Source organism: Phasianus colchicus, chromosome 6, assembly GCF_987193195.1.
Source record: "Phasianus colchicus chromosome 6, bPhaCol1.hap1.1, whole genome shotgun sequence".
In the NCBI taxonomy this organism is placed as follows: Eukaryota; Metazoa; Chordata; class Aves; order Galliformes; family Phasianidae; genus Phasianus; species Phasianus colchicus.
Window position 1 is genome coordinate 39,860,954 of NC_143441.1, and position 72,089 is coordinate 39,933,042.

General features: G+C 39.8%; 2 long non-coding RNA genes across 2 annotated transcripts; one reads left to right on the forward strand and one right to left on the reverse strand.

Annotated features, from left to right (window-relative positions):
• Nucleotides 1-13,532: 13,532 nt before the first annotated feature.
• Nucleotides 13,533-14,609, forward strand: LOC149917561 (uncharacterized). Its single transcript, XR_016467539.1, has 3 exons — nt 13,533-13,622; nt 13,736-14,098; nt 14,235-14,609. It is a non-coding gene; the product is annotated as an uncharacterized LOC149917561 (long non-coding RNA).
• Nucleotides 14,610-45,153: 30,544 nt separating this feature from the next.
• On the reverse strand, nt 45,154-59,078 carry LOC149917562 (uncharacterized). The gene is made up of 4 exons (XR_016467540.1): nt 58,908-59,078; nt 58,702-58,749; nt 46,915-47,003; nt 45,154-46,471 (listed from the first exon to the last, which is right to left on the reverse strand). It is a non-coding gene; the product is annotated as an uncharacterized LOC149917562 (long non-coding RNA).
• Between the last annotated feature and the right edge of the window lie 13,011 nt (nt 59,079-72,089).

Here is a 72,089-nt window from a genome sequence, read left to right on the forward strand (position 1 = left end):
TTTTGTACACACGTGTAATGAAACTTTATTGCGTAGTGCCTGAAATGTAAGTTTGATGCTAATTTTTCTTGTCTGTCCATATTTTAATTTGACCAGACTTATTTTCCCTGTTGCAATCATACCATTCTGTGTGTCTGTTATACTGATAGAACGTCTCATGTGCTTTGCCAGAAACTGTCATGTTTCCATTGTTTAGTGATTACAGGCGAGCTGAGTCATAGTGGCGTTCAAAACAAAACATACACACAGAAGGAAAAAATGCCATTTATTCAGCAATTCAGGCAAAAGCAGAATGTAATTCAGAAAGGTAAATCATAGCAATGCAGAAGGTCAAAAATAGATCTCTTCCCCATCTTCTTAAAGTAAGACACCCAGTCAGACTAAACTTCTACTTAGAGTATCCAAACACAGAGGTTTGGACAGGAGTTCCATGCACTTGAGCAGTAAGCAGGCTCAAAGAGTAGGAGATAAAGATGTTGGACTGGTCACCTATTTTAGGCATTTTTTTTGCTATAATTTATCATTTAATGAGAAATATGCATGATTTTCCTCATGTGCTGGACTCTGTGCTGCTTGTTGGATGTTGCAGCTTCTTGCCCTATCTTTGCTTTTTAATCTTTCTAATTGGTGAGGCAATAACACGGAAGATGCAATGTGCTATGCAAGTGCAAAGCGCAGGGCAGGCTCATTGATTTTAGTGGAAATTAGGGCCTACATCTATGTTTTATGCCTATATAGCACATTCCTTCTTTCACACTTTTCCATTTATGGGATAACATTGTCACTAGAGAGAACACATCGCATTCACTTCTGTATTATTTAGTCATGTAATGTGATAGTGATAAGATCAAGATGTTTGGCACTAAAATCCCAACTGTTTCAGCAAGTGCTTCATGGTTGCTTGGAGTATCATATCTTTTAACAAGCTTATTCATCATCTTTGCTTTTTCCTTGTGGAACAGGTAATGAGCAGTAACTTGTGTATCGTCTCTAGTCATCCATTGCCATTACAGAAACAGTTGTCCTTCAGTTCCTTCAGTTAAGGAGTAAATCTCCCCTTATGTTGGAAAGTTGGATTCTTTGTTTTTTGGGGATCGTTATTTTATGGTGTTTTTTTATTTCATGTTAAAATCTTTCGAGTAATTTGCATAGGAGATTTTTAAGGCAGAGGTACAAAACTCTGGTTTTTAAATACAGGACATCTGGGAATCCCCAGTCTGACACACGCTGTTATAATCACAAACCAGACACTTTACAGTCTCGTCTATTTCTCTGTAAATGTGGGGCAGTCTGACATTTACCCTCCTTGTGGTCGTGTGGTAGGACTTTGGAAATGTTTATTTCACAAGATTGTTACTAACATTACATTGTTTACTCCTGCAAATGTTGATTAAGGCCACTGAAATTATCTGTATGATAACAGTAAGATACAAAAGGAAATGAAAATGATTCTTTAATCACTATGTGTATAAACAAACAAAGATAAGACCATTTCCAAACACATGCTACAAACAGGACTTTGCCTACTGAGTACAATTTTGTCACACATTTTCAGGCAGTTGCATCATAGCATCTCTTTCTGCTTCCTGCCACAGGCTGCTAACCTGCAACCAGGCTCTCAAACATAATGAAAATGATCAAGACAAAGAAAGTTAATGGCTACAGCATCTCATATGGGTCTCACTGTCACAGATTTGGTAACCCAATAAGGAGCTGCTTTCATTATGTGCAATGGCACACTATAGCTTCAATTACATGGGTGCTGCTGTGTTACTGCTCTGCTTACTGACAGCAAGACACTGCCTGAATAAATACTGCCTCCTGAAGAATTGCACTGAGTCAAGAATGATGGTAATTTCTTCTGGACGAGACAAGTTAGCATTTCTCTTGCTGACTCAAGCAGTAGGGGAATCCTTTGTGATTGGCATAGAAACGTTGCTTTGTCCAAGTCTGCATCTGCTCCCCTGCTCAGTAGGAGCAGCCCCAGCTCTCTGAATCTCCAAATTTGGTTGGTGTCTATCTCAGCTTGCTGTGATATTAACACATCAACCCACGCATTTCTTTGTCCTCACCAGGAAACTGCTGCAGATTATGTGACACGCCAAATTTGGAGCACTTTTATTCTAATGAATTTCTTAAAAAGCCCCCAAATTCTCAGAAATGTCAAGAAGTCATAGTGAATGAGAAAATGTAGAAAGCTGAGACAAGATATCTGTGATGCCTGCATAAGCTTTATAAAAATTACATATTTACTGATTAAAATCTTCAGTTCATCACTGTTTTCTTCACAAACCATGTTCACCCCAAGTCTTCTTAGTCCCTTGCAAATGCATTCTGGCAATGTGCATGTAAAATGCTTTGTGCAGTAAAGGTGCAGCAATGTATAGTGCAGATGATAAAGGGCTTTTAAGTGAGTACCAAGAATCTTTCATACAGAGTATGCATTCATTAGCTTTTCCCCTCCTGGAGCTCAGGAAAAACAGAGGAAAGTAAGAAGTTTGTCATGGGCTCTGTTATTTTCCTACCTAAATCTCCAGTTACTATTCTAGATCTCTGCCAAGATCATTCCTTCTATTTCTTGGTGCCAAATCTAGGATGACCATAATGTCTTACAGGGTTAAAGATTTCTAGCCCCATGAAATATATAAACCACTCTTCTATGTAGGTTTTGACAGCACATTTACTAGAACTGGGATTTGAAACTGTTTTGCCTCCCTTTATCCCCAGCCCTCTACCTCTTCCTGGAATGCCACAATGACATCTATGTCGGTAATCTGAGTAAGGTGAGGCTCTGCTACACCACTGTCCATACTGTAAAACTGCTAACATAGCATGTGGCATTTCTTGGACCAGGCAATCCAGCAGTCTCCCAGACAAGTAGTGAGCACGGCTCAGGGGTCAGCACAACCCAGAGATTGTCGCCAACTTGCAGTGTAGATGTATTTACACTACCTGTGAGATAGACAGGGAGGTTACGTAAACATGAACAACTGTCTACAGCTGCAGCCACATGAGGGCTTTAGTTATGAAGTTAGTCAGATATGAAGTGTGTATTAGAAACTAATTTCCTGGTTGGTTCCCTGTTCCTCACAGTCTGATTCTGAAGGAAATACATGGTGCAAACGGCCTCTGTCATCCAAGCCAGTACTTCATCATGAAATAAAATGACAACAAGGAAGCTGATGTGTCACAATTCCTAAGCTACTTTGTACAGAAGTAGCTGTACAAAGTCTTGATGTACCTTCATTGAAACCTGAGGCTTGAACATAACATTGAATATTTTTTTCCTCGTACTCCTCTAACAGTATTGCCCTTGATTAAACAGCCTAGTTTGTAAAGCTGCCATCAAAAGAACCAAGGCTCAGCGGTCTAAGCTTTTGTGGCCAAAACATACTGACATTCCACAAGCAGACAGATTCGAATAGATACTCAAAAGGTACAGTAAGTTCAACATAAAGAAGCATGTAACAGCTGTTCCTTAATTCTCACTTGGCCACTAAGACTAGGCAGCTTTGAATGGCTATTTTCTGGTTATGTTATGGACGTACTTAGTGTTGCAGGTATTACAGCTGCTTTTCTTCTAGTCACGTGTTTGAAGGAACCACTGCTTAAAACAGAATATCCAAGCAATATTGTAATGAGATCTCTCTAGATAATATTGCAAGTTTCCACAATTACCTGTAGACCCATATTATTTATGTGAGGTTGTAATTATTTTTCTTTGAAGTATTGCTGCTGCATTTTGTATAAGAGACAACAACAGACCACAGGTTATTTCGGTAAGTAAAAAAGAGCTTTGATAGGTTAAATTCAGGGATGAGTATAATGCTTTCCCTTTGCCCAGCATGGGGAAAAAAAATAATTCAGAGGCATATCCTGAGGATGCCACTTCAGAGCTTTCCAGGGTGGTCTGGACTGGCATTAACATCAATGCCATTGTACCAAATGCTTTGTGACAAATGATGCCCATCTTCCACATCATAGTTCTTCTGTTGCCAGATTTCATGTGCCCTCACAAAGGAAATCAGAGACTCAAAAAAAAGTATGGAAACAAGTGCTAGAAGATGAGAGATTTCATCCAACAGATCTAGAAAATGATTACATTGAACACATCTACAAGACAAGGTATTTTGTGTTGTGCAAAAAATGCGTATATATCTTCTGTATAATCCGTACTCTGTGGAAATAACACTAAGCTCTAGACCTGGAACATACTTTGTAATAATGCTATAACAGGATGGAAAGTACCACAATAATAGCAGAGTAGCAAAGACTTTGGCTGCAGCAAATGAGAAGGAGCCCAAATGCAGCAGCCACAGTAGCAGAAATGAATGAAAAGAGCATCTTACCCTTGGAAAGCCTCACATAGGTAAGGATCTCCAGCAGGAGGTACCCTCACTGCCACTGCCAACTCTTAAATAAAGTCTGGGAAGGGGTGGATCCTGGCTGCACTCCTTCCAGTTACACGGGGGCACTGCACACACCTGAGCTCCCCTGGATTGACCCCACCTTCCCACCTGGTGCTCAATCACTGTTTCAGGCCATGACTTAGCATTTTCACAGGATACTTACATGGGACTATAAGAACCCATTCTCTGGCTGTCCATCTGCTGGGCAGATGGACATCATAGATCCGTCTTTTATCTGTTTACTTCTTTCTCCAAATCCAGTTGGCAGTACTTGTAATATTCTGGGCTGACCCTTCCAAGGGTTTGATATTGAATCTGCCATCTGGCTAATAATGAGGCCAGCTGGACAATGACACCAAGATTCAGTTCCAGACTCACATTTTTTTCATCTGGCCCCTTTTTGATCTGTTTGTTCTTCCTCTTGTCAGGACCCAGTGGACAAGATGTTGTGCAAAGTCTCATGAAGTCCATTTGAGTTTCTAAATATACTTCACAACAGTTTTGCTCCTCAGGCAAAGTTCTGTTACTGTAAGAGGACCACATAGAACACCCAAAAGAGGAAACCTCAGTGAGTCTACTACCACTGTTAATAAGAAGCTACATCTTCTGGTTGCAGCAGTTGATTTAGATAAATCAAGTGATCATTTTCCTCGGAGTTTAACTGAACCACGGCACTAACTTGTCACTTTGATTTATGTGACAGCATACACAAATTCTTGATTCATAAGAAGAAAATATATTTTGTTGATCATTTAGAGATCATCCTTTAGAGTATTTGGAACAATTGAATCTGACAAAAACATTGGGTGCTACGGGATCCAACTAAGTTACGAAGCAGCGGATTTGATTGTAAAAGAAACACATTTGTATTCTGCAAAAGCTTGCTGCACGGACCCCGTTGTGTCTATCTCTGCCATGTCAAGGACACTACTGTCAGTGAAATGAGAATTAGTGAATCCAGGTATCTTTGTTGTCTACAGGTAGATGACCACTGAGAATGAAGTTCTAGATGTCAGGGAGCAGAAGAGTGGACTGTTTGGTAAGGTAAGGCAAGTGAGCAGCTGAGCATAGCAGCAGAGCAAACAGAACAGGACTCTGGCCAGTCCAGCCCCATAGCATCCCAGCAATGTGGGCAAAGCAGGTCCAGGGACAGAAGCTGGCTTCAGTTAAGAGTCAGGATTACCAGACAAGTCTGTAGTGATGAGACAGGTCTAAAGTCAAATCAGGAGGCCAAGTCTGTCTTTCAGGATCAGAATCCACATCAGTAGGATATATGGTCAGACTGTGTTCAGACTGGCACAGCTGAAACTTTGCTCAGATCAGGACCAAGTGATAGGTTTGATGATTCCTGCCAGAATACATAAGGTGAATCACATCTGTTATCTTTATTAGTTTTAGTAATGTGACATAACAGGTGTCTCGCTTTCCATTATAAAAGTATAAAGTAGCTATTCTTTGATGAATATGTCAAAAAGCATCTTAACTGTTCCACAGACAAGTGTTTCTCTTTATAAACACGACTTTGCAGACATTTTATTCATGAGAGACTGTAAAGTCAATGTCCATGCTGTTATAGCTTTGCTGCTCATATCCAATAACATGCCAGTGCCATGTCTTCACGGAAGAAAGAGATCATTCTCTCCCAAGGGGAGAGTCTTGTTCAACATCTGTTCTATGTTTTCTGCAGCTCCTGCTGCTGCCTCTAACACAGATAAGGCCACTCTCAAGTGTAAAGACCTATTTGAAAATGAGCAGTTTCTTGCCAGCTGTTAAATGAAGTACAGTACAAGGACAATCCTTCACATGTCCATGGAGATAAGTTAATGATACTATGCTAATCAGGTGTGTGTTGTCCTCATTTAGCAAGCCTTACACTATATGTATATGAAGGTCTATTCACCCTGAATCCACAGAAGCTTGTGGCAGAACATTGATTTATGTTATTGTTGCCTTAGAAAGCACAGAAGGGTTCATATTGGCGGGGATGTGGGATCAATTCTGTAATTACAGTCCATTAGCAGGGATGCCACTGTTAGGGCTCTCTTACATTAGAAATAGACTATCATTTCTAAAACTGCCCAAAACAATGAGGTCTATGGAAATATCTTCCTCTTGTGAGGAGGAGGCTTGTACAATCAGCTGGAGAGGTAATTGCATTGGAGCACAGGTCAGCACAGATGGGACATGATCCTTGTCTCCATGCATTAAAAATAATGCACTATGGCTATGCCTGCATCCCTTGGTTTGAGAGTGATTTTCAAGGCCACATTTGAAATCAATCTGCCTGAATGTGGATTTCACCAGAAAGATTTCCCACCAGACTTTTACTTGGTGCTTTGCACTCTGTCTTCTTCAGCTTGCAGAACTTTAAGGAACTGCTTACACATTCTCCATCCAGTTTCTTATAGACACTTCCATGCCTTTACTTTACCCATCTCCATCTGTTACTTTAGACACTTGCCTCTTCTCCTATCCAAATTTCTGTTGACAAATTCACCATTGGTATTTTTTACTGTTTAATTCCAAAAGGTGAAGAACAGCTGAAGCTAAACATGATGCTACTCATGGTCGCATTTCAAACTGTTGTTCCAGAGCTTTACAACACAGGGTTCTGGGTACTTGTGAGCTCATCAATTGCCAATTTTGCTGCCATTAGGTATCTGTCATCTCTAGATACTCAGTTGGAGATACTGTGGTTGGTAAATTATGAGTTCTACATTGATGGCTGTCAAAGATCTGCATTTCTTTGTTCTGCTGCTGATTCACCCAGGAAGGAGGACATTGAGAACCCTCTCTATTGCTCTTATTTAAAGGCTCCAAAACTATGTAATAGGCCAACAATAAGATCATGTTCTGCATTTTCTTTGGTAAATATTTAATTTCTTTGGTAAAGCCTATTGACCTGTGCACTGATGGAAATGTGACACCATTTCTGTGTGTTGCTCAGCTGAATGTGCTGAATATATTCATCACCTTCATCACCTGCTTTTTTTTTCACAACTGGAGAAAAAGAGAAAGCCTAATTGTTAGACTAATAAGAAAAATCTAACGATTATTAATAATGGCTTATTTCCTTGGTCCTCTTTTGCCCTGCGTAATCATTTAGTCATACCTCCAGTTATCCAATCACGCCAATCTATCTCTTCTTCTATCTCATGTCCAAGTGTCAGCAGTTCTGGGCAGGGTGGGGATCAGGCCCTCTGGCTAGGTAGGGCTTAGCAATGTATCCTCTGGATTACTGGAGAAGTTTATGCTAATGTAACTCCCTGGATTTTAGCCTAAAGACTGCACATAAAAGAAATGAAATCAGCACTCCCCAGTCTCTAATTCCTAGCTTGGTCTCTACACACTTACTGTAATCTTCCTGGGCTGCCTGGGCAGTTCTTCTAAAGGAAGGGCAATCTCACTCACTGACCTATAGCATTTTTTTCTCTCAGCTAGGTCAGCAAGCTACCTCAGCCAAGAAAGTGTTTGACCCTTCTGCAGCAAGGATTGCACTGGGTGATGTTTCCCTGGCTCCTCTACAAGAACAGTGTCAGTGATCATTAAGATCATCGTTAATGATCATTTGTTTAAAAACTCAATTATGTGAATTTCTTGGCATGAAAGTCCAGCACAGACCTTTGGGAAATTCAGATTCACTTGCAGAACTTCATTCCTGCAACCTCCCACTAATGTATCCACAAAATGATTTAGAGAAACTTGGAATTGTCTGCAATATTTTATACAAACTTCACAACCGAAACCTATTTTGACCTGTGTGTGCCTTAGGAGAATTGGCTCATTGAAACACAGCACTCACAGCAGCTCTCCACTTTGCTCCAGAACCTATGGAAGAACCAGGAAGCTGTATGAAGCTGCTCTTCTGTCAAGTTAGCAACTGTTCCTCACTTCTGTTGCTTCCATCACCCTCTGTGCAAAAACTGCTCAGTTACACTGTAAATAATTGCATTTCATTGCTCTCCCATGTTCCCTATCTTGTACCAAGTGATCTGAGTGAGTCTGGTATCAGCTCTCTTTTGAAAAAGAAAAATCAACGCAGAGTGCACAATCAGTAGTTAAGGTACATCTCTGAAATATCCCCTTACTGCTGCGTGCATGCTTAGGGGCTCTTGTACCACCTGTCTGAGAAGAAACAGAAGTGTTTCTGTGTTTCTGTGCTGTTTTGCAGAAGAGAACCGAGCGACCGCGCTGCATGTGGTTCATAGAGCCATGGGAAGAATGGGCTGAGCAGCTACTGAGGCTGTGGCTCACAGATTCCTCTGTGGACTTGTTCCCCAGCAGGACCAACAGCCAGCTACCTTCCCCATCAGATGACTGAACAATACAGATGCATTGGTCATGATATCACTGCTGTCTTCAGATCCAGGAATGAGGTGGTGGTCAGGGCAGAAAAAATCGGAGCTGTGTGACAGATGACAGCCACTCAGGTCTGAGAAGGCATCACAGTGGTAAATCCACCCCTCTCCAGTGCAATTCAGTGCTCGAGGGAGTCCTTCTGCACCCTTCACAATGTCACAAAGGAAGCAGGATTCCCACTTCCCCAAGCACACAACAAACCTGAGCACTTTTTGCTTCTTTTTTCCATGTTCTGTGGTGTCTTGCTGTGGGCAACGAGGCCAACACGAGCCCATACAAGGATACTCACTTGCCACGGGAGGTCATGGGTGAACAGGAGGGGAGCTTGCAGTGTGGGCATGACAGCCTGTGCTGCACAGCCTGCCACACACTGCACCAGCAGCAGGCTGTGGAGGTGCTGCTGTGACCTCCCTTCAGCTGTGCAAGCTTTTATGTGAGCCATGGTGTGTGAGCAGTGCTGCAGCTAAATACCTCCTTTCAATCAAGAAAAAGGCCAATTTTGAATCCCTTACGGACAGGCAGAAATTTTCAAAAATGACATACAAAAATCATGGGAGAATCTTTGCTAATATTCGCCTTCAGCAGCTGCTGCACAAGCACAGAGACAGCTACATCCTAAAGTGCCTCCACTCTGAGAGAAAAGATAATAAATTGGTACAGAAAGCTATCTAGGAATTACAAGGAAACAGCTAGAAAACTGGTCAGCACAACAAACACTAGTTTCAGCACAGCAGCAGCCTGCCAATTGTCACATCTTTTGCAGCCATCACAGCGAGAGAGTATTTTAAAAATGGATTTGAAAGAGGGGCAGCCCCCACAGAGGTTCTGGTTTGAAAATGGAGTAAAGGAAGACAGAAGAAAACAAATAAGAATTGAAGTACAGAGTGACATTGGATATTTCTGGCCTTTGTTTTTGCGACTGAGCTGTTCTGGGCTGGTGGGGGTATTTTTAGGTATTTTTAGGGGAAGAGAAGGAATACCTGCATGTAGGTACACGCACACAAAACGTCTCCCCGTTAAGATGTTCTCACTGCCTACATCTCAGAGCCTTTGTTATAGTTACATTTGATTCTCATTTAATCTTTTCTGCCCTGTCATACCTTTGTCTTTCATCCTTCTATTGCATTGAGTCTTCTTTCCAGCCTCTCTGATCACAGTGTCACCAAGGCCTCGTGCCAGTCTTCCCCCTCTTCTCCTCTTAATATTAGGGATAAGGGGTTAAAACAAGGCTTGCTAGAGATAATCCTGGGGGAACATAGATGGGGTTGGGGGTGAGCCAAATGACTCAGCTGAAGAGCATCTACACCAGTGCATGCAGTATGGGCAACAAAAAGAAGGGGCTGGAAGCCATCATGTGGCAGGCAAACTACGACTTATTTGCCATTACTGAAATGTAGAGGGATTGCTCCCACAACTGGAGTGCTGAAATTGATGGCTCTGCAGAAGGGGTAGGCAGGAAGAGCAGGCGATGGTGTGGCTCCCTACACTAGAAAGTATTCTGATGTTGTTAAGCTCAGGGCTGGGAATTATAAGTTTGTGTCTCTGTGGGTAAGGATCAGGGCGAGGGCCAACAAGGCTGACATCCTGGTGGGACTCTGTTACAGACTGCCAAACAAAGATGAAGAGACAGACGAGATGTTCTACAAGCAGCTGGCAGAAGTTGCATGATCGATGGGCCTTGCTCTCATGAGGGACTTCAAGTTCCCTGATGTGCTGGAAATATAATACAGCATAGAAAAAGCAGTCCAGGAGGTTTCTAGATTTCTAGAGTGTGTGGAAGATAATTTCCTCATAAGATAGCCTACCAGGGGAGTTGCCTCACTAGACCTGCTGTTCACAAACAGAGGAGGACTGGTGGGAGATGTGAACAGAAGCTGTTTGAGGCAGAGTGACCACAAAATGGTGTACTTCTCTTTTCTTGATGAAGTCAGGAAGCAGGTCAGCAAAACTGCTGCCTTGGACTTCTAGAGGGCAGACTTTGAACAGTTCAAGACACTCATAAGAAGGGTCCCTTGGGATTCAGTTCTGAAGACTAACAGGGTCGAGGGAGGCTGTACGCTCCTCAAGAAGGTAGTCTTAAATGTGAGGAGCAGTCTGTTACCTTGTGGAGTAAGATGAGCTGGAGGAGAAGAAGACTGGTGAACAGCAAATTTCTGAGACTCCAGGTGAAAAAGAAGTGACAGGCAACTCAAGGAGGGCATAAGGGAGCAGCTAGGATTTGCAGGGGGAAAATGAGATAGCCTAGTATGAGCTCAACCTGACCACTGTAGTAAAAGGGAACAAAAAACTTTTTAACAAATATATTCAAAATATATACAAAGAAGATCAGAGGGTTGGAGTACCTCCCCTAAGAAGACAGGCTGAGGGAGCCGGGCTTGTTCAGCTTGAAGAAGAGGCTGCGGGGCGACTTCATTGCAGCCTTCCAGTACCTAAAGGGAGCCTACAAACAGGAGGGGAGTCAACTCTTTACAAGGGTAGATAATAGCAGTACAAGGGGAGAGATGATTGTTCAGTCTGGAGAAGAGGAGACTCGGGGGAGACTTAATTGCTCTCTACAACTGCCTGAAAGGAGGTTGTGGCAAAGTGGGCGTCAGTCTCTTCTCCCATGTAACTAGCAATAGGACTTGAGGGAATGGTCTCGAGTTGCTCCAGGGAAGGGTCAGGTTTACTCCAAAAGAGTGTTCAGGTGATAGAACAGGCTGCCCAGGGAGGTGGTAGAGTCTCCGACCCTGGAGGTCTTCAAGAAACACCTAGATGTCATACTGAGGGACATGGTTTAGTGGGAAAATATTGGTGGTAGGTGAACAGTTGGACTGGATGATCTTGGAGGTCTTTTCCTATCTTGGTGATTCTATGATTCTATGATTATAACTGGGTGGGTTTTTTTTTGTTGTTGTTGGTTTTTTTTTCCAGTGTTCCTAGCGCTCACTTTTATTTTAAGGCTTTTTCTTTATTTTTGCTTTTCTACAATCTCTCCCGGTCATTATTATTCCCTGTCTCTTTTGTCTGTCATTTTCTACACCCATGTTTTAAGAATGCCCTTTATTTTTGTTTATCTTTTACATCATTTCCAGCCTTTCTTTTTTTCTTCTTCCTCCCTTCCAATTGCTTCGTTCCTCTTCTCTCTTAATCTTGTTCATTTTCTCACGTGTGAGACCGTTGTTACTTAAGCAGCTCTTCAATGTATAGTTTATGATAGTTGTGAATTGAAGATTCCAAGTCCAACTTGTTGAAGAAGATATCTCCACTGACTTCAATAGGTCAGCCTAAGGGTTGAAACTTGTATGACAGTTTTTCATCCAGAAACTGGGTTTCTGAAGGCTTTGATTACAAACAGAACTATTTACACATTAAAGCATGTTCATGACCACAATTCACACTCAGTGTACTGCATTAAGCTTACTTAATTCAGAACAAAAAAGCTTTTTTTCCCTGCTACCTGTTTATTTCCTATTAAAAACGTGAAATTGTGTTGAAGAAACATGGTCTGAGCTGAGGAGTAGTTAAGAGCTCCTTTCTGTTTTAAAGAAACTGATGTTTCTAGCACAAGTGGTGCTACAGCAACTCTGTAGTTGTAAATTAGTAGTTGCTCTTGATGTGGAAAATAAATATTTTGATTTTAGAATTTGGGATATTCTAGATTCTACTTGCTGCTCGGCCTTCATCCCCACTGAGTGAAAACACCAGGACATCTGAGTTTTATTCCATCAAACAGAAAAATATAAACCACTTCTAAGGACACTATTTAAGCATTTGTTTTGTCTTATGCAGTTTAAGTAGTTGCATTTTTTGTTGCCTATTTCAGTCCTGTTTTTTATCCTGCTGATGAGAAGAAGTACAGATCCAGAGGAAGACAGATGGGCTGAATATGCTGGAAGCAGTCAGAGAGATCTTAATGTGAAAGGTCAGAAATGCTCTTTATTAGCCATATAAGTTTATGTGTTGTAAAAGGAACCATCAAATTCAAGTCAGGTTCCTTGAACTGCAGGAACTATGCATTTTCTCCATTCTGGATGATCAAGCAAAACGAAAAACATGCAAAAATACATGTATAGGAGAGAGGAGTTCTTCAGTTTAAAATATTTTTAATTAAATCTCAGCATTTGATGTGAATATCCATCCTGCATCAGGAAATTTTTGAGTGCTATCATACCCTGCTGAAGTTGTTGCACTCCTGATCAATGGTCTCTTTATCTATTCGAATTGCTCAGCATTTTTTATCCCTTTTCATGATGTTATGTCTTCTCAGCATCTTTACTTTTTCAGTCACAAGCGGTCAAATTCCTTCTCACAGCTACAGAAGTGTTTCCTCTTCCACTTTCATCTCACATGTTGTAGAAACCATTTCCTCTTCCGCTGCCATTATCTGGAATGGAATTCTCCATATCAGTGACTCTTTCATCTCCTTTCAAACACCACGTACATCAGTCAGCCTCTCCCTCAGATAGTCTGGCTAGGTCCTCATCACTTTTACATTTAAATTATAGTTTAATTTATAGCCTCATCATGTAAGCACTTAAGGGATATAATCTGTGCAAATGACCACAATGAAACAGATTAGTTCCGTTTTATACAGCAGTCGAAATGTACAGGTTGCAGACTTGTTTAGTCCATATCTCAGCTTGATTAAAAAAAAATCAAAGAAAGAAAGAGGACTAGGAAGAGGGCTCAGAATGGTGATCCCATGACCTGCCACCCGTGGGAAGGGCACTGTCAGTGCAGAACTACTTCATTGATTATGACAGCACACCACATTGTCACCATCTGAAGCCCAGTCCTGGACTGCCTCTACAGCCAAAATCATGGCACCAGGTCCCAGCTGACAGATGACTTCTGAAGTTCCCCTCCCCAGTGGTATAGCTTACGTGACTAAAATTTTGTTAGATTAATTTGGATCCCGTGCCTGAAGCATTGATTCCTTGGAAAAGCTCACTATAATAACCACCAGGTTTCCTCCCCACAAAAAGCAGGCCAAAAATGCAACGGCAGCTTTAATCTGAGAGTATCCACATGGGCTGCAGAAGATTGTTCGCATGAGCACTGAGTGAAAGCCATCCATGCAGAAAAGAGCCTTTGCAACAGTGGAATCCAGCAAACCTCTGGTAATAGCCACTAATTAATGCACCTTCTGCAGAGCTATTTGCAGGTGTCATGCCCATGCCTGAGCTCTGCAGGAGCAACACCTGAAGGCACAACATTCCCATGCCCTGAGAACCTCTGGCATGTGATTCTGCTATGTATTTCTTGCCTGAGTCTTCTTCTGAGCCCTCTTTGGGCTTTTAAAGGCAGAACTGAGTCCAAAGCATAATTGTGTGAAGTTGCAAGAACAGGTAAGAACACATTTTATATACACATCAGACAGGCTTGAAATTAAAATCTGGTATAAGAGACAACTACTCTCAGATCTAGCTGCAAATGGTAAATAAATCCAGCTTGTAAGTTAATGATCCTTGTGTTTGAAACCAGCATTGAAAACTGCCTGAGGAACAAAAGCTGGAACTGTACATGGAAGACAGAATGAAGTCATCAGCAGTGGTATACAGAAAGCACCTGGATTCTATCATTCTGACCTGGAGATACACTCATGTTGGTTGTGGCCAGAAATTCACTGGTTAGCGAGAGCTTCAGGACTGATCCCCTGGATATGAGCTGTGTGCTGCTGCTCATCTCATGCTCACACCCCATGCTGGACACCCAGTGTCACGGAAAGGCTTACATTACTCCTCCTGCCCCCCTTCTGCAGCTCTGACCAAAATCATTTGCCTCACTTGGAATTCATTTCAAAAACAGATTCATGTGGCGCCTGCTATTCCCCAATAAACAAATAAATTAGCTGCTGTGATATGGAAATTTGCATGATTCACTGTACTTAAAAACTGTTAGCTGTGAACTTATTAATTGAAAACCACAGGATGATAATAAGTGTGTCCTTCAGTCTGAACATGAGTCCCTTGTTATAATGAATTTGTAAAGCAATAAAGATGTGTTTTTCAAGGAAAAAACACTACAGCCTCTGGTCAGCTGAGGACCAGTAGAGGCTCAGAGGGAGACTACTGAGTGCTGGGGGCAAGCAGCTGCTTCTGCCTCTGCTGCCCATCTCCAGCCATCCTGCCTTCACTATCCTGCCCCTTATCCCCTTTTCCCTTCCCTCTGCTCCCCGAACCTTGGGGTTCTTCTTGCTCTCTGGCATCCTCGGGGGCGGTGGGGTGGGGAGCAGTAATTTAGCCCTCGTGTAACATCAATTTTCAGCTGACACTGCTTTCCTTGAAGAATAATGTACCTGTTGGTTTATCTGCTATGCTTTAGTTGTACAGACTTAGTACAACTGAGTGTCCTTCTTCCATGCATTTATGGCAGAGAAACCATTTCTCCTCCCTCTTTCTTTTCAGAAAATTCTTAAGCAAACTATTTGTTTTGCAAATGAGACACAAAGGCTAAAAACTGTTAATCTCAAGTACATATAGGCAGGGCAGACCCACTATGTAACAAGCTCCCCAAATGCATTTGTGTGCCTAATGTGGGGAGTCTAGGTCCCCTCTGCATAGACCAACGCTCTGTACAATCCCAGTGCAGTTCTCACCAGTCTGCACTAGAACGTTCTACCATATATTTTCACAGTCACTATGACTTCTAAACAGGAAAATATTAGTTAAACCTGACAACACACACCAATACTTGGTGTGAATCCTGACAGAATTATCCACTGCTTTGTTTTCTGTATTTTTCCTTGCCTGTTGTCCTTCATTTATTCAGCAAGAAACAAGTCTGCCTCTAGTGCCTGTATTTTAATTCTTTGCTTTGCTGTCCTTGTGCAGAGCTGAGTGCTTCTGAGAGGTGTAGAGCGTTGCACAGCATCAGTGTAGTGTCAGTAGCCCTAATGTCAGGACTCATTTCTGCTTTCCTTATTGATGGCTGTTATGTCTTGCTTTTTTTTTTTTTTTTTAAGTACATTGAAAAATACTGATATTTAATTTAATGCAAAATCTACAACCCTTGGAAAAATACAGAAACAACAAACAACCATAGTGTTTGTGGGATTTCATGTAAACACAGATTTGTATTTCTTTTGTTCTTGACGACAACAGTAAACTACTTCATGCATTGCAATGCCAAGGATTTGGGTTTTTTCAGAAGTGTACAGTAGTTACACGAACCTGTTGCTGTTATTGGCTCAGAAAGGAGATCCGTGTGCATTGCTAAAGATACTGTCTTGTGCATGATCCATTTTATGGAGTAGGACAAAGGCATGATGTAAGAGGCTAGAACTTTTATAGCAGGAATAGCTGAAAGATTATAGCTCAGTTTAAAAACAAAGATTTCCTTTACCTGCCAAACACAGTAAAATAAATAAAACTGGTTTTACCCTACCTCAGCCTTTTCTCATCTACTGGGTGTTTCTCAGTCCATCATTTTATACCACTGTGATTTCTGATCTGCTGTTAATGTTGACAGATCACTGCAGAGGCCCAGCCAACAGGGCCATGTCTGCAGGGGGCTCAGCAGATGTGCATCGTCCAGGGATCTTTCTTCGAAGGGGATTCCACATCACTGAGTCCTTGCTATTGTTTTTAAGGTCACCGACACAACTATTACTTATTTCAGGAAAAGTAAAATGAAATCAGAGTAATATTTCTTTCTTATTAAAATGGTATTATTATCCAGATTATTCTTTATTATATATTCCACAGCTATTTTGCATCTTGTGTCAAAACTGTGAACTTGGAGCTTGGAAGCTCACTCACTCTCCCTAATACTTCACAGAAGGGAATTATGATATCTGTGCTTTCAAATGTAAAACAGAATATCTTCAGCAGATCAGCCATTAGGTAAAAGCACTACTGCTCAAAAGCTGCTGTGGGAAAATTGATTTCAACCTGTAGCCCATCCACAAATCGTAAGAACATTAGAAATAAAACAAGGTTATACATACTATCATTATCTATACTCCCTCTTTAACATTTATAAAAATCCAAATAAAAATGAATCAAGAGTGTGACAATCAAATTTCTGAGGAATAAAGTACAAGCCTGCCTGAAAATTCTAGATCTTGTTAACAGAGACTGCTATTTGTCTAAAGGACACCTTTTAAAAATGCATAATTTAACCAGAAAGGCAAGAAAATTATTTGAGCTCACTAAATGAATGCACATGACTAAAACATGAAAAAATCAAGCTTGACATTCAAGATACATCTGAAGTTAAAGGGCAAGAAAATCAAATAAATCAAAAGAACATTTTTATATCAGAAAACCTCAAGAAACTCTTCCATGTCTTTCAGAGTCACAGAAGCATGGCCCATGTTATGATTTTGTATTTATTTTAAACTAAGTTATATCTCACCGTTATCTCATAGAGTTCAGAGAAAATTGGCCATGTCAGAGAAGAGCAAGAACTGCCCAGCTCCTAAGACACCTTTATTAGATGGTCCTTAATACCTGATTCTTGTTAATACAAACTGAAAATGTCTTAATGAAGCAGGAAAGTGACTCAGGCAATGAACAAATAAAAAGGAATCTGGTGAGGCAGTAGCCTAGATTAACATCAGACCCACAAATATTAAAATAATGTCTTTTTCTGAGGCATTTTATCACTAGCATGTATCAAGGGTTTTAAGGAGGAAAAAAATAACCAAACACAAAAAGAATCAAAAGAAGGAGTCAAAAGTTGAAGCTTGTATATTCAGTACTCAGTCAAGCGACAGGGCTTTCAGTTGTTGTTGTTGTTTTTTTTTTTTTTTAATGAAAGGCACACAAATAATAGCTTCAACATCTATAAAAACCAGATTCTCAGCCTACATCCCCTTATCAACTCCAGTACTGTTATCAAGGATGTTTTAACAACTGTCCTTCTTAAGGCTTTCTTAGGTGATAAAAGGAAAGCAACCAACTAAATAGCAAGGAAGCAAACTCAATTAAAAAAGAATCCTTCTCAGATCATTTAACATGTTAGAAATAAATGGCTGCTACATGACCAGGGTCCCCTTGGATTAGTGTGGGTATACAGGCTGGGCTGTAACGCTCACTTTATGAATCAAGTTTTGAAGTGGCGACTTTAATCCTCTGTGGGAAAGAAGATGTAATGTTTTTCTCCCAGAAATGTTAAGGACATATTTTAGTCCTTAGTCCTGCCTTTTAGTCCTGGCATGCCAAAGACTGTAACTAAGTAAGTCATAGAGGAGGTGGACATGAGGAGCACGTGTTCTTTGCTACTGGAGAAAAAGCCAAAAAGGCTGCACTCACTCCTTGGATGGACTAGACTCTTACTGACAGCTCCTTAAGTTGAATACAGTCATCTCAGATTGAATGTCTGCTGTGCTGTGGTTGCTGCCAAACACCATTTTCCTGATTGGGGGTGCAATTCACAGGACATATCTGTGAGTGAGCCAGAAGCCAGCTGTGGGATGGCTCTCCCTGACCCCAAGGGCACTGGGAAGTGATAAATGCATACATCTCCTTGTGATGCAGGGCTGAGGCATGCTGATTTGTCACTTCACAAGTATTTGCTCAGTGGAAGCCACCAGATGCAAGCTTGATTTTTATTTTTATTTTTTTTTCTACCAGTAAAGAAAAAAATGAATAAACAGAGAAGACTTCTGCTGTTGTCCTACTCTTCATAGTCATTTTAAAATTATTGCACCGCATTAGTAGCAAGACGTCTCCTTAGAAGAGTGAGTCATGCATTTTTGGAGACTTGTGGGCTTCCTTTCTTGTGAGTCACAGCAAGTTTATTGTGGAATAGGGCATACCCTTCCCTACTGAGACCAAAAAAGGGGAGAGGGAAGGAGAAAAATGGCTTGGATTAAGAGAACAAATCTCTGAAAAGAGAGGGTGTGGTTAATGACCCTTTTTCTGTCCTCCTAAAATTTAAGAAAATGAATGAAGAAACTGCAGTGCACCACACTAAAGGGAGTTCAGAAATTGCAAACTGTGTCCTATATGGAGGTCATTATACTTTTGGAAGTGGAAACCATTCTCTGGTTTTCTCTAGAATCAGCTTAATACATCCTCATCACCTGCATATTTAATGTCTGACAATAAGTAACAATAGAGGAACAGCAAGAGGCAAGGAGTTCTGCTTTGTTTAACCTGAGAATTGCTATATGCTTATTCAAGCCTTATCTGCATCCTCCTACAAATATGTGAACCTCTGGGCATGAGAAATATTTAGACACCTGCTACAGAAATTAATGGGAGCTGCAAGCACAGAGTTCCCAGGACAATCAGATATCTTAAGTCCACAAAATTAGTTTGAAAATCTCCCAGGGACAATTTTTCTCTCTCATCATATTTACTACTTCCCACCATGCAGGAAATATGTAAAAGCACAGGCTCACTTGTGGTGTGCTGGCAATCCTAATTTTTTTTTTTATGGGAAGAAACCAGGAGACAGAGCAGGGCATCACAAAAACCTTTTAAAGTTACAAATATTCAGTCTGAAAATGCTCAGTTTGGGATTGTCTCAAAATTCTGGGGGGTTTTCAGTTAGTTGTAATTTTTAACACAACAGATGAAGCGCTCTTTCTCTGGAAAGTGCAATGAAAATGGCTTCTTTGGCCCCTTCTTATAATGGAAAACAGATGGGTACACTGCTAAGCTCTTGTACTGCCTTTCTGCTTTCAGTGTGTCTCTGCAGATGCAAGAGTTTTTGGAAAGTATGAGGGACTGCAAGTTTCAGGCTGGTAGGATCAGGATAGCATTTTACACAATCTAAATTAAGAGAAGAGGGTTCTTTTCCATTTAAGTACTCTCTTCAGGGAAAAAAAAAGGCTTTAGGATGACTTCTGCTGTTTCTAAAGCTTAAAATGTTCCCCTAGAGAAAAGGGATCCAGTTATGAGGAAGAATAGGTACTGTGAAGCAGCTCTCTGCAAAGGTCCTTAGCAGAAGAGAGAAACTGGCGGGATTGCTTGTAACTCTGCCTTGTTTGGCTTTAGGGATTTGGTTGCACTTGTTTAAATAAAGTCAAATTTGTGGCTCAACTGGTTGCTTTCAATACTGATCAAATACTGCAAAATATAAAAGTACAAACACATTTTAGTGTAATAAAAATATTATATCCAATCACATCAAATACCACTTTCTTTGTAGGTCTCCACAAACACTCATGCAAAATCTTCCCCCTTCCCCCCCCCCAAATTTTGATTTTGGCATGCCTGGAAATGCTGTATACCCACACAGCAAGTAGGTCTCACATAATTGAGAATACAGCTGACCACACACAGACCACCCTAAGGTCAAGTGAGCCTGTAGTAGGTCTATTTTCCAATCCTGTCCATAGACTCAAGGCACTGAACATTTTCTAAGATGTAACATCTCATGCACATTGATACAAACAATTCAAAACGTGCTCTGTCATTTTATGAGCCTGCATGGGACATCTCGAGTACCATTTCTCAAACTCGTAAGTTGAGATCAGCCTAGCTGCATCTTGTAGAAAAAAATGGGCACTGACGCAGCAGCTAAAATTGAGACGTTGTAAGTTGTGGCTGTGGAAATCAACCACAACCTTTCCAAATGCCATTGCTGCATTTCCTCAGGGGTAATGCAGCATTTACTGTCCCAGAATTTGCAGAGGCTGTGCAGGCTAAGAAAGCCTTTGGGGAAGTGATTTGCCTCCATAGTTATGGCATTCTCCCCAGGCACGTTCCTGTGGCGCTGGATGACATTAGGTGACTTTGCTGGAGCAGCTGTCTCCCTTATTGCCCCCAGTGGAGCCACTTGAACTCAAACACCAGTTCATTGAACAAGCTTTTGTATACTACTATCCTATGAACCTTATGAAGTCTTGCTTAGCTGGTAGATATGGGAAAAGACAGAGGCACGAAGAGACATTTTTGCTCTTGTATCATGTGAATTTGAAGCCCAGTTATCTGTTTGCAATCGTAAACTGCCTGGCAATCAGCAGATTATCTCCATAAGGTTGCTTTCTTTCAACCCTTGGAGAATTTGTTTCTTAAAAGCCTTCTGCAGGAACAACACTGGCTGTGAATTCTTCACCAACTCAGTCCATTAGCCTGAGTGTTTTAAGATTGAACAGGGCTCTTTGCACTTCTCACATCTGTAGAAGATTAAGAGTGTGGTTTACAATGTATGTATGTGGGACTCAATCTTGCATAAGCACAGAGAGATCAGACAATGCATAGTTAAAGCCATGGAACACAGAGTTGTAATCTGTTGTGGGTAGCAGATACTTCTGGGCTTAAAAAAGTTCTCAGGAAGATACATAGTAGGCAGCATCAAGGCCCATGAAAAAGGAAGAAGTCTCCAAAGCTGCAGGAGTGCTCTGACCTGCAGATTGCTGAAAAATAGAAAACAGTACAAGGAAAGTATCGCTACAATCTCTTTTATGACTAACATTTTCACACCTAGCATCCATCAACCACTGGCTGTTTTTGGTGACATGCTGACTGACTTAAAGAGACATCTAATCTTAATTTTTGTAGCCATTTTCACATTCTTTCTTTTTTTGACTAGTGCTGCTCTGTGAAGATAGGTATATATACTATTCATTGGTAAAGGGTTCCTTTTATGGGATCAGGTCATAAGATAGGGCCAAGTCCTGAGACAGGACCATCCTTGAATCCATCTTGAAAAGCTAACGGTCAAGAAGCAGAAGTTATTACTGCCATAGGTCAGTAGATTTTCACTTTTTATACAGGTGTGGTCATGAGTCAAAATCCCATGACTGAGAGCCCATAGCTGAGATTTGAGATTTCATGGGCACATAGTACAAGTAATTGTTTTCTCATACTGCCTTGTAGGAAGACTTGTTAGAGACTGAGGTTTTCATTTTCTTCCAGGACAGCAACAAAAAGGAATTTGTTGGTGTGTAAATTAGTTGATGTAGATAACCCATCAGATCCACTGACCACTGCATATCATCGAGAAATTCCCTGCTGAAGATCCATCACATGTTATTGAGCTGGAGATGCATACAAATAGATACACTGGATGTCATAAGTTCTGTCTGCCATGTGCTAATACTATTAAAGAGCACACAAGGATGCATAGTATTGTATATAAGGAGAGAAGAATGGGAAGCAATACACAACGTGTGGGTGGACATAGAGATGAAGATGCTTTTACCTATTAAGTATAAGATATATAAAAGGCCAGCACAAATCTTTCTAGCTTTCTGTCACAAAAAGGTAGATTCCAGTTTCCCATTTTAAAGATGAATTTAATAAAGTGAACGATAGAGCTAGATTAATTTTGTTTTCATCTGTAGGTATTGTACCAGCGGGAAATGCCATCTGATAAAGGGTCTGATTCAGCTACCGACCTTTCCTAAAAAGGCATAATAGAATAAAAGCTACCTTCAAAGGACATTGATGTATTTATGTACTGAAATTAAAAAGTAGATACTTCCATCTTTGCCAAAGTTGACTGAGTTTATACCACACTTCCCCAGAAATCTAGCAGCTTGGCTTGATGAGAACAGAGTTCTGCTTTTTTGTCTCAAGGTCAATGGCCCAGCCTGATAGTCTCAGAGCCTTTTTTTTTTTGGTATTGTAATAAGCTAACTATGTGAGTTAACAGATCTCAGTTCTGCATAAGGAGATGAGCATTGTTCACAGAGACAGAAGAGGCAGTTTTGAAGCTGAGGAAATAAAAGGCAGTGCAGTGTCTTTATTTTTGTTCTAGCCTAGAAAAGCTCAGTATGGCTGTACTCAAATCTAGGTGGAATATCTACCTTTGACAGTCTTGAAATATCAGCAAAATTAAAACTCTGAACACAGAGGGTTTTTCTTTTAATTAGGCTTTCTGCCTCCAATAACAAATTGCAAACACAGACTGAATATAGCTGTAAACAAAAACCTGCCCATGGAACCCCATGTATTGTTCAAATAGACACCAAACAAACTTTTCAGCATTAATGCTCCTTCTACAGACTCCTTGCACTCTATTTACGTACATGCAAATATAGAAACAAAAACATTTTCCATATTTTTTTAGCCTTAGAAAGTATGGACATCTATCCCCACCAGACTGTTTATAATGATGCTCTAGGTTTAGCTGCATGTCCCCTTTGGCTTTTCTCCTGAAGCAGAGAAACATTTGCACAGAGCACACCAGGTGTTACTTTCATATCCTTAGACGTACTGGAATATATTAACACAAACACTAAATCAAAACACAGCAAAATTAATGATCACTGCTAAGCTAGAGAAACCAAACTCCCTATTACCAAACAAGACTTGTGTGTATTGTTTCTCTTATCCTGGTTCCCAGATTATTATAAAATCAGATACCAATAGCTAATTAGCTGTTCTAATTATTGGTTTGAGTTTGCATAAATTATGCAGAAATGCCTAACTTTCTCTTGCTTTAATCAATATAATATGTCAGGAGGTTGCTTGGGGTTGTAGGATAATGAGATAACTAAAGCAGTATCCTTTACACTTCATTATTATAGGCTTCAGCCAAAGAAATATCACTATTTCCAAGTTACCCCCATTTAAAGCATGCAGTTTGAAGCCTACTGCTCATCAAGCAACTGCTTAACAGTCCTGTTTTCTTGTAATAATGTCTATAAAATAACATGTAGGTTGAATGATGTAAATGGGTGTATCTTTTCCAAAGCCCTCAAATTCCTGAACAATATAAACTGCACTATTGTTTTAATGTGTGGATTTAACCTTTGTATGGATAGGCTTTTTGAGAGGAACCTGTAAACCTCTGAGGGCATAATTTTGCCCAAAGCTAACTCTCATTCAGGTACGACTGTACCTTGTATAATCCAAGTTCATTTCCAGGGCACCATTACCTGCTCTAGCTTGTAATGCTAATACTTTAATACAGATGTTACCTCCACAAGCACCATGGACTTTTACAAATGAAGCAAATTCTTTAAGCTCCTAAAAGTTGACATCTCTCTCTTACTTTCATCTGCTTCTTTAAAACCCTTACTTATTTACAGATTCAAATGCTTTTAGTATAAAATAAAATTTCATGTAGTAATGACATAAGTGAAGGATAAGAATCGAGAAAAATATCACTGTAGTGGAAGAGGTGGGAATGAGTACAGTGACAGATGTGAGTGTTATTACTCATGTATTTATATATGCTAATCTTCATAGTATTAGGCAACACTAGCTCTTCAGCTGTACAAATAAGACAAAGATTAATCCCAAATCCTCCTAAATTACTTAAGCATCCAAAGTGGAACTTGGGCATCTAAGTCCAAAACTGTGATTCTCAAAATGCATTATTTGCTTGCATTTGTGCCAGTAAAGTTCCCTCAGAGACAGAGGTTTTACCAGCATTCAAAGCCTCTTCCACCCTGGCCATCATAGTCTGGCTCTTAGATCATCCTTAACCTCTTATGAGTTATATCGTTAAGCACTGCCCATTGAGATCCTAAAAAGAGGCGATGCTCCTGCCATATACTGAGCACACACTGTACGAACCAGGCTCTAGGTAAAATATAGAGCCGCTGATGCCATCTGTTAAAATTGATTAAATTAAGACTAAACAAGCTAAACAAGAAGGGAAAAAAGAAAAGGAGGAAGAATTCGGTAAGATAAAAATTCATGTTGTTGGGAAATGGACCTGGGTGATAAATACCACTGTCCTGCTGCCTGCCCTTTGCCATTTCTATTGATCATCTTCAGAAAGCCCTTGCTCACTCAATGTCTGGCCTGAGTTCTGCTGAAAGGTTCCTAGCGCTGCCCCAGCAGCAGTAGAAGTCCAGCTTGAGCTTTGGACTCTACAGAAAGAACCAGATACCTAGGGTGGTTGCGGTCAAAGAAAACAACACAAAGCTAGTGTTGGGCAATGCTATTAAGCCCTATGGTCTAAACAATCTTTTGTCATCGTAAGGGGTGAAGGACTAGCATGCAAGTCCAGATCAAAATTCCACACCTTCTGTGAAGAGTTTTCCTCATATGTTTCTCATACTGCTAAGTCCCTAAAATGAGAAGAATGTGGGAAAAAGGATGGAAATCAGGATCTGCATTTAAAATTTGCGGTTGAAATCTTCCAGTAACATCAGAATGTTTACTTTTTAAAATAATCAGTGCTGCTTTTCTATCTACAGTGATCAGGGACAGAAGGTATTCAGAATCTCATAGAAAAATCACATTGTGAATTGTGGTCCTGGTGGAACTGGTTCTGGCAGATCTGAAAATAAATGTATCCATTAAAATAATACAAAAGGAGTTTCTGCATAACACCTTCAACTGTCACTGTGAAAGCAAATCTCTCTGGATTTAATGGCAATTCTTTCCCATTGAAAAACTGGAGACGGTTGTGGTAAACTATGGAAGAGCACATATATAAGAAGTAAATCTGGTATGAGTGCTCTGAAAGAAAGTCTTTTCTTGAAAGAAGGTGAGGGCACACTTGGAATAAATACATTAATTAGTGCTTTGTCATGGGGCTTCCAGACAGGGATGGGTGGCAGATGTCAGAAACACATGGACATCTCCCAAATGGGGAGGAGGAGATATTAAAAAGAAAAACAATTGAGGGTCATAACCTGACAGGTAATCAAGAAATTGAAATGTCTGAAGAATGACAGAACTTTGAGGCCAGATGGGATCCAGCATGCTGGAAAAATATGGCGTTCAGAGACATGGGGGAAAGAGTAATCACTTTAGTGCCCTGTAGATTTATAATGTACATTCATAATGGCAGCACCTGTGTATGCAAGTGTACTGTATACATCCATTTCATCACTTAAGACTTCTGAGTGCATAGCATATCTCTCTTTTGCATTTATTTTTGTTTCCAGCTAAATAGCTTACATTAGTTGGAATTTTTTAAGTTGCCTTTCTTCCTCCAGCTCCTCATCATTTCAGTCTGAACTTCCTTGCCCTCCTCTTTTGTCCTGACTGCCACTTCACAATTGAACAGCAGATGAATCCACTTACTGCCTCTTTATTTCTTCGTTGGTACAGAAAGTGAACAAAATTGATCCTAACACTTATCATTATCCCCCTCCTCAAGGCACAACCCTCCACGGTAAATTGTTCTCATTCAAAATGTCTGTCTTGGTAGCCAGACTAATTCTGTGTTCTTAAGCACTCAAACCATTTCCTAACCCGTTTGTTTGACGAATGACCTTTGCATGTTTTAGCAAAAGCCCTAGTCTCCCTGGAACAGATTTGCAGGTTACAACTTGGTATTAAAATCAAAATGGAACAAAGCAAAGGAAACTTCTTGCGTACTGTGCAGTGTGCTCAGGGTTAAAAGCATCTGAGATGTGGGATGAGCATGAGAAGGTTGCAGCTGCTCCCTCGCTACATGATCAGAAATACATACTATGCTAGCCAGTGCTCATGAGGAAGGTATGATCTCTTTTGCTCATGTTGACAAATTCACACTTGGTTGTAAAAACTAAAATTTTGTTTTGGACAAGAGAGACAAATCCAGGGTTCTCAGCACACAGTACCTTCAGATATCTTGAGAAAGTCACTATTTTTCTTCTACTCAGCCAGGGAATCTGCAAAATAGACTTAATAATGTTCTGAGCTGCTTGTGAAGGAATCATATATTTTTCAGTAAGAAGCTGGAGACAGGGTGTCCTGCCAGAGAAATGTTAGCTGTGGTGTGTGACTGGGTGAGTGAATGTGATACAACAGCAGACATAAAAGTCTTTTTTTCTCTCTTTTTTCCCCCTACTTTAGTTTTCTCTAAAGCCAGAGCCTTTCTATTGTCCCAGTGTTGTGCATCCTCCTGAAAAAACAGCCATGGAAATCAGTCCTCAACTTTAAAGAGAAAGGCTTTTGCACCATTTTCTCCGGGAGGCTAGCAGGAAGTGAGCAGGGGCCAATGACAAGATGACGTGGGATCCAATAGATCCCAATGGAGCATGGTGCCTGCCAGCAGCTCAGACTATGCAGCTGCAGAAGCATGTCTCTGCATAGACATCTTCACTTAGAGTGGAGCTGCAGCAATATCTTTTACTCAGCTAGCTATGTCTAAAGAGGCTGGAGCTCCAGCTCAAGCCAGTCTAATGATGTAAAGCTGGGAGGGCTCAGTTCCTCAAAAGTGATTCTACAGATGTCCAGTTCCTGTGGTAGTTTGTACCATCTTTGAGGAGTTCTGTATTCAGCAAAGATAACTTAAAGAAACTCTATATCATCATGACAATCTTTTTTTTTTTCTTTTTTGTTTTGCTTTGTTTTGGTGTGTTTGTTTGTTTGTTTGTTTTAAATGCATCTCAGTGCCTCAAGTTACCTGTATATGATTTCTGAAAGATAGAAAATTGTTATCTCTGCTCAGAAAAGTAGTAGAAGACTTACGGTAGATTAGATCCATTCCCCAAAATCACACCGGAAACATCTGAGCCAGGGTTTAGAGTCAGGATTCAGATTCCCAGTCCAGTTAACTAAATAATAGATGCTCTTTCACCTCAAAAAAGGTGACTGAAAATCCTCTAACGAAAGAGACCTGTACTGCATATCTAACTGCAGCAGTAGGAAGAAATTTAAGTAGTTGTCAGGGTCAGGAATGGGGGAAATTATGGTTTAATTACAAAAAGTCAGCATGAATTCACAAAAGCAGGCTTGTGCTTAACAATTCACTGATGGGAATTTTTTTTTAGGGTAGATAATAAAAATATCTGATAACAGGAAGCCATACTTTCTGTTTAACTAGATTTCTACATTGAAAAAGATTAGTTTCTTTGTGTTAAATGTCTGACTACAGGGATGCAAAATAAATCCCCTTTTGACACCTGCCATTGACAGCTTTCTGTTAGAAACTACAAAGACTTCTCTCTCACATCTCAGAGATGGGGATGAGAATTCAGCTTTAAGCCTCCAGGAACTTCAAAACATTATTGAGAACATTAGAAGGGAGGGAATCTCCTATAGGGACATTTACAGCGAGACTCACCAAGGAGAAGGAAGCCTGGAGCAGGACCCACATCAGCCTCTGCTGCCCACAGGTAGCTTGCCCCTGGCTGGAGAGGCACCTGGAGGCACTGAAGGGCTGGAGGCTGCTGTTCTCCTGTCCAGTTGGAAAGTCTGATGGCTACCAGGTACTGTCCCATCTTCCTGGTCTATTTCTATATTTGCAGTCTCACCCTTCACAGGATATACGATTTTAATAAGTTACAAACTGGCTTAAGTATTTTTTAAGAGACGACTGTGAATGTTAACAGTTTAACACATAAGGATGTGACTAAAAGAGAATCATAAGGATTAGCATGAGGATCAATTTTATTCACTTTATATATCAATGACCTGGAAGAAAGAAGATGCAGTAAGTGGATTACATTTGCTGACAATGTAAAATCAAGTCAAAACAAAGAAGGAACACAGCAAAATTCAGAATACACAGTCTAGGAACTGGAGACAGATAAATAGCTTACAAGTTTCAAAGTATGTGAGGTAATGAGTCTGGGAACAAAAAACAAGAACAGAGAATAACCACTCAATAGTCACATATTATGAGACATTAAGGAAGTGCAGTGTATGGAGTTAGTGGTGGATAAAACTCCAACATCATCAGCAAAAGTGCTGAATAGCAGCAAGAAAGTGGAAAAAAAACCCTCTAAACTGTAAGATAGAGAAAGATAACTGTAAAATGGGAAAAAATCATTCAAATCCTGCAAATGAGGCTGGTTTTGTGACAAAATATTGCATATTTCCAACCAACTATAAAAAAACATGTTGGAAAAAAAAAAAAATGCTAGAATAGGCCTCTGCCAGAAACTGACAGCTGTTGAAATATCTTGATTATCCAGGGACTGGAGATGAAATCCAGGTTTGTATTACTGAGGATAGAAGATTAAAAGGAGGCCTTGCTGCGGTACACGCGGTCCTAAGGGGAAAAGAGGGGAAGCGATACCCGGCTCCTGGAGCCAGCGACAACCACGAGGGCAAGGAGGCACACACGTCAGCAAAGGGCAGGCGTCAGTGGGGCCAGCAGGAATTTCTTTGTACAGGGAATGAATCACACGGCAAACCAAGAGCAGTCACTGGGACGGGGAGCATAAATAATTTTAAGGAGGATTTTGGGGTGTATGGAGGGAGCAGGACTGACATACAGGGTACAGCGGTGGCCCCAGGAGGCCAAGCGCTGACGTGACTGCCATCTTGCTATCTTCACACACCATGTGGCAGACTGGAAAGCCAGAGGGCTGAATAGGGATCACTGTGAACACTCCATCGAGTCCCACATGAAGCACGGTTTCTCTGCTGCTCTCATTTTCTTTCCAACAGCCACTAATTAGCTCACTCATTCTCTTGTGCTGGCTGCTCTGCTATACGTGGGCAGCAGTGGCTGCATGCAGCTGCCTCAGGAGCTGGCTGCCCCGGCTGCCCCCAGAACTCCTCTTTCTTTTTCTCTCCGTGTGATCTACACTCGCTGTTCATTTGTCACAGCCATTAAGTTGTCTTGCTCCTGCCTCCCTGGGCTGCTGGCAGCTCCCCACTCCCACCCTCCCTATCCCCCCTCCCCATGCCCCTTTTGCTTCCACTGCCCGCTCACAGCATTTCTCTGCTCTCCTGTCCTCTTTGGGTAATTGCTCCCTCTGAATAGGACCTCTTGGCCACCTCTGACAGGGTGACAGGGACTCTGGAAGTCCATTGCTAACTTCCTCCAAATCTGCTGCTCCTTTAATCCTATGCCATTTGATTTGATGTCCCAGTGCAGTGTATGCCGGAGGACAAATGCAGACAAACTCTTTCTGCTTCTATTGAAAAAGACCTGTTTACACAGGTTTTGTGATTTTTGGTCGTAACAATTTCCCAAGCCCAGAGTGTCTGAATGGATTGGAAATTTCCATAGTGTTTTCCTCTCAGCCTAGAAACAAATGTTAACTGAACTGTGAAAAGCAAACCATTGACCATGTTTCTGTCTGAACAGATTTGTGCTAACAATATTCAACCTTGCACTAGCACCCACATTTCTTCTTTGCATCAGAGCCCCTAGCAGCCACTCCACAACCAATATTGCTTTCCCGAGCCCTGATAATTCTCATTCAAGCCAACAGATTTGTCCTGCAGTTCTAATGTCTATGCTGGTCACTGCAACAAGCCTAATGAAATCAAGCCTTGCTGCGAGTTTGCAGCAAGGTGTTGGAAATCCGGCATGGCCCCACACCATGTGATGGGAGCAGCTGGGGGTACTGCTCTCTGGTGAAGCTTGGGAACAGGCTCACCTTGATCCTCCCCAGCATCTTGTGTGCAAGCCTCACATGAGCCACGGAATAAAATACTGCATTTGGCTATTTATAATACTAAAATAAATGGAATAATTTGGCTTATGTTGATTTCCCTATGACAGATAAGGTCAGCAACAGCAAATTCTCTAGGGGGTATATATGATTAATGTATGATGAATTCATAATATTTTTTCCTCTAGCAGACAGTCAGAAGAAGCTGGGACCTCTTCTGTTAACATTCTCTCAAAATAAAATTTCATTTTTTTTTTCTTTTTCTTTTTTTTTTTTTTTTTCTGGTAAGCCAGAAAAGATAAGAGAAATAGATACATTTGGGAAAAGATTTTATATTATTATTGAGTCTTTGTTCCAAGCAATTTTAGCATCTTACGGATCAAGGTGAGCCTCCTGTAATGCACCTGCTAGTAAGCAGGAATAAAAAGAAAATGTTTCTAGGCATTTTTTCTTTGAGATATCAGTCTCTAAGATGAAAAGTAGACCAGAGATTTACTGACCGTCATACACAATGGCTTGCTATGATTAAAGCTACATATGTTACCCGGACAAAACTACATCAAAGTGCTAATTAGGGAACATGTACTCCTGACTGGATCGCCTCTGAGGCTAATATGCTTTCATTTGTGTTAAAATGCCTGGCTGATGCAGAGAATCAGTCCGAGCTAGAAAGATATATCTATGTAATGGACAGTATTACTGCACTCTACCATCTTCCCTGTGTTATACTCTCTTTATGCAGAGAGACAAAATTTGTGTTTTTCTCAGTGCTGAGACATCTAATTAAAGAGCTTTGTCCTACAAGATCATCTAGCTGTAAGTAAAAATGAAAGAAAATTGGCCTGATTCATTTATTCCTGATGATAGGTACTTAACTGTCGCTTCTCAGGAGCTTCTAATCCTATAATATTCCCCAAAGGCTTGCTGTAATAGGGATAGACCATTTTTATGTAGAGAAGAAGCAAAAAATACCACCTATATGTTGTATACGAATATAGATGTTTTTAAAAATAATGTGATATACCAATGCTACAATGGATAGGTAAAAAAGCAACCAGTATATGCATTAAATATATATATATATATAGGTAATGTGACAGCCAAGAGTACTTTATCCTGGAGGGTTCTGAACATCCCCCTGGTTGTGGAGGATCTGTGGGAGCAGAGCTGCGCCTGTTCTGTAGCAAACAGTCTTCCTCTTCAAAAGTGACACATAACAGATAGTGGTACAACAAATCAAGTCATACTGAAGGAAGAACGATGTTGTTCAACCTGAAAAAAGCATCCAGCTAGTCTCCTACTGAGTCAGAAAACAGCATACACTTAAATGTAAAAGAAACCAGACCTATCTCTACAAGTCAGAATGTCTTTGATACTCTTTTATCTAAGAAACAACAGATCCCCATTGTTTCTCAATTGGGCATGGACCATTTGGAGGCCAGATGGGCATCCAGGTTTTACAGCACATGTAGAAGATATTTTACAGTAACAAGTCTACAATCTGAATGCTTCTTCATAGGGTGAATCTGAGGCTGCGGGCAGATCAATTTTTTTCTTCAAAGAAGAAAACAAAACAAGTTCTACCAGTGCTACTAAGTGCACTACATTTAGCACTCTGCTTCATCTGGTACAAAAGTAGGCAAGGGTAGCAAAGGTGTATTGAAAATGACTGCAAAGGTGCTGACCCTCGAAACTCAGCTGCTTTCATTTATTGCTTACTTGAAGAAGTAATTAAGGTTCTCACTTCTTGGCTAATGCCTCCTAATGGTCACTTTATTCTTGAGAATTGTACAGTATTGTAATGGTTGGAAAGTAAAGTAATTGTGTAAAAAAAGGTTTATTAGGAATGGTCCAGTAAAAGTCCAAGGAGGGAGAATATTTTCTCTCAAGACTATGAAGGCTTATTCCCTTCTTTTTTTTTTTTTTCTGAAGAGAGGCAGAACAAAATAATTTGTTTGGTAGAGTGCAGGCAGTATAGGCAATAGGAATACATAATGTAGTCCAAATGCTGTGAATGTGAAAGGCTGATCTTGTGGCTGAACAATGCTGTCAACATGAACTCCTGTTTATCCTTTGGATGTTTCTGTTGGAGAGCAGTTTCTTTCATTCTTCACACAATGTAGTTTCAATTTGAGAAAAACTAGAGGAGGCACTCTCCTCTATTCAGTTATTTTATTCTACTTACCCACATGCTGCTTCTACTGCAGAGGTGCTAGTTAAATACATGGGCAAGAGTACAGATCTGGAGTCTTTCCCATTTGATGGCTGTGTTTCTCTTCATAGCAGTGTTCAGACTGCAGCACCTTCATGTGATGGTGCAGCCCCATGCAGAATGGCAAGTGCTCACCATCCTGGCAAGTGAGGATGCAAAACTCAGTTTAGGAGATGTTCTCAAAGATGGTGAGCACTCAGCACTGGGAGGATGCACATACATCTTCTCATGATGGCCTGGGCAAGGCAGAACTCCTTTTGTCAGTGGAATCTCAACTGTACTGAAGGAGTGCTGGCATGACTAGATGATGAGTTTTAGTTGAGGAAGGTCTTTGGTGCCTGGCCCATCATCTCACTTGCAGAAATCTCACCTTGATTAGAAATATATTGCTTCCAATGCAAGTTTTCTCAGAAATCTCTCACTTCTCTATTATGGTTGATTCCTTACTTCCAATGATGATGCAAATGGAGACTTTAAATCCACAAACTACTAACTCAGCATCATCAATAACTGAGCTGTTAAGTCACTTCCTTCTTGCTGAATGTCACTTCATTCATGATTAAAGCCTGCTGAAGACCATTTTGCTTTTAAAAATAAGGCTGTTCTGAGCTAAAATTCTCCCAATATAAACATACTTTTCCAATCTCTTATGGGCTTTGTTGATGTGTAAAATCCCATTTTTTCCACATATTCACAGTAATTCAAACTTAGGTGTCAATCACTTTTTCATTCCCAGGAAACAATTTTGTACTGTGGAATATATTTCATTCCTGTCACGGCACAAAGTGAACTATTTGAAAAGGATAAATATCACTTAAGGAAATATATTTTGTCCTGCTTCTGCAGTACTGCTTTTAAAATGCTATTTCTTATTGTGTTTTCTCCTACAACCTGTTTTTGTGATGCTGCTGTTTGCATGCAAAAGCTATTTAAGTGGAACATTGCATCTCACTTGTTCAGAGCTTATAATGAAGAAAAATGTGCAAAAGCATTACTTTGTGAAAACCGATAAGTAAGCATACTGCTTGTCAAATGATGTCACCCATGCTTGACAGGCAAAAAAATAAATGACTGCATAAGTCCGGTACAAGAGTCCACAATTTGCAGAGCATGAAATGTCTTGGGGATGAAGAGTCTGTATTCTGCATTTCTTCAGGCGTCTTACTGATTCCCTGCTTCTTTTGCTATGCTGCAGAACCTGCAGTGTATTGCAAAACACTAGCTGGGAGGCCCTTAAAAGTATCTGAGATCAATCCACTATGAGATGTTATCTCATTAAGAATCACACAAACCCCAGCCTGCTCAGTGATATTTAGATTCCTGCATTAAGTTGATAGAATGCAAAGAATCATTAAACTAAGGTACTCAGCACAGAGTATGTATTGCTCCATAAACAATGGAGAAGGGGGAAAGGATTTTTGCTTAAATGTTCTCATAAACAGGCAGAGATAACAAAACCTCTATTAAAACTGTTAAGTTTCTCACACTTGGTATCTGACCGACACGAGTTCTGTATGTTACTCATGGCATCTGGCTGTGTTTTCACTTAAAGTAGGGTTGCTGTTTGTTTTTCTTGCCAGCTCTGCAATCCATATCTGTTTTTGTTTGGGGAAAGCGAGACTATTTGGTGATGCTTCTGACAGAAAGACAATAAGCAGTTTGTATGCATCCCGTGTATGTAGTGTGCCTGGGTAACAGGCCCAGGGAGAGGAAGGGCAGCGAGGTGGCTGTGCCTTGCAAGAGCTCCTGCAATATTGAAGCCAGGGCACAGGCTGCCCTGTAATCCATGCTGTACCTCCAGAAATGCTGCATGGTGACATTTTCTCCCAGGAAAAAAAAAAAAATCGCAAAGAGAGCAGACTGCTCTGACTTTGGCCTCTCCTGGTTTGACATGTCCCCCACATCCAGGAGCTGGAAAAATGCGGCTTAAAGCAGAAAGGTGGAAATGTCAACATAAAAACTTATTTAAAGGAGCAGCTAAATTTCAATGTGTTAGTAAAGAGTGACAATATCCTTTTCTGGTATGCTCAGAGTCAGGGCAGCTGTCTGTGTGAGACATTTCACTTACGAAGAGGAACAATTTAAGCACCTCTGTTTGCAGCCAATTACTCTGAGTAACAGGACAAATCATAGCTACAGCTTTAGAGCTGCCTCCCTACCTGGCCATGGAGGCACAGCAATGCGGATTTCATCAATCACGAAGATCTCTATGATGCAGAGCTGTAGATTTGACTAGATATTTCCTCTAATACAATCTAAATGCAATGATGAGCTCTCCCTTCCCATGCCTGTCTGAGTAAGAGATGTGACAACCCCAAAGAGAGAAGAGATAAGGGAAAGTGTGAAAATAAATTAATCCAGTTCTAACCATGTGAAGGTACACAAAGCACAAAGCGGAGCTTGAAAAAGAGAACATTTTGCTTTGTAAATTCAAATCAGAAGAGTAGATTCTTTCTGCTTTCAAGAACACTGCAACACCACTTGTCTCCCACAGCAGGCTGGAAAGCAGCATGAGGGAAGGAAGTGAAAACCAAAACTGAAATAAAAGCTTGAGGCATCCAGATGCTCAGGAGAGACAAATTTGCCCTTGGTTATGAAGTTACTTGTATAACTCGTGAAATAAAAACGTTGTTCTGTTAAAAAACAACTTGTATTCCATGCCATTATTTCCCAGATCAGTCCTTCCAAAATTAATCACATTCCCTGATGAAGCTTCTGGGCTTTTTCCGGATCATATTTTCTGTGTTCTGAAAACTGTGATACCCGATGCCATTATTTAGACTAGGCAGTAGTTGCGTTCCTTAAAGAAGATCTTTGCTTGCAGCAAGTTCCCATACCTGTAGTTAACAAGCAAATAAATGCATAAATAACTGAGAATAGAAGCATTCTCTATTTTTGCTAGCTGAGTTTTTTGTTAACAAGCCTCAGGAAAAAGTAGTGGAGTGGCATATTTGGAGGTGTTTTTTTCCTTTTCACAGAGGTTATGTATGGGTGCAAAATGGAGACAGTATGCCAACATCATTCTTAATGCTATAGCATGCATCTCTGAACTGCTTGTGGGGAATTTAGATATTATAAGGAAAAAAAGTACATGGTTCTGGCATTATGCCTTACTGTGATATACCTTCAGGAAAGACTAAGGAATATCTGCTGAACTGAATGCAACAAATCACTTTTAAACACCCATTTGATGGGGGGAAAAAAAACCATTCCCCAACCTTGATTCATGAAAGATCTTCCCCCTTCTTCTTTACCCACTGTGCCAGTTTTCCTTTATTGCTCATTCATAAGCAGTACATTACTAACATTCAGTGATCAGCTTTTTTTTCTTTTCCCTGCAGAAATAGTATATGATATTTACTTAAAAGCAAAGTTTAGGGAGTTGTTTTGGTGAAAGTGCCTTCCAGGAAACTCATTTGTACGCGCCTTCTAAAAAAATGAACAATAGGTAGTGTTAATGCACTGATAATGGTGGATATGAAAGTGAATATCTGCATGTATGAATTATAGTAAAACATCAAAACCTTCAAATCTACCTCCCAACTTTTGAAAAAAAAAAAAAAATATATATATATAATATATAATATGCTCTGTGTTAGCCTGTATCTCCAAGCAGGATGTCTTTTTGTATGTAAGACTGTTTTTCAGCAGCAGAAGAGCTTTCCAATACAACAGGCTGAGTCCTGGGGAAATTTCCCTTCATTTCATCCAATTTTCCCCACAAGTGTACGAGTGAGATAACTTGACTTAATGATGTCATTTCAGTGCCAGCCTCTTCAACGGCAATTACCGAAGGGGAGAAAAAAAAACCTAAAAGAATGAATTCCCTGGGTGGTTTTGTTAGTTCTTCATTATTTTCTCTTTGAAAATTATTCTTCCATACTTCATCTTGAACTGCCTTTTTTTCAAGCTGAATAGCCCTATTGCTTCTGCTGAATACATGGACATGACCACCCACACTTAGAAAAACCTTACCTCTTGCTGAGCTCCTCTGAAATGGTAGGCAGCAGGGCTCATGCAGCAATAAAACTTCATGATCATAGGGGAAGGAAATAGCACAAGGCTAGGAATCCTCCTGCTGTTTCCATATGATTTCCTAATTTCAAAATAGGTTGAGAAATAATAGGGGGGAAATATATTGTGAGAGTTTCGTCTGTGTTCTTCTGTAATTTGCTGCCTGGCCTGTTGTATGTGCGAGGAACTCTATTAAGCTGCTACCCCAAAAGCAGCAGCTTGATGCTCAGCCTAACAAGCAGGAAAACTTTATTCTCCAGTGGTGCTAAAAGGAAGTTTTCCTCTTGAACCAAGGAAGTGGAATCACAGTGGTCATTCCCTCCGGCTTTTGATTTTTCCCTTCTCCCCAGATGACGATTGTGATTGCTCACACTCAACTCTCAGTTTTGGTCCAATGCTGGGCTGAGATACAGCTGTGCTGATTTTGATACTTGTCCCCATAGATGGTCAGAATGTCTGGAGATGTCTGGGTGAGTTTCCAGCTTTCTTAAGATAGTTTGAAGCTGAAGTATTAAAATTACTGCAATACTTCCTTCTTTCCTTGTAAGCCAATTTCTGTAAAGGTTCAGCGTTTATAATTTAGTCTAAAAGCTCCTATTTTCAATTAGAGTGTCATGTAAAATGATAATTTTAGAGAGAGAAAATAAAGCCTAAGCACAGATTAAGTTTCACACTGCAAAGTGGCAAAGCTACATAGAAAAAAAATGATCTTGCACTTTCTTTTTAAGAAAAATAGCTAAAATAAAGAGCGTTATAAAATGTATTGATTATGAAATTCAGGGCAAGTCCAGATTTACTCCTCCACCCAGAGGGCTGTCAGCTTTGCACTGCATTATGAACAATCACAGCAAAATCAACCAGGTTCTAAATTACCAGGTCTGCCATCCATACATTTGAAATATCTCTATTCTGAAGTACCGTTTCCTACACCACAGCACAGTGAGCTCTGTCAAGCTGTCCCATTGGCCACAAATCACTTTCTTTGTAGTTTTCTTTTCTTTTTTTTTATATTATTTTTACTTCAAACCAGTCAATTAGCATTATTTGAACATGCATTTTTTGAGGTTTCCTTTTCCTTTATGTGTCTCCAAATTGTTTAAAGACTAACCCGCAGAAGGAAGTGAATGAAAACTGACATCACACTGTGTCAGATGATTAAGCATTCTAGAATTTCTATTTCAAAATATAGTGGATTATTGTCCCTTTAGACAGTGGATTTTCACTGTGTTACCACCTAATGAGAACACATGGTCTTCAGAGTTGAAGTCACAGAGGGGCACTGCTTTTAAATCCCATGAATTGTCTGCCAGTCTTGTTATTTGCTTTTCCCTCTCTCTCCCCAGAGTTTCATAGCCTTTGAACACCTCAGAAGAAGTGCTAATGCACTACTTCACAGAAAACGTCCCAGATACAAACTGGCCTGCTAAAACAACAGCCGGAGTCCCATTGCTCTCCGGTACTGGTCTTGCTTCACTATTTATTTTAAGCATGTTATGAGAGCGGGGAGGCAGGGAAAGGTCAGAAGAAAGGCTAAAATATGTACTTTCGGGGGGTCACAACCGCGGGAAGCAGAGCTCAGCCACACCAGGCCCCTCCACCAGCTCTCCCTGTGCTCCCATTTCTCACCCTGGGTAGCTCAGGCTCTCCCACTGCACATTTGCACAGGCTGAATCCCATTGTGGGACTGTTGCTCAGCAACAGCAGCTAGAACAATTTGTTTTTGGACCATTCGGAAGATGATTACGTTTGCGGCATGTTTCCCCATCCTCCCTCCACCCCCCCTCCCCGTACCTATTCCTGGATGTTGTAAATATTCATCTGAGTTTTGCATATACAGTAGTTTCCCCTTTAGGTAAAAAGCATACCATCTAAATGAGCTTTTAAGAGTACTTTACTCTGATGCATGCCTACATTTCCTCTCATTTGGTAGATATAATATTGCACATGAAATGGCTTTGTTGGGCTTCTGGGGGTTTTGTTTTGTTTTGTCTATGTCAGACAAATTTCAGCTGGAGCGGAGCCGGCCTCTTTATGGCAGTGCTGCTTCATTGCTTTGTTTGAGGCACATAAAACAAGTGAAGGATTTAAATAGTTGTGAACACCTGAATGACTTTAAAGCATTCTAGTAAAAGATATGTTCAGATCTCCAGATTTCCAATTTCCTTCCTAATTGTTTCTTTATCTACATATCTTTCAGCATCCCATTAGAAAAAGATTTCCAATGCTCTTATCTTAAAAGAATTTATGTTAGGACTGTAATGCAATATTTAAATCCTTGTCATACATTTCCCTTTGCTTTCACCTACTGTAATAATTCATTCTGAATCCTCCAGCTTTTTTCCCCTGACACATACGAAGCGCAGTTGTAAGGTTCACTTGCCAGGGCTGCCATCCTGACCCTCCACCCTTTTGCAGGGCATTTTCTCATTACTGGAAAGCAGATAAAATGTTCCAGTCCCTATGCCTTTAGGTGTCTGCTTCATGCCCTACAGACCAGCATACAGAGATCCACACATCTGTTCCATGCCTGGTAGAATCAAAGAATCACAGAATGGTGTGGGTTGGAAGGGACCTTTAAGGATCATTCAGTTCCAACCCTCTGTTGTGAGCAGTGCCACCCAGCAGCTCAGGCTGCCCAGAGCCCCAGCCAACGCAGTCTTGAACGCTAACAAGGATGGGGCATCCACAGCTTCCTTTTCTGGACAGCCTGTGCCAGGGTGTCAGTGCCCTCTGAGTGAAAAATTTGGTGGAGCTCACTTAGATATCATTGCTACAGATGTCACCTGCAACTATCCCCTTAATGTCATTCTTTCAGATATGATGGAGTACAAAAGAGGAAAGAGGGAAAAAGAAGGAGCAAGGAATCCAGAAATCAAATATAACTTACTGAAATATGACGTGTCTGTCTGCCTGTGTGTTCAGAGAGGTTGGGGTCCAGCCCTCTGAGGCACATAGGCATGTTCTTTTACGTAAGATGAGCAACTCCACCACTGTGCTATTAGCTAGGTGCATGCTTCTGTACCTTCTAGCCTTGGAGAAGGGTAGTTTGTTCTGCAGATATAGAATGAGGGAAATAAGGCTTTTTAGAACAGCCCTTGTTACACAGTTCTTGCCTTGGCACCCATTCTGCTCTGTTAAGGTCCAGGTAGGGAAAGGGAAGGAGTCAAAAAAACAGGCACTGCTCTTATGGTTTCAAGAGCTCATGGTTAGGGCTGTTGTTCCCCTTGAGCTCTCCGTGGAGTGGAGACCCCCGTGAGGCTGGATGTGGGGCTGGCATGCAGTGCCTCGCTGCCTGCACTGCCTTACAGACTCCAGCTAATCCTTCTCTGCAGCACAGCATGGCTATGCACTCCCGCAGCCTTGCCATGAAACCTCTCACAGGGAGCTGTGCTGCACAGAAGGAGCCTTTCATGCACTGCAGCCCACAGGATTTGCAGAAGGAGGCAGGTACATACACATGGAGGCAAGTGACAATGGGGTAAGCTCTGATCCAGACCCCACTCTGTGCATGCCGAAAAACAAAAGCTAATTTTTTTCTTCCTAATTAGCTGTATTAGAGCAAACACTAATGCACGGTTGACCTAAATACAAAATCATATTTTTTTCTCACTTTCCTCAGTGCAAATTATATTTAGCTTTTAAGTGTACATTTCATTTCTTAAACATTGTTTTTCTCTTTAAGATGCAGGTTAAATGTTAATCAATGAGGTAATCTTCATTAAAATCGCTAGATATCGATGTTTGGTTCCAACCAGATATTTCCTCATTATTTTGAAGGAACGAATTACCAACTCCTGCTGCAGTGAACTCCTTGATACAACACACATTTATCTATGGCCCACAGGGATCATTACAATGAGATTCACCTCTCTGCCTGTGCATGTATATATTTAAAAATAACCCCTCAAAACTCCCCTTTGGTCTTTCAGCAGGGGACATATCAAACAGCAAGAGCAAATCTCATATACACATCAATACCATGCTAACATAGTTGAGTTTCACTGAACCCAATGCCAAATTAACTTTTACAGGGCAATTACAAAATCTTATAATCATGCAAATTAGTAGTAAGCAGCTTACATCTTCCAATTAAATTGCCACCTGCTATTCCAAGATCCAAGTTAGTCATGGTAAACTTTCTCTCCTTCCATTTTAAAGAAAGATTTTATGTGAAGAGGCATCAATGTATGGATTAGCCTTCCCAGGGACAGGGATCCAGCTCAGAGGAAGCATTGGCAAATTATTTCAGTAGAAGAAAAATAACCACATATCATACTGAGAAGAGAAAAAGGAATCAACCCCAAAGATGATAAAAAAAATGCAAGTGTCCAGGTGCGCTCCTGAGCTGAGGTTCTCATTCTTGCTGCATCATAAATCCATACCCAGGCAAGACAAGAGATCTACCCTCTCCCACCATCCACCTCCTTATGTGAAGCAGGAAAGATACTGCCTGGACCAAGGCTGGCCTCCAGTTCTGGGAGCATCCACACAGCATCTCCAGCAGTGTCCTCCTGACTGCGTAGTCCATCAGTACTATACAGTTTCCCTGCAGCACAAATACATGCCACATTGCACAGCTTTCTGCCAGCTCTCTGCAAGGTAGGCAGTGAACTGAAGGGGTCAGTGGCCATAGTTCTCTTTAAGGTAAGGCAGCAAGGTGAGGCTTCTTGATACATCTACAGAAGCAAATTAGGGGTTTAAGAGTTAGATTTCAAAGTTCAGCACAGTGAAAGCATTATTTCTTATTACGCATTAAATACAAACTTTGTAGAGAAGGAGAGATTTTACTTGTTAAAAGCAAACAGAAAATGAATGAACTGCTTGTTCCTAAAGCCATGAAGATGCCAAAGCATACTGTGGCCTACAGAATTAACTGTGATGATGCAAATGAAATGTTTCAGTGTAAAAGTTAGGCATGAAACACAGCAGATAATGGGAACCAGTGTCATCTCTGGAAAACATTACAGAATAAGGCTTTCTCTTTATTGTCTCATTCTCTCCACCTTACCTCCCCACCCCTGGAAGGGCACACACCAGATACTTTTTGCCTTCAGATTCCAGGAGGTTAATTGTTGATGGTTGCAGCCAACAGCACTGTTCTTCAAAATCAGTTTAGCTGACATCCATCCTAATGAGATTCATATAGCTTTGACAGAAAGCTGTGCTTGTACAGAGAACTACTGCTGCTTGAGATTTTGAGGTGTCACTACAAATTTGTACAGCTGTCCCAGGGACAGCTTTCTGTCTTTTTGGTGGATGTCCCCAGGTGCTCACATTTCCTGGGTTGGACTCTGATCGCAGTTGGGTTTGTTACCCTCTTGGTGGTGTAAGTTTGATAGCTTTTCTGGAGCGTAAGTCTAGCACAAAAACCAAACATATTCTTGCAAAAGATAACAGAAATTGTAGATGTCTTCATTCAGCCTAAGAACTCCAATCTCTTCTCTCAACTGAGACATGGCAAATGCAGCAACATCAGAGGGAAGGCGAATTAGATATTTTGTCTTTGGATGCATCAGCGTTTGAAAACTCTGAATACTTTAAAGTATCTTCTTCTCAAGGACTTCTAGCATGACAGAGATTTTGATTCATAGCTGAAAACACAAATGTTTTTGTTGTTAAATGGCTAGATTAGAATACCAGATGACTACAGAAATTCCTATCTTTTCTTACAGCCCAGCATTTTTCTGGATAAGCCAGTATATTTGCAATCAGTAGCAGTTACAGTTTGTTTACAAGCAGTGTATCAAAGCACCTTTTCATACATAGAAATTGGGGAGAGAAAAAAACCATGGTTCTTGTGCCAAATAGATGTGAAAGATTACACAGCTGCAGTGTCTTGAGGTTACAAAACTGCCAGTTTTACAAGCAAGATAAGCAGCAATGCTGATGTATTTATAGGAGTTTAGACATTTATACTGCTTTTTAAAAGAAACGTAATGAACCAATCCGTAAGTAGTATGGGGATCATAGGTTTATTGCTTCTTAGTGTAATGGAAACCTACAACATAAAAATATGCCAATAAGCAACTTCTGTGTTAATGGCATTGGCAATAAGCTCTTTGGGGCTGGGACTTTGTTTCTGGTGTGTATGCAGAGCCCAGCACAAGGTCACAGTCTTCTGGCTGGAATCTAAGTATTAGAAAATAGCTATGTGAGAACTGAAACCTGCCACATCTTGTGAAAGGATCAGTACCTCGAACCAAAAATATAAATTAAATTTATATTTGTTTAATAGTTGGTATCTAATCTGAAGATCTTGTACTCATTTCAATAGATTGTGGAGAAGTTCTTTGGACGTTGCAAGTGGCAGATGCACTGAAGGAAGCAGCTTGTATCTGTAAGCAATGCTGTAGGAAGAGCAGGAAAGCACAAGGCTCTACAGTCACTTGCCTTTAAGTTAGTGAGATACATTCTCAATTAATTTGAGAAAAGATGTACAGCAGAATCACAGAATCACAGAATTGTAGAGGTTGGAAGGAACCTCTGGAGATCATCCTGTCCAACTCCTCTGCTAAATTAGGATCCCCAGAGCAGGTTGCACAATGTCAAACAATGTATTAAATTCTGACTTCTAAATATGTACAAACAACCAGCAGTTTACAGCTTTACTATTGACTGGGAAGAAAAAAAAAGATGTAAAATATATCACCAAAAATTCTTTCACCATCCCCATTCATATGTAAATGGAAAATATTTCAGTGTTTTAGTGTTGTCATTGTTTACTGAGTGTGCTGGCTTTGCCTTTTCCAGTTGTCCAAAGTGGCTTCTCACCATTTCTTTGATAAGAGGAGAACTGAGATAATTTTGAGCTGTCATCACTGAATTCTCACCTCTCTCCCTGTCATGTAGTGCTGCTCAAGAACAAAACTGTAGACTCCTTGACCAGCCTGTGCTTTAACAGCATAAGCGAACAACATACTAGAGGTTAAAAGTAATTTCCCTGCCAAAAACACTTTTCTGACTGGGGACTTCCTTTTGAAAATTCTGGCTCCAAGAGGAAGGTAGAAGAGGGTATGCTAGATATGTTACCGCTTAATTTTGAAAATATCAGGATGACTCTCTCCAAAATAAATATTGGAGAGGTTCTTAAGCAATGTATGCACTAAGTTATAGCTGTGGATTGGCACATAGCCATGGTTAGATGGTGTTTGGTTTTGGTTTCCCAGCCAACCTCTCATGAGTAAGTGTTAAAATGTGGTGTGAAAGAGTGATGAGGAAAAAGTGATGAGGGAGAAGTTGAGATTACCTCTCTGATACAAAGTGCCCTGCTAAGGTCAAGAGAAATATTAGAAGGGAAAGCTCATCAGAATTCAATACCAAATGTAAGCCAGCAACATGGAATTTCCTCTTTCAAAATTTCAAGCCTGCAATCAAATGACATCCCTCCTAAACCGCCCTTGTTCATTCTCATCACCTAAACCCACTGCTCCTCAGACGTCTCTTCAGGATGGAAGCTTCTGCTTTTTGCTCTCGAGTCCTTTGATTTCTTACAAAGTCAAGGACAGTCGCCTTGCCCACAGCTCCCTCACCCATTAGAACAGCTACACAAGCTCAGCATTGCTGCTACTCTGTCACTTCCATCTCTGAGCAGAAGCCCAGGATCCTCGAGATGCCACTGTTGTTACATCTGCATGGGACCCTCAAATTGCTGTACATCAGTGCACATGTGTTTGTTTTCAAACTCAACAGCAAATGTGACATTAAACACCCTTGACTGCTCCACTGAACATCCTTGTCTGCCTCATGTTTCAAAACAGACCTAATTCCTAGTGTTGCTGGCTTGTGATTGAACTAATGGTGCATGCAGAATCATAATTCAGCAAAGTGAATTAAATCATCAAAGAGTCTTTTACACTCAACACTTATCACTGCCTATGCAGAAACCAAAACTGTGAACTTGGGGGAGAGCAAATGTTTTCACACAGTTTAGAGGTGGACAGTCAGCTGTGGGCAAACAGAAGGTAGAACTGGCAATTCACAGAAGAGCTGAGGGGCTGGAATATGTAAATGACAAATCTAAATGAGTCAGCAGCCCTCCATAGGAAAAGCATCAATGGTTTGTAGGAATAATTTCCTCTTGCAGATCCCATCTGTAAGAAAACTGACTGTCATTCATTATCTAGAGAGTTTAATCAGGGACATGAATTATTTATTCGGGATTTTTTTTTATTTTTATTTTGGGAGAAGGGTTCTCAATTAGTTCCTGGCTCTATCTGGCCCAGTTTTTCCCAGTAAGAACCTGGCCAAGGATCTCTGCATGACAATAGAAATCTTTCTTTTTGCTCTGAAGGAGGCATATCCATTGTCCCCAGGGCACTGGTCCAGATACCATCATGGCAACATAGATCAGTTTTGCCTGACTTACCAAATGACACAATTTCATGTGATCAAGAAAACAACTGATTCTCAGGAACTTGCAGAAAGGCATTTTTATAGACTCTTCATTCTCCTCTGAGGAAGTTATTTGAATACTGCTATGAAGTTTTAGTTGGTTTGGCTATGTTATTTTGTCCTACTTAGTAGGGAAGTTGTTTTCCTTACAGGATATACTTTGACTAATCTTTAGGGCCAGAATGCATCCCAGAGGATGCACAGCAGACCCATCCCAAATAACACTCTGTGTCCAAGACAAGCATTAATCTACAATGGGTTTTGTACAGCAAAGGAGAGTTTCGGCTTAGTAAACACTCTCTCTTACAGGAAGTCAGCTCTGGAAAGTGTCTTACCAATCCTTCTATTTTTATATGTTTAAAAAGTCCTGGTATCTTCACAGCAAATTAAATAGGTCTGGTTCTTGGTTACATATGGAAACATCAGATACAGGAGAGGAAGGTGCCACTATTCCCTTCTACCTCTGCAGAGCCAGTGACAATTTTATCCTTCTAAAATAAATAATAGCCTCAACTTCCTTTGATCTCAGATTCTTTATTCTTGAAAGATCATCTTCTTTTTGAAACCCTACATCATTTCAGGTACTCTTTTTTTTTTCTTTTGGTTTGATTATTTTTTTTAGACAAGTTTATGGCTGGACCTGAAGTAGTGATTTGTTTGAGTTTCATGGCATTATAGTTGCTATTCAAGAAAGTTGCTGAGACTATGGCTGTATTACTCCAACTTGGAAAGATCACAGAACTGGCAACTCCCAAAACAAGATCAGCCAAGAACAGTCTCATTTGACATGTACTTCCATTTTTAGCCTGCCTGCAGGATTCAGGTTTGATCGGTACTTTGTTGACCCAGTGCTGATGTCTGTGCAGGGGAGAACAATTTTACATAAAATTCTGAAACAAGCCCTATTCTTTTCTGGTTCTATTGTGTCCTAGAATACATCTGATAATATGGCAATGAAATCATTGCCTCCAGCTTTTTCCCAAAGGAATTTACCAAAAGGATAGTGAAATGATCTCATTTAAATCCCTTTCCACACAAAGCATTGAGCCGTACCAGCCAACACCAACACTGGTTCCAGTGTGGTCATTTTCCTTGACAGTCTTGGGCAGTTTCAGAGAGATTACAGATGGATGGATCCCATTTGGTTCCAGCTGGACTGGAATGCAGATGGATCCCAAATGTCAGAAAAAGGATCCTCACAGTTGAAATACTTGTGGATACTCAAATTCCCTTGGAAAGCGACAGTTCTGGAAATAACATTTTCAGTACCAGTAAATTAACCCCAGAATGGCATTTCCTGGCATGTCCACAGTCTGGATGTGGTTAGGTTGAAAGAGATGCAGAAAAAATATTGAATTGAAGATACTAGTTAGCTCAGAGGTGCCCCATGAGAAAATATCTAGACTTGTTCTCCCACATTTTAAAGCCCTCCCTTTTGTTTAAATAGTGTTAAGATGGATACAGGTAACGAAACCTGGGGAGACTGCTGGCTTGTGTGAAAAATAGAACAGCTATTCAGATGTGATAAAGCAACTCAGACAACTAATGTAATCTGCGATGAATATTGTATTTCCTCACTATGGAAGGATAAGTGTATTTTTTGGACAAAGTTGTTCAGGCTCCAGCTCTACTGGTGGCACTGCAAAGAACTATTTGTCCCAAAGTCCCGTTAGAGCTGACAATGCTCAGCACTTTGCAAGACTGGATAACAGCTGGTTTGAAAAATATCTTCAACTGAAGGGTTAAGAAGATAGTCAAATATGCTTTCCTAACAGGAAACTGAGCTCAAATGCTCTGAAAGACATGAAGTGGAGCTACCGCCAGGCACCAGCAGGCTGGGAATCCTGGCTTCCCTGGGGTGCTCCTGAGCGCCTGCAAAGCGCCTGGCGGGGTCCAGCACTGAAGAACATGTCCATAAGCACAGCAGGTTCAAGCATGCCAGGATTATCTCCATGCAGGCTGAGAAGAAAGAAAACTCTGCTAAAATTCCTGCTGATATCAAAGGAAAATCCTCAGAGATTTCTGCCAGTTAGCTCATTCTGTACTGTCCCTTTCTATCATGGAGCCAGGAACAGAGATATACATCAAATATAGACCAGCTGCTCAGAAGTACATGCAGATACTGACACTTTAATCACTTTTATAGGTAATGCTTTATGTCAGTTCCCAGTAGGGACTGTAGCCTGGACTATAATTTTGAATGAGAGACCTCAAATTCAAGATTAGTTTTGAATGTGTGTGGGAGAGAAAACAAGAGAAATCTGCTTTATGTGCTGTCCAAATTGTTTATCTTAGGGCTGAGTGATCTGTCGAGCAGATGGCTAAATAATTTTCAAGCTTCCCATAGAAGGCTGAATCTTCTGTGTTTGTAGGTATGCATGTACAGGTATATGTTTCCCTACCTTTGCATTTACTGCTTCAGACCTCTGGGCTGTCCACAGGGCACTTCTGCGTCCTGGCTACTTGACTACAGGAGACTTCCCTGGGTCTTCTGTATAGTAGACAGACAAGTGAAATTGTTTACCACATAGAAAAGCAAAATATTTGAGTCTAGCAGTCAGTGTATGTGACCTGATATATGAACTGTGGAAGTATAGGATGCAATGCATGCACTGCTTTGAACTCATAAAAATACCAGTGGATATTTAACAGATTTTGCTTTTTTTCTTCTTCTTCTTTTTTTTTTTTTTTATTTTTTTTTTTAACTACATGAATGGGATGCTTTTCTTCCTTCTAATTTTGACTATGAGAATTGAGTACATTTTCTATAATCTGGAAATAAAATACAGCAGAACCATTACTCAGTCTGTGTGTGAGAAAATGGACGCCTTAGTCCCATTACAGAGGTAAAGCATGGCTGTTTGACCACCCCAGTGATAAACTATACCAGGAATATAACATTACTGAAGTAGTTTACCTAGATCATTTTAGCCTTTTCCATGACTGCTGCTACAACACTAAAAAGGAATAGAACTGCTACAAATCACTGCTTTCTGTACTTATATCTCATTTTGTGATCAGATTAGCCAATGTCTGACTATTTTCATAGCATCAGAACCATCTTGTTAACAAGGCCTCTGGTACATGAAGTGATTATGTTCTTGAATTTCAGAATTCTATAGTCTTCTTGAGCAACAGTTTCTCAACCAATACTTCATTCCAGTATCCACTAAACACTAGACCTGATTTACAAGAGATGTTTTAACATTTTACTTTCAAACTGTCTTACTGGAGATGTATGTTGACTTACCATTTTTTTAATTACTCATTCATGTATTTTACTTGTGCTAGAAGGGTTTATTTGCAGATGTTAACATATTTATTTTTCCTAAAATGTTCAAAGAGCTGCCTTAGGTTTAGTATTCATTTTTTAGAACCTCAAGTTCCATAGCTAATTCCATGAATGTGATTGTCACAATATATATTGCACTTCTAGCTGCTTATTTTTCTTTAACATTGTCATTAATAGAGCATCTCCACTGCATAGAAATGAAGTGTCTCCCTTACACCTTTCATAACCTGAACTATGTCTCATCAGAGAGCACTTCTCCACTCTTTTATGCCTCTGGAAACATGCCGTCCATGCTATAAATCTCAACAGAGCTGGAGAGAAGCAACGTCAAAATCTCCAAGACAACACACAAAGATACAACAAATCAAAGGCAAAATAGTAATGGTTCGATTAGACTTTTAAATTGGATATTAAAATGAGTTTTGTAGTTAAGTACAATTGTCTCTTAGAATTTGGCAGGGAAATCATTAACCAAATGATGTTAAATTTGCACAGATTGTTGAATAAATGAGTAAGACTTGCTTTGCATGGCAGCAAACCAACCAAAAAACATACACACAAAGAATTGCTGGCAGTCCACATGAACAAATAACTTGCGTTAGGATTAGACATTTTTTTAAAGATCAGTAATTGAATAGTTACTATTCTCATTAGCTATCCCTCCAAATGAAGCAGCCCTCTTATAGACTGTGAAGTTTTAGAGAGGGAAGGGTACAGGCATGTGTTCCTTGTATAATATAAGGTTTCTTGCTTGTTTACTAAATGTGTGTGGTCAAATCTATAGTTATTAATCACAGTTTATGGATATATGTTCAAGATGCATGTAAAAGTCAGATAATTTTGCATACTTGTTTATCTTCTTATTTTGATAGAGGTGTTTCCTCTCTCCACTAGGTCATATCCAGAGAAATCCAGGTATCTGGATGCACAGATACAAACAATGCAGAAATTTTTCTAAACAGTGAATCATCCAAAAAGTACTTCATAAAGCTCAACTTAGTCACCAGTAGATTTGCCCTATATCATTGAATTGGTTTAGCTATGACTAGCAATAAATATTCAAAATATTTTTACAACCAAATTGTCATTTCTTCCTCTTAATGATAAAGTTATTTTCTAAAATCCATCATGGATATTACCTGGAGTTATAGGTTAATCATACAGTAAGGGTGTGCAAGAAAACCAGAGGAATAAACAACTACATATAAACTGTCTTCCAAAGGCAAAATATAATTATAATTAAGAGTTAAAAAAAAAAAAAAGGATTATTGGCTATCATGTAGTATGTTGGTACTGATTGGATTAACATTGTACAAAAAGCAGGGAAAAGTCAGTCCTATAGCATAGGCGTGTGCAACATAAAACTGAAATGAGATCCTGGTTCTCATCTCAGCACAGTGATTACTTATGGAGTCGTCCCAATCCACGTAATCATCTCTCAGTCAGAACAGGAAATTTACAATCAGACCGTCTAGAAATTTACAAATCAGCTACATAAAAAGTGCCAGGATGGTAAGCAGCATATAACAATGGGTGTGTGCATATCAGCACTTCATCCTCCTTAAAAATGTTTTTTTTTTTTTTTTTTACCCTTGTTGCCCTCTGGGAACCATCTCCATCCCATGCTGTTCCCTATATCTCCAGCCACAAAAGTGGTTGGTGGCATGGCATAAGCAGTCTAGTAATTAAACAATATCACCAACTGTGACGTTGAGTGCTTGAGCCTTATTCATTGGCAAAGAAACAGCTAAAATAACCAGAACAGGGAGAGGGTGATGACAGACGGGCATAAGTTTGAGACCTGAAATGAAAGACCTTGGTGGTAGGCTGGTGAACATACATATATACAGAGGTTCATGGAGGAATATTTTCATTTAGAAACTGGAAAATCAAGCAGAAGTATGAGCTGAACTTAATGGCAACTTAGTGGAAGGGAAGGAGAAGAGTTCAAGAAGCTAAAGGCAGAGCTGGAACTTAGAAGTGGGTGGGAGCACAGAAACATTTAAAATAAGAAATTCTCAGATGTGATTTTCCCCAAGTATTTCCAGCACTGAAATAACCACACTGGTCAGTGTCTATGATGTGATCTCATTCCCAGAAGTACAATTCCAGTTTCAGATACCCTCATAAAATGGTTACATCATAGAGACGCTTTCAATTTTACAATTGAAATAGTGTCGAAGAATAGCTTCTCTACCAGCGCACACACTAATGAAGCATATTGGAGAAAATACTCTTCCTACATATTAATAAAACCAAAATAATGCCTTTAGAGGAAATAAAGGAGTTTGGGGTTATAGTTAAATTTGTTCTGTATTGAAAGGCATTTATATTTCCACTCCAAGGACTGTAGCACATCCACTTAAAGTACCTTGGTTCACAAGGCAACTCAATAAAGCAGTTCAAGTCCAATGAGTTCAATGGAGTTATGCCAGGCACGGATTAGGCCTCATGACTAGAAAATATGGTTTGTTAAGGTGTGAATGACATGCAGCTTCAGCTCCAAGTAAATATCAGACAACAGCAACTGTATCCCATTTATTCCAGAATTCACCTGCAGACTTTGCAAGTTCTGTCTCCATTTGAAAAAACTGGGATCACAGAATCACAGAACTGTAAGGATTGGAAGGGACCTCTAGAGACCATTGAATCTAACTCCCTTGCTAAAGCAAGTTCCTTATAGCAGGTCACATAAGTAGGCATCCAGGCAGGCCTTGAATATCTCCAGAGAACAAGACTCCATAACTTCTCTGGGCAGCCTGTTCCAGTGCTTTATCACTCTGACAGTAAAGAAGTTCTTCCCTGATGACTAATATCTTAAAAATAAAGAGAGAAAAAAAGGCAAATAAAATGCTAAATGGCAAAAGAGAGAAGAGACAAACCACACTAGAAAAATGACACAACATGGGCCAAATTCACTGAAAAACAGACAATAGTATGAGAACGTGATATTTATTTTCAGTGTTGAATATGCACAATACATTTAATATGCTCAAGGTGCATTATTCAATCTGCAGCAGCTGTCTTTGTACAGAAATCTGCAGAAGAATCAAAAGGAGCAATGTACCAGGCACCTTCCTATGCCCCTGGCTAGCTGTCACAACACTCCTTCCTTCTATTCAAATGCATCACGTAGCTGATATTTTTCTAAAACAACAATGTTAACTGTTTAGCAGGAAAGGAAATACAGACAAAGGAGAGTAACCCCTTTGTGTGAAATGATCTATAGCCAGCAACATTTCCACAGGAGGAAATAACTATTTGTTGTTAGACTACCAACTCAAAACAATGAAACAACATGAAAGGTTCAAAGTTAAGTGAATTGTTTGGTATTTTCCTCAAGAAGCTGGACCAATTTCAGAACTAGATCTGCTCTGACACCCTACTTCTGGAAAGCATCATTATTCATTTATGCTTTGTCTTGGAGTAGGAATGAATGTAAGCCTGAGTTTCTGTGACTTAGAAGAATAAGCTATTTAATTGCAAGATGCCAGCATTCTGTTCAGTTTGGGGAAGATAAGCTTGTAAATCAGAGAATTTGTCTTTACTTCTAGAGTGAAGCTGAAGTAGATCATTCCTGTATGTGAGCTTTTATATAATACTTCCATATTACCTCTTGAAGGCCTTGATTCAATTTTTCTTCAAATTCATACCAATATATTTATTTTTATTTTCCCCTTTTTTTCTCCTTTCTTGCTATTTTTAAACTTCTCATGGCATTTTTTAAACATTCTCAGCTTAATTTGCAAGCCTAGAGGTATAAAACAGAATCACTTTTAATAGTTTATAAGTGTTCAAAATTTTTTTCTGTCTTTAAAATTACCTTATTCTGATATTTATAATCCTGAGATTACTGAACGCACCTGATACCATCTAAGATCCAATAAAAGGGAATCTCACTACTGAGAAATGAATTTTTGTCATGTCAAGGAATGATTTATTTTTCAAAACAGAATACATCAGCTCGGCAAAAACTCACCAGGCAAGCTTTGAAACTGGTGAATGTGCAAGCTACTTCTCCTTTCCTAAATTAAACTGAACCTAAGCCAAATTGTCTCTAGAAAATAATAATAATAATAATAAAATGATAAAAGCAACCAATATCTGCTTTCACAGAATAACAGAAAATAGAAGAAACAAAAAATTTAGAACTTTTGCACTGAGTCTCTTTTTTCTGTTAGTAGAAATACTATTTAGAGATGAATGCCAAAACAATTTTACATCCTAGTAGGGACTCACTGTTGGAGGTACATGGGAAAAAGATCTGTTTTAATACAGCATAGGTTGTCACTCCTTCTTCCGTATATGCGTGTATCTCTACCGAATAGGAGTATGTCTTCATTCCATATATGAGTATACATATATGATTTATCACACTATAGAACACAAGTTTTCTTTCTGATGTAGTGAGAGTAACACTAGTAGCCATCCTGCGTCCTTTCGTGTATGCTGAATCTTGTCTGTTTACACAAAAGAGCTTATACTGAGAGTCAGAAACCACTGGGCTGCGATTTTCTTTCTTTTAGAAGGAAGTGTAGCACTAAGCAATATTGAGGTTCCTGGAAAAAGAATACAAAACTGAAGACCCCAACAAGAAATGAAGAAAACATTCTAAGAATCATTGGAGGAAATCCTTAGAACTAGATTCAGGCTACACTGGGAGCAGTGGGAGAGGGTCCAAAGGAGGGCCATGAAGATGATTAGAGGGCTGGAGCACCTCCCCTACAAAGACAGTCTGAGGGAGCTGGGCTTGTTCAGTCTGGAGAAGAGAAGGCTGCGAGGTGACCTCACTACAGACTTCAGGTACCTAAAGGGAGCTTATAAACAAGATGGGAGTCAACTTTTTGAAAGGGTGCAATTGCAGAACAAGGGGAAATGTTTTTAAGTTGAAGGATTTAGGTTGGATGTCAGGAGAAAGATCTTTACCAAGAGAGTGGGGAGGTTCTATAACAGGTCGCCCAGAGAGGTTGTGGATGCCCCATCCCTGGAGATGTTCAAGGCCAGGTTGGATGGGGCCCTGGGCAGCCCGGTCCAGTATTAAATGGGGATGGTGGCAGCTCTGCCTGTGGCAGGGGGGTTGGAACTTGATGATCCTTCCAACCCAAGCCATTCTATGATTCTAGGATATGATCAGCTGACAGTAAATGAGAATTTTACTCTGAGTTTTACTAAAAGAAAAATATGTGGAAAAATCATGGTTCCTCCAAAAAGGAAGGAATTTAGCACCTATTATAAGCATAAGAAATAATAATATAATAAGAAATATAAGAAATATTAAGAAATAAGTTATCTACTGGAAAATTGATATCATTTGTATTCATTTCATATTGAGATATTTACTACCCCTATGCCAGAAAGCATAGGGGTACATAAGAACATTCATTTTAAGTTTACATAGAAAATAAACGTGGGCTAGAAGATACATATGTGCAAGTAATTCATGACATCAGAATATAAGAAGCTCGATGGTTTTGGACTCTTTTGGATCTCTGCCATAACCTGTCTCAGCTCCTTAAAGTCCCAGTGTCTTTCCTCAGAAGACAAAAAATGGATGACTTTATTAGGAGCCAGTTTTCCAGTAAACTGGTAAGGAGTAGATTTCTTAAATTATTTCACCATTCCGGATGAAGATACAGGATAATAAAACTAATCCAAGGCCTGTTTGATTAAAAAAAAAAAAAAGATTTTTAAAAAACAGTATATAAAAGAGGCTATAAAAAAATGTATTTTGAATAGAGACTTCAGTTTTGTCTCATCACTATGGTATATAAATTACTCATGGTAATTTATACCCACAAAAAAATATGTTCAAGGTTCTATTTTCTTCACTTTTTTGATGTCATGATTGAAATAAACCTAAGATTGCTTTGTAACACTATCTCTCTTTGAATTTATGCATGTGTCTCTTCTAGAGTAACAACCTGGTAACTGAGCCAAAGAATTTTTGAAGAAGTGGAAAAAAAATTGTTGTAGCAATTCTAGGCAGGCAGCAGCAATTTCTCATACCAGGTATTAAAAGAGAGTAGGCCAGCACTGAAGGAAGATCTGCATTCAGAAATCATTTATGATGAGTACATGTTGAAACGTACATGCTGAAACAACTGCAAAAAGTGATGCGTGGCAAGTAAAAGAAGTATTAGGATTATTTTCAGGTAAGTTACATCGTAATTAATTTGACAATGTACTTTGACAAAGTTCAGATCCTGGACATGGCTGTGTGCTGTAAACTTAATTTTTCCTTACATGGTTGATTAGATCACTGATTTTCCCTGTGTAACTCAGGTCAGATATTGTTCTCTGTTCTATTTACTTGACATACATGTAAAGGAGTTTTGGATGGTAACAAGGAAACCCTAAGTACATTTCTCCCATTTCAGAAGCAGAAACCAAAGATGGCAGCCTATTAGTCCATGACACTTATGGGAGAGTTAGAATATAATGCTTTGATTAATGTCACACAGACTCTGATTGAGCTTTCAGATCTTTTCGCCAGTGGCACCGCACTGTCAAACATATCTTGAAATATATAATACACTGCAGTGTGCTACAGGATGCTGGAAACTTTTCAGAGCCACAGATCTCTGACTGAACCACTCTTGCAGATTTAATTCAGATGAAATCTGAAGCACGAGCTCCTAGTTTAAGGAAGGGTGAACTGCATACAGATACCAAGACCTGAAAAACAAACAAGCAAAACCAACAAAAACAGATGTGGATCAGAAAGGTAGTGCCTTCAAGGGTGAAGGTCATGGCAAACAACTACTCAATGATTAGTCTCTCAGTCACGTTTTGGCCATTATTGCTATCTGTTGAGATGCAGTTAGTTCTAGAAGAGTAAGTGCAGTTGGTCATCCTTCGGTTTGAGGAATGGTTGTTTTCAAACATACTATGAACTAGTGCTTTGCATTCCAACATTAGTTTTTCCATGCACTCTTTTGCCAGAAAAAGAAAAGGCAGTGATTTATTGGCCTGTTTTCTGAGGAAAGTAGAATCTGTTTCCCCTGAGAATTTAGTGGGAAAAAAAATACAAGTTTCCCCCAAACCACTAACATGTAGTATAGCAAAGATAATGGAACTACGTCTATGAGCGTTAAACTTATGCTCAATTTCCAAGCAATCTTGGCAATTCTTAGTTATATTACTAAATTTTATTTTTCTCTTCTATACTCTGCTGACTATATTAAATAATGCTATTAAATCAATGCAATCTTTGTTAATGTGGTGTACATTCTTCCTGAAGAAGAAATATTAATGCTGCTAATCCTAAAATATTTTTACAGCAATTTAAGTTTTGGAAAGCGGAACAATATTTTAAGATCATAGAACATCTCTGAACAATCCATAAGAATTGATTATACTTGAACACTCCTGTTTTTTTTTGTTGTTTTTTGGTGGGTTTTTTTTTTTTTTTCAGTTGTTTGAATAGCCAACAGAGAAACAGTTAGATCTGTCATGATCACTTGGTGTTGAAAGGTCACCAAGATGCTGTGAGTGTTCCATTTGATGGGCTAGGCCATTGTGTGAAGATCGTTGTGGATTGTGGATAATTTACACGCACCTTTAAAGAGAACAAAGAGTATAAAAATTGAGACAAACTAAATCCCATGAAACGTACCAATCATCCCTACAGAAAAATTTGATGAAATAATCCTTGGTGCCTTTGTCATGAGTTGTTGACACTGCATCCTCAGGTAACTGCATTAAACTATATTCAGTGAGTACTATCTATTCTCCCCACGATAGCATTAGAAACAAAAAAGGTAAACAGTGTCACCTAGCAACAGGTGATGGTTTCGGGGCATAACTAAATTACTCCTGGACTGCCTAATGTTTTACTTGTGGCTAGTAGAAAATATATATCTTAAGGCTGGAGCAAGCATCATATTTAACTCTACTAAATTATACTTTAACACTCAAATGCACTAAGGGAGCATACTTGGACTCAAGTGAGGTGGCCATTTTTATTCCCCTATTCTACCTGTTGCTCTTAAAATTTTTCCTCTTGTATCTAGAACAGAAGATAGGTATTTACTATTGGAAAGAAAACAAAACCAACAACATGGCTGCAACATGCAAGAGTTACTCATCTCCCAACACAACTTATGCTTGAACTAGATAGGGAAACATTTTTCTTTCATAGTGGAAGCTTTCATAACTTACAGATATCTTCATTGCCTACATTTCAGTAAGCTTCAAGGTCTTTGAAGTGTTTTGCATAAAAATACATTGAAGTCTTTAAAATAGTGAAGAGGTCAGTGACAGAGACAAGTGTGTGAGGTGCAGGAGGTCCTCTTTGGCATCCTTGAATTCAAATCAGAGACAGAAACCTTCCATTCTATATATACCACAGGGAATCTTAACCTCAAAATTAGTTATTTGACCAAGCTAGCTCTTCCACTTTCTGTTGAGGGCAAAACAGTACAGCTTCTTTAGAGAAGGAGATTCAACATAAGAAAATAAACTGAATAAAACAAAATAAAGTGACAAGTATGTAAAAGAAAAAACTTATGGGAGACCTGGACTTCTGTAATTCCAGCCTTATGACCGAAGGGAACGGAGAAGGAATAATGACAGAAAACTGAAGTTACTGTAATGTCAAATTTCTAAGAAATGTATATTCTAAGAAACGTATACAAATGCCAGTCTGTGGTCACAGAAAAATGCTGACCATCAGTAAATCATAGAACAGAAGCATGATGGCTCAGGTTATCTACCTGGACTCACACAGGTAATTTGACACTGTCTACCAAGACAATTTCTACTAAACTGGAGAGATATGGAATTGACAAATGTACCAATCGATGGATTAAAAACTGACTGGATGACTGCACTCAGTTGTGGTGAATACCTGAGTGGCTGAGTGATAACAATGATTAGTCATGTTCCTCAGTGAGATTAACAGCACTCAAGAGACCACAGAGGACACTCAGCTGATTGGTGCACTAAAGGGAAGAGATGCCATCCAGAGGAACTGTGAGAGACTTAACAGATGAATGCATGCAAACCTCATGAAATTCAAAAAGGCCAAGCACAAGGTCCTACACATAAATAGGGGATATCTCAACTATGGATCTGTATACAGCTGAGGGGAGAATGGATTGAGAGCTTCCTCAAGGAGGTCTTTCAGGAGTTAGTATACAAAATAGGGGAAAAAAAAAACCACAAAATGATTGAAGAGAATAAGAGAGCTAATTTATTTGAAATAATGTGAGATAATACAGAACAATTGGAAATAGTAAATCAAAACAAGAAGGGGAGAAGAGAGAGCAAGTCCAAGTCCTTATTGGCACTCATGTCTGGCCTCATGGAAGAGCAGAAAGCTCTCTTCCATCACCTAGAATCAAAAAACACATAGGGAATACTGGAGACTATAGGGAATAGCACAGTGAAAAGAAACCTCTCAGCTTCTAGTCAGACTATCTGCCTCTCAGAAAGCTGCAACTCACATGAGAATAGCCGAGAAGCACAGGATCTAAGATGGGCAGCTCCTGGATATTGTGCTCCAGCACAAAATAGCCTCCCCCCCAGGTCACAGTATGAAATACTGATAAAAGCAGGACAGGTGAAAAAAGGGTACGGCCAGGAGGAGTAAATGAAGCAGTCAGTGATGACACACCTTTCCAGTTATTCTAGAGCCCTCCTGCTCTGACTGATTGACTTCAGCTATTCTGAAATTCCTGACAGCTGTAAGTTTCACTTTTTGAGAGCACAGAGTGACCAGGACAGAGGGACCCATTTTGCCAGTTGACAGGGACAGAAGGAAGGACACACACATCAACCAAAAGGATAAGCTTTACTGCCTCTTTCAAAATAACACAAAAAACCAGCAGAGGGTTGATAGAGTTAGGGTAGTATGATTAGATTATGGTTGGACTTCATGATCTGTAAGGTCTTTTCTAACCTGAGCTATTCTATGACTTGAGTCTATCTATCAACCATTGCCCTACTACTACTTGGACCATCATCCAGACCTGCAGTTGCTGGGGAGCCCTGGTTGCAGCAAGTATCTGGAGAACCTGTCCCAGCAACTGGGAAGTCCTACGGCAGCGTGTCCATCTGGTTTCCTCTGTCTGCTGTTGGATTTGCCCCCAGGCCAGGGTTCAAAGAGCAATTAAGGGAGTAATGCTATCTACTAGTTTTAGCGTACTACTAGCCTCTTTGGCATGACTGCCTACCAAGGCCCCCTGCAGCACACTTACACTTAAAGTGGTAAAAAACACTACAGCAAGATTCCCTCACGAACAAGGAAGATATCATACTACCATTACTACAGCACAATAAGCATTATAACACAGCTCCTCCAGATAATCACCAAAATATACATATACATCCTAACATAGAAAATTAACTATATCTTATAGGTACAATTAATTCTATTAATGTAAAATAAAATATAAATACCCTATATATACACTGCAAGATTATGATCTATATCCACAGGCCCTAAACGAAGGCAGACCTATATCAGGCCTCAGCATTACAGCTCTAAAAGCCAGTTTCATAGGATGTTTTGCCAACTAGGTCCCAAGAAGTCTCTCCCCACATCCACAATGGATGGTAGTAATTTACACACCTACCACCGAAGATAGTAAGTATGACTACACACAGGCCACTATGCAAGATAGTCACCACTTGCCACATCACACATGAACTTACCTGACCACAAGCAACATAGAAGCCTATTAAAATAAGGACACAAATAAACTACACAACCAAGAACACTAGTGTATATTCATTTTCTAAAGACATTCAATACTTGACAGAGAACAAAATTAGCCTTAATTATGACAGCAAAGACAACAGTGAACAAAAACAAAGATAACAACTGATAAGAAAGTCTCAACTATAGAGATAAAAAAAAGCATTAAGAACAAAATATGTAGTCACAGAGCATTACCAGAAGCAGATAAATAGAAAAACTCAGCACAATATGCTCATCAGTGACCTGAAAGAGAAAAAAATAAAAAACTCAACAAAATGGTTACTTGTACAAATCCAGGGGAGACCACCACACAAACCACCCTGCCCCCCCAATGGGGGGCATCAACCACACAAACAAACAACACTCCCCTAACACAACAGTAACTCTCCTATGGACTGTACCTGTTGCGATACTGCAGGACAACATACAGCAGTGCCCTATCCAGCCCACTCTTTATGCAGTCAATGATCAATTGGCCTCAGCTGTTGGAACAGGTGTTTTCAAACCCTGTTTGAGACAGCGTTGTGGCCTTAATTTGAGGCTGTTGTATAAGGATTGGATTTGATTTGTGCTTTTTTCTTTTGTTTGTTTTTTTTTATTTTGTGTTTTGTTTTGTTTTTTTTTTTTTGTTTCTGTGTCATTTGTTTTGTGTTTTCTAATTTTTTTTCTTTTAAGTTCCATACTGAGTGCACATGGTTAGAGTGGCCTTGTTGTATTTTGCAGTTCCTTGCTTTGATGTTACTTTTTTTTGAGTATGTTCTCTGTTTTGGGATCAGTTGGGCCTTTAAGCAAAAAGTTTTTCTCTTTTTTTATGTGCAGTTTCTGTTGCGATCATCTTTTTTGTTCTGAGGTTGCATGCTGTTATTTCTCTTTGTGGCTACCCTTAAAAAACTGAAGTCTTTAAGAATTGAAAGATATATGCACTCACTTAAGGTGTGGTTTTGTGATTGTATTTACTGTATTCTTCAACTGTTCTATCCTTATAGGATGTTTAATTCAAACTGCTCTTTATCAATGTTATCCTTGTTTTCAGTTTTATTTTGTAGATGAGTACTGGAGTTTTTTGAGTGTTTTTTTTTTGTTGTCGTTCTGAAGTAGAGTAACAACCTTTCCTGCTTCAATAAACATCAATAAATGCTTTTGTTTTTCCTTTACAAAGAGATAAAAATAATGGTTTTATCATCTTATTAACGTAAACCATGATTTGTTTCATCACCTATTTCCTAAACATAATAAAGGTGTCATGGAGTTATCTCTACCTGTGTCTGTGACAGTGGGGACAGCAGGGCCACTGGCTCAAAAAGGGGAGTGGACAGAAGGGAGAATGTTGATGCTTTATGGGCCGGTTCTGCCTGGTACTGTGACTAATGGGGCAGGGGAACCCTGGGGGAGGGGTAGGGAGATGGGCCTATAAACAGAACAGTGGCAACGATCTGAGAAGGAAAGTTAATTTACTAAATATATTGGAATCATAGAATTGTTCAGGTTGGAAAAGACCTTAAAGATCATTGAGTTCAACCACAACCTAACCATACTACCCTAACAGCCCTCTGCTAAATCACGTCCCTGAGCACCACATGTAAACAATCTTTAAACACATCCAGCGATGGTGACTCAACCACTTCCCTGGGGAGCCTATTCCAGTGCTTATCAACCCTTTCTGTAAAGAAGTGTCTCCTGATATCCAGCCTAAACCTCCCCTGGCACAACTTCAGGCCGTTTCCCCTCGTTCTGTCACCAGTGAGAAAACACCAACCCTGCTCTCGCTGTAAGCACCACTCAGATACTGGAAGAGAGCAATAAGGTCTCCCCTCAGCCTCCTTTTCCCCAGACTAAACAGCCCCAGTTTCTTCAGTTGCCCCTCATAGGCCATATTCTACAAGCCCTTCACAAGCCTTGTTGCCCCTTTTTGGACCTGCTTCAGCATCCAAAACTGAACACAGTACTCGAGGTGAGGCCTCACGAATGCTGAGTACAGGGGCAGGATTACTTCCCTCGTCCTGCTCATCGCATTTCCTGATACAAGCCAGGAATGCAAGATAACACACTATAATACAGTATTTTCAATAATTGGAATTGAGGCTAATAAATAAAATGAGAGAAGGAGAGTGTGTGTGTCTGAAACCAAAGACTTTACTCTGCACTGAAGGTGAAGCAGCTAGGGAGCACACGCACACACTGCTAGGAGCAAGAGAGACCCTCTGAACATGAAATCCTCCAGGCTGTGTAGTTCTTCTCTCCCGAGAGCCAGACATTTGGAAAATGGGCAGTCCATGGAAGTGGGGCATTAACTCTTTAACTCCCAATGCTTTATGTGATGTTATGATGTGGAATACCAGTAACAAAGATCATAAAGCCATGACAAAAGAATAATATGTTTCCTCAGTTTGTTGCTCCAAAAGTGCAGCAACAAGTGCATCCTTGTTCTGTTCCACATTCATACAAGTAAGGTTTCTGAAGGCTGTACTGGATAAGGTTGCATCTTACAGCTTTCTTTTTTTTAGATTGTTTTTAATTGTTAAGAATTATTCTTATGTTTTATTAAGAGGATTCTACCTTTATTTGCTCCTCAATTACATTTTCAGTCTTATCCCTCTAAATATTAACTACTCTTGTTATAGCTAAGTTAACTATTTTAGTGCATGATTTAACAACACTCTTTAAATATGTTTTTCTATTTTCCTTTTTTTTTTTTTTTCTCTTTTTCACTACTTAAATGTTGCACTATGATTCTTCTCATGGATCAGTGCACATAGGTAGATGACTTCTTATGCGCAGGTGCATAACTGTGGTTGATTCCAGTTGTTTTTACATTATTTCTCATGAAGTAAAACAGAAGTTCAGTGTTAATTTACTGCATCTCTAAAACCTCCGTGCAACGTAATATGTAGCATTAATCATTCCTGCAATCAAGTGAATCTATATTTTCTGCAGCCAACACATAAGTTCTGTCCCAGTAAATAAAAGACTTCTGTTTTTGTGCTATTCCTGTATGAGCGTTCTCTGAAAGTCAAAAAACGTCCTGGAACTTGTGCCATTTAGCATAAGCAAAAGATTTTCATCATATTTCTCAATTTCTATATTCTGAAGTTCTGTCGTAAACTGTAATTGGTTTATTTTATTTGCAGAACTTTTCTGCTTAATAGAATAACATAAACCCACTGCACTGAAATTGCCAGATCGTGGCCTGTACCAATGGTATAGCACCAGGTAAGAAGGAGTGACTAACCCAGGGAGCTCAGGTGCAAACAATGCACCTGATTGACTGAAAGGGGTGGACCCTCTTCACTTTCACTGAAGAGTAAGCACCTGAGGGAACAGCATCTTTTCATGTAGAGTTTGCACTTCTATTGAGCTGTTAGTGGTTGTTGGAAGGGATGAACCAATTTTCCTTCTTTGTTATCTTTTGTTGCTCTATAGTGTTTATATTCCATTAGAAGGCACTGTCATTGCCTTCTTTTTCCGTACATTCCTAAGTAGGAAAGTTTTGATTTTTTCAGTCAATGAGTGCTTAATGAGAAAGAATTATAAAAATGTGTGGTCACGGCACTGAATAAAGCAGAAAAAGTGCAACAATTTTCAGAAATAGAATGAACAGTACATGTGCATATAGAAACACAGAACTGAGTATATACTTGCATAGAGGCCCATGGCAAATACAGCTTGTAAAGTAAGTATTCACACTTGTGCTCCTTGCATAATCTGAAACAATAATGGAGGCCATAGTGGTATCACGAAGCGATGTTTATATTACTCCAATGATAAAATCATCAGTAGCGTAAAAAGAACAAAACATAATCACATATTAAAACTTGTGTATGTAGTTCTGAAATACACAGTTGTGTTTAAACTTTTTAATTGTTTACTTCTGTATCTTGAAGTCTGAATTTTTTCAATTTTTAAAGTAAAAAAAAAAAAGTTATAAAAAAGAATCAAAACAGCATCTGCTGTATCAGCGTAAACAGTAAAAAAACTTCCACATAATTAAAATGGCAAAACATTTAATACATATTCATGTTATAAAGTTAACTATTTGTTTTGTATCAGATGAGAAATTAGCTTTGCTTTATTTCCTTTTTCTGGTGGAGCACACTGTGGTAAATCATAGAATTCAGAGCCGTGAAAAGGACAGAAGAATATTGTGCATGTTTAAGAACAGGAGAGGGATTTTTTGATAAGCATTGTTTCTGCAGTTCTTATTACATCCTATAATGTACTACTTCAATGAAATGAAGATTCTATGACCTACTTTTAAGCAAAGATTTGAAAATCACAATGCAATACAGAAAATGCCCATTAGTTTATTCATAGTTAAAATTGTGCAGCATGTGACATTTTGATGTGCTATGGGCAGATTCCTCAAATGCATAAAATGCAATTGCCTACAGTAGAAAATATTTTCACACCAAATGATGAGGAGCCAAAAGACAAAATAATTCTCTTGCTGTACACTTATGCTTATTTCACCTTTACTTTAGCATACAGATAGAAATTAAACAGTTTAGCTGCAACTGTGAGCTGCACAGACCATCAGCATGCTGTTGAGTCTTTCTCTCTTGCCACATTTAATGCTCATCACTGTGGATGTTTTTAAACTAAAACACAATGCTTGTTTACAGGGAGACATACAGGAAAATTAGTTACAGATAAACCAAAGCAATGCTTGTTTATGAGGATACATGTGGGAAAATTAGATGCAGATTCACCAGAGTCAAGGAGATTCACTTCTGGAGATAGCAGTGCCATCTACAAATTCTGTAGCACCCAAAGGCTTCTGTCTGGTAGTCAGAAATAACCTTCCTGCCCTGGGATGTGGAAATCATCTAATCCATGTGAGCATAGATCAGAGTAGCTTTCTTATTCATGAAGCACAAAACCAAGCATTTCCAGAGTTGACCTCAAATTAGAGGGAGAAGGTGCCCCAGGCTGCATGGACACATGGAAAGCAGCAGCAGTCGCCATGTGAAGAATTAGGTGTGCTGATAGCAGCTGAGTTTTTGAAAGGAAGTGAATGGTTAGTAAGGCTGGATTTTGCTTTGCACATAAAGCATTGATATACAAATATAACGGCAGATATGTGGCACAGACAATTGCTCCGGCTCTACCTGTGTGAACCTGAGCGGCCCTGAGAGCCAACAGGGAACTACATGCAAGATGCATCAAGTCTAAATGAATCCCATTCATCCCATACTCGTCAGGAGCCAAGTGTATTGTCCTTGACCATGGCAGGGGGTTGGACTAGGTTATCCTTAAGGGTCACAAGACCATTCTGTGATTCTGTACTTCTGTGAGGTGACAAGTAATGAAGATATATTGCAATTGAAATTTACAGCTAAATCAAGTGACCACTGGATCATAATTGGTGAAGTGAGTTTACTACCTCCTCTTCTGTTGAGGTGAGTTCTTAGGTAGTTCTTAATGGGAACCAAATGCTAATGCATGCCAGGTTTCTCTAAGAGGGCTGCACAGCAGCAGAAACCTTTTTATTCTTTTGCTCTGGGTCAGAAGGAGCTCTGAAGAAGAGAGGTTCTGAGAAAACAACAGTCCTTGGTGGGTCATAGGAGATTTATGGAGCATAGGATGAACATGAGGGTCATAGAAAGGGAGGACAGAACCTGAGATGCTGAGATGACAACAAGAAGTGCAGGGAACATAAGTTCAGCAGAACTTAATGAAAGAGAGGTTTTGGGAAATGCCCAGAAGTTTTGAGCAGCCCTGTCAGAAAGCCCATCTTGCTAGGACATGGTGCAGGAGGAACTTTGCTGGCAAACTCTCACTTTTACTACAGTTCAGTCTAGGCTTCTTCCACAGTGAAAAGCTCATTCCTTCCGGTTATGTTCAAATAAAAACTGGTTTTCAGTTTAAGAAAGTGGTTTTAGTCTTTTGGGCCGCTTACTCTAAGGAGAAGATAGAAGTTCAGCAGCAGGCAAAGCTCTGCTGAGGCTGGGATGCCTTTACCCCTGAGTGACTTTGGACTGAATTTAGAAGTGCACTCAAACCTTTCATCTGGAAGAGGAGGAGCAGCAAAGAGCTGAGGGAGCCTTCATCCTCAGCTGTCAGAATTGCCTGCAATAAACATTTGTCTGTGACCTAAATTGCTTTTAGCTCCCGTGCGGTTCTTCTCATTTAGAAATAAAGTCTGGAAGATCAGAGCATTGTCTGAGCATCACTGACATGCTAAGGTAGCCTAGTTATAGCTTGCTAGCTTCTGGGTATGCTGCAGCAAGCATCATATCTACTCCAGCTGGCGCTAACAGAACTGCACGTGCGGATGGGATGGCCTCAGAGAAAGGCACTGCTCAAACTGCAGGCTTGCCCCTGGTCACCAGGCACTTCAGAATCCTCTACATTTTTTTTCCTCTTTTTCTTTTTTCTTCATTCTTTTCTCTCTTTTCTCCCCTCCCTCTTTATTTTACTTGCTTTTAGTTAATTTAATTAATTGCTTTGTACTTCCAATTATTGTGGGCAAGTGTAAGTTTGAATTCTTTTTAGATATGACTTCTTTTATATATTAGAACAAATAAATTAGTTTCCAGCTCTTTCAAAACCAGCACGGATAAAATCACATTTCTGCAGCATTTTGACTTATTTCTAATGAATTTTATCTGGTCCTTTTTTATACAGCAAAGCAGGGCCAGCCACAAAAAATGCAGCATTTTATCCTTCTGCAAATTTGGAGGAAAAAAATTACCTACTTAAATTTGCCGAAGCTCTAGCTTTTGTAACACATAGATGATTGACATAGTAAAAGGAGATTGCACAAACTTTCACTGATTTTCTACAGGACAGATTTATTCCTGGCATAATTCAAGTAAAGTTAAGGAAGGAGTCTGACTTGAAGACTCTTGAGTAGATTTCTGCAATTTACGGTTTACAAATCCTCCCTAATCCTTGTTCTTCCTATCAGTTACGGTCTACTAGTAGGCAATAAGTATCTGCCATGTTGCCAGAGTGAAGTTGTTTATCCAGTTTTAAGTGAGTTTGGGAGTCTGTTTGTTTGCTTTTACAGGGTGGGTGCAATTACAGGGGCAATAATATGCATGGTTACAGAGTAACTGCTCTGTGGATTAGACAACAGGAAATCCATCCATCTTCCATGTGTTCAACTGTTGCGGCTCTTACCTTCAAGTGAATGATGTCTCTCCAAAAATACACAGAAATTTATCCTTACAAAAGTTTGGGGTCAAACCAGATTAAATCATACCCCATTGTGCCTGTGGTATTAGCATGGCAGGAAGGGAGAATCCATTTTGACTTAACTCTATCATGATTTATGTCTGGGGAACTCCCTCAGCTCTCCCCTTTAGTGTTTGGACTTGAACATTTGGTATTATTGTCAGCACGAGATCTCTGTATGGTGGAGGATGTTGCTCTCCTCTATCATGAAACTCAATATTTAAGCAATCAGAGCTGTTTTTTCTGCATCAAGCAACAAATGGATTTTTATCTTGTTTCTGCACATTCGCTTATACACACTGAAGATAAATTTCCCCTCTCCATCTTCCTATTCTATAACATGTGCTTGTTGGGCATATGCGTGCAAATCCTGATTTGTCTTGTCTTCACAGACAAATTCTCTTTCCCAGCACTTTTTGGATCCGCAATCTTTTCTTCTGTCTACACTCTATCATTTGTTTTATTCCCCAATTTGATTTCAACTCTGATTTAATAGCTCTCTCACTTGCACCTGCCCTTTATATATATATATTTTTCAACTCTTTACTACTTGACCTTTCCTAGACCTTATTTAAAAGACTCATATTGCCCTTTCTATTGTTATATTGCTCTTTCTGACCTTCTTCCCTGGTTCTTCTCTAACCTTGCGGTTCACTCAAAGAAGAGAGGCAGAGGATGTGAGGGCAAGACAAAGCTGACACTGACTTCCATGAAACTCGATTTTGGCCCAACAAATTCTTGAAAAATAAATGGGAAGTAGTTGGAAGAGAATGAGAAGCCACAGAATCCTGGGATCAGAACCCAGAAGAACTGTAGTGTGCATATTTATAATCACCTTTGTATTCTTGTAAAGTTATCTGATCATTTTTTAAACGAGTTATATTTTATATATAACATGTATCAGACTGAGCAAAGATTAAATTGTGTAGATGTATGGATGTCAAGATTTGGCCCAGTTTTCAAAAAGATAATCTTTTTTTTATAATAAAAAATAACTTCCCTCTACAGATGTTCTACCACAGTTAGGGAATTCCCATTCTCAGTGTTATTCCTGCTGACCAGGAGAGATGTATGAATGGAGCAGTCAGCCACAGGAATGACACTGCATACAAAAATAATTGGAAAAAAGTTCTGTTACCACGACACATTTGTGTAGTAACAGCCAAAGATGATAAATTTTACAAGTTGGTCAGGGTTGAATTGGTAAATCATGCAATCAGTTATGGGTTAAATATTAGCAGAAGACACTCTCTGAAGAAAGGGCAGAGTTGATTATATTCTTTTGAATGATTCCCAGATGGCAACATGTGCTTTCCAATAAAAGTAATTATATAATCCACAAACCTGAGTTCCAAGTTAAAGGAATGGTAGTGAAAATTGCAGAGTAAGAATTGAGGACCATGGCCTTTTCTTTTTTTTCTCTCTCTAACAACAAACAAAAAACTTCACATGTCCTAAGAGCTGTTGAAGTGAAAAATTCTGATTTTAAGAGATTTCATACTTAATGCATTAACTATAATCTTTTCACTCCAGACTAAAATGCAGTCATTTTTGCACTTTATTGTGGTACTGTGATTTATATGAAGTGTTCCTTTTTCTATGGCTTGCAGTGTATGGCTTGGAACTGAGTAGCAGACTTTCAAAGCTGTTTGATGCTGTTACAGTAAATGTCTGTGGCATTGAGGCACGTTTACTATATACACCTTACTTGCATATTTCTGTAGAGCAGCTTGTCCCTTTTTAATGCATTCTTCTCATTTATTATTCTTTGAAGAACTGATGATCCTATATATTCAAAAATATTCAGGTTGTCTGTTCATCCCTCAAGTAGCAAAGACTGCTTGTAAACTATAAGACTAAAAATAACATATAGAAACTAAATAAAAAGCATGATTTAAAATTGTTGGGCTCCTAGTCCTGATTTTGACATTTCTTCTTTTGCTCTTCCTGTTATTTTGCAAAGTAGGGCTGGAATTCTCATCTAATCCCAAACTGAGATTTTCAGAGAAATATCAAATGAATGGAGCTTCTGGGAACTGTTAACATCATAACCACTTCAAAATGGAATTAAAATAGTCACGTTGCCATTCAACAGCTTCCATATTAAAGTTCTGAGAATTGCTTTTGAACTGCCTGGTTAGCTAATTAATGGACTCAAAGGTAAATGTTTGTCCAACAGTTAATTCCTTGATTACTTTTTCTTATTTTGCTTGTAACAGTTATATGAATCTCTGAGTGACTTCTCAGTAATGAATTTTACTGGCAAATGTACTTCTTAATTAGATGTCAGAAGTAGATGTACTGATCACATAGCAGATAGGGACCCCACTATACGCCTGAGCATACGAAGAGTTTTGATGGGTGCATAAAACTGTTATGGAAAGAATGAGAGAATAAGACTTCTAAAATCATACTTTAATTATTTGGCCTTATCAATATCTGGTGCAGACCAGATTTCAATCACAAGTCAACCAAAAGACCATAAGGCAGAAAGCACCACAGACCATTTTTCATCTGTTACCTCTTCTGATTTTTTCTTTGTAGATCACCCTGATTATGTTGTTATTATGACAGTTTTTAATGCCAGGAATAAGTAAAGAAAAGTTTTAAAAGATAAGGTTTCTTTTCTTAGAAATGTAGTTTGCTAAGGAAGCATACATGTTTCAAGCAGATCATACTGGGTGATTTATCTATTGTCAAATAAGTAAAAGTTATCTATTCAGGTCATTGTTGGTGATCTTGTGACTTCTGTATGGCCAGTGGAGAAAAACAGGCACCATCAGACCGCAGTTCATCAGAGTTGGCTATGGTGTCTAGGATGGCTCAGAGCTTGGGGATCTGACAATGAGATGAGCTTCTCTCTTGAGGTGCATCTTCTCCCCATTTCCCTGTGAAAAGCAACCACAGTAACTATCTCATGCTAATTTTTGATGCTTGCCTTAGGGCAGATGACCCCAGTAGCCCAGCTTGGAGCTACAGAGAGAATTTCCACAGCAGCCTAGAGCTGTGGAGACCAAAGGGTTTACCCTAAAGCTAAGGAGTCTGTAACACCACTGGAAGGTTATTTTGTGCATCAGCTGTTTGGAGAACATGTGTCCCTGTGGGCCTGGCTAAAAATCCCACCAACTTCTGGCATTTAGGAACACTTCATGTTTGAACTGATGCCTTCAAATGAAAAAGATAAATTAGTGGTAGTGCTTTTGAAGTGATATCATCTTCACCAGTCACAAAAATCCTGTTAGTTAGATGACAGAACTGCTTATATTTTTTTTTAAGTGCTGACAAATATATTTTCGAACTGAGATCAAAATGATATTATTTTCCCTTGAGTGCAATGATGTTTTATTTATATATATTTATTTTTTTAAAACCTCTCTGATATTTAAGGGATTTATAAGTTTTGCTTTGGGTTTGTTTTTTTCTTAGCACAGGTTTATTTTAATCAAATGTAAGTATTAACTATTTATTAGCTGTGGCCAAAAATAAACTTTTAGATCTGGAAAGCAAACACATTGTAAAGCTCTCACAGTTTAATCCTGGATTATGCAAACACTCAAATACGAGGAAGCTCATGTAAGGAGGCATGGGCCTGGGAGGGCCTGGGGCAGTGCTCCCTCAACTCCATTCTCAGACATCTGCAAATCTGGATCTGTGCTTAGGTGAGGGCTGCCCAACAGTTTACAGAACAAGAGCCAAAAAAAGCAAATGTACATATGTAAGCCCCTGGCAGCAGCACTGTTATCATTACTGGTAGCAGAGCTGGGACTTTGTGACAGACAATGCACATGGACCAGGGAGCTCTGCCCCAGGTGTTTCCAGTGCTGCCCCACCACCCCAGCTTATGCAGCAAATCTATGCCCTCACTTACCCATATGGGTCTCAACAGCTTGTATCCAAACATGGGTTTGGATACTGGTTGTCCCCTATCCCTGTCACATCACCAGTTTCTCCCAGCCCTAGCTTCTGCCCCTCTGTTCTGCCCTATATGGACTCCCACCACCATTAATATCTTAGTCTCCCATCAGCCCAACTCAGACTCTGCTTCTGTCTCTCCGTTTTCGACTTTTTGTTATTTGCTGGTCCTTTTTGTTAGTTTTTGTTGTTGTTTTCCAAGCAGAATGGCAGGTTTTGTTACTGTGTTCTTACCAAGTACCCACAGAATATGCCCGGGGATGCACATCACCTCACTTCCAGAAATTAATTGTAATACTAGCTCTGAAAAACCTGCTATTCTTCAGTAGGAGGCTTAATTAACCAGTAGCTAACTGTGTAGAGGAATCTCAATTCAGCATTCATTTAAGGGTTGGAGCTGCCCATGGTGTGTCCAGTCCATCAGCTCCTGAATTTATTGCCTGTATTTCTGCAGATCTGTCATCTAGTTGCTACAAGTCAGAACACTGAGGCACATTATGGAAGGACTCATATTCCCAAATTAAAATGTCAAGAAGTTACTAGTGGTCTTGGCTTCTGTTATCTGGGGCTCAGACTCAGGTACGTTAAAGAGATCTAATTTTCAGAAAGTGCTAGTAGCACACTTATAAAGCATTTCAAACAGAACATTCAAACATCAGAGCAAATACAGTCTTTGGGTTTGGAAAAGCTTGGCTTCAGCGTTTGAAGATGGATGTTTTCAGTTCTTAGATCTGTTGAAACACCTGAAAACATGGATCTGTCCATGGATCCAGAGGCCTTCTGTGGGCTCAGATGTTTCCACAGATTATTTTTAAAACACGCTGGAATTTTCCTGGTCCTGACTTTTAAGAGCTTCTTTACAGAGCTTAGAGAAACCAGTTCTGAAACGTTTAGTTGTAGTTTCCTCTTAAATGAGCATAACTATTCAACGGTATATTGTTCACAGTTGCCAACAGCAATACAGGCAAGGAAAGCAAAGTGTCATTCTCCATAACTGGATGATGAATTGAAAAACAACTTTCAGTGATCCAGACCACAAAAATACAAGACAAGAAACTGCCATTGAAAAAAGTGGTCTATTAAATTAAGATGCTACTAGGTGTCATTGTGACTCTGTGGGCAGCATGTCTGCCTTACTGCCAACTACTTGCGGGTTCAAGTCTCATACTGGGACCTTGGCTCCCATCCAGAGTATTGCAGAAATAAGCAGCGTGTGGCACTTACAGAGGTGTCATCCTTCAGAGGAAATGTTAAATCTACTGTCCTCCTGCCAGCTCTCCAGTTGGAAATTAAAGATCCCCCAAGTACCCTTTCAATAGAGTGAGTAATAATCTCAGAGCCCTGGCCAAGATTCCATCTCCCAATAAAAAGAATTTGTAATGGTTGGGACATATTTCACGAAACAGCAGAGGTCACATAAACCAATGGAAAAAAAATCATTAAAAATGTTGTGCCTCCTTTATGTATTTTTAACATAGAAAGTCACTTATTTGATTAAGTTTCAATAACATTTTTAAGCAGCTGCCATAAATTGCTCATACAGGGATATTCAAAAACACAAAAGACATCTTCCATTACATATTGTTAGCTAATTCCCACGGACATGTTTGAAAAATTCAGCTTAGATTTATGAAAGGTCCATGAAAAATATCTGATAGCACTGTATTTCAGAACAGCCCTTCAATGCAGAGCACCACAGCAGCATTTGTGGATTATTAAGTGTGAAAATGCCCATGAATGTTCTGCTACACTCTCAGCGTACCAAGAGGCGATGCATTTCCAATGTACTTTTGCACTGGGGACTGTTAACCTGTCCAGTTGGCATTCATATGTCTTTAATTCTCCCTCTGAAACATCTTCCACGTGGCAGGAATCACAGTGAAGTCATTTAATGGCATTGTGTGAATATTCTGCCAGTGCTGTATGTAGGTGTGGAAGAGATTTTTAGCATCCCTTGTGTGGGTTGACTGAAGCGGGTCAGGTCTGAACGAAATTCTCTATTCCCCTCGGCCCTGAAAAGGTAACCTGACATACAGCAGTTCAGTGTGCCAAGAGTCTGTAAACTGTTTGGGGACAGTTAGAAGAATACAACAGGCTGCAACGGTGAGCCGGACTTGCCTGTGTGGACTTTATCAATAATACACTTTATCGTTTTTTTCTTTGAAAACACAGAATATAGAGGGAGGGTCTGGATGCCAATGTACATTATGGAGAAACTGTTGTTTGCCTGTAGCATTGATCATCTGATTTTGTTGTAGTTTTTGTGGCATCTTTTCTCTGAGCAGAAAAATGACCTTCCCAATGGTGCCTAGATTCAGCAGCAGTCCCAAACAGTGCTGGCAGATGTGTGCCAAAGGTTTCCGATCACTGGCCACTCTTTCTCGTGAATATTTTTTGTTGCAGCTGTATGGGAAGGATTGTTGCTTCTTGCTCTTGCGTTTCCTCTTTCTCTCTCTTTGCTCAATAACCTCTCATGAAAATGAATAGTAGGAGCA